This window comes from Trichechus manatus, unplaced genomic scaffold, assembly GCF_000243295.1.
Source record: "Trichechus manatus latirostris isolate Lorelei unplaced genomic scaffold, TriManLat1.0 scaffold00013, whole genome shotgun sequence".
Taxonomy (NCBI): Eukaryota; Metazoa; Chordata; class Mammalia; order Sirenia; family Trichechidae; genus Trichechus; species Trichechus manatus.
The window spans coordinates 12,496,036-12,568,124 of NW_004443949.1; positions in this window are offsets into that span (position 1 = coordinate 12,496,036).

The window sequence follows — 72,089 nt, forward strand, 5'->3', positions numbered from 1 at the left end:
TGAGATCCAGGTAGAAGTTCTGTTTAGCTCTTTCTTTTAAAATGTCTTTGCTAGCTATTTTTAATGGTTTCCTTTGATAATTTTGATCCCATATTTTATTTTTTTGAAATACTTTATTTATTTTATACGCTTTAATCTCCTAATTCCAATACATAGGACCATGAGGGCTAAATCTTTTAATATTTTGTTTCTGTGTTCTCTTGATCATGTGACTTGTAGTTTGTTGTTGAAGTTAAGGTTGGACTCATATTGTTGGACTCAAAGTGACCCCATGTGACAGAGTAGAACTGCCTCATAGGGTTTTCTATATTCACTGTGAAAATCCTTAATAGCCTGAACAGAACATGCTTTTCTCTAGAGAAATTTTATATTTGTTTTTTCTGGGCATCAGAGACACTATCAGACTGTTACTGCTTTAATACAATTCCAACCTTAGGATTTTCCTGACCATCCAAGTAATATAAATGCAAACCTCCAGACCATGTAAGTCGGGCTTATTTTTGTTATTGGTATTATAAGCTTGATGTATTAACAAATTTCCACTGAGGTCTTGGCAGAAGGAGGAACTGTTATTCATAGGCTCCTTTTCTTGGCAAGTTGTATTTTGTTCTGTTCTGCCATTTCACTCCCTGAGACTGTAGGCTTTATATGAGGTACAAGTTTAGTGTCACACAAACTTCATGGGGCCCAAAGCCAAGTCTGTTTTCCCTTATTGCCTCCAAACACTACAATGCTCTGGATTCCATATTTGCTTACTATACTACTATGGCATCAGTTTCTTGTTATTCTGCTGTAGTCTGGGCAGAGGTAGTATTTGAGGTTTTTCTCACACTGTTGGATGATCCACTCTGCCAATAAAATTATAGTTATTTTGATTTATCCAGAATCATGTGATACATCAGGAGGATTTTTCAGAGTACCTCATCTACCATATTCCTGGAAGTGGAAGTCTCAAGTAACATTTTAACAAATATTGGGAAATTGTTATTTCAAGACTGATCTTTTGAGCCTATACCTGGAGAGAAATTATTTTACGTGGCCAGTTAAATAAAAGCCATATGGCTTAATGATCCATGTACAAACATGGATAATAATATATATATATTTTTTTTAAATGTGGGACTTTACTACATGTATTCACTTAGTTCTGAGTTAAGCTAAGACATTGTACTCTGAATCAATCAGAATATTCCTTAGAAAAATATTTTACATGAACTTCAGATCACGGAAGGATCAAGCAAATCCCTGTAGTTATACTTTTTGCATTTTTACTCTCATCGCAATGCTGATTATGACATAGGGATTCCAATAAGGGACTCAATAAAATGTTTGAGTCTCAATAAGGAATTCAATAAAATGATTTAATATGGGTAATGCTCACTGAAGACATGATCCCCAAAGATGAAATATTTTCACAAGAACTACCTAGGTTATAGTAATGGTTAATAATCATGTGGAAAGATGTTCAACCACATTATTAGGGAAATGCGAATTAAAACAATGAGATGTCATCTTATACTTACTAAAATGAGTAAAAAAAATGACTCTAGCTAGTCTTAAAAGCTGGCAGGTGGCCATCTAAGATGCATCAATTGGTCCCAACCCACCTGAAGCAAAGGAGAATGAAGAACACCAAAGACACGAGGAAGATATTAGCCCAAGAGACAGAAAGGGCCACATAAACCAGAGACTCCACCAACCTTAGACCAGAAGAACTAGATGGTACCCGGCTACCACCAATGACCGCCCTGACAGGGAACACAATGGAGAGTCCCAGACGGAGTGGGAGAAAAGTGCAGAACAGAACTCAAATTCACGTAAAAAGACCAGACTTAATGATGTGACAGAAATTGGTGGAAACCTCCAAAACTATGACCCCCAGACGCTTTGTTAACCCAGAACTAAAACCGTTCCCAAGCCTACTCTTCAGACAAAGATTAGACAGGACTATAAAATAAAAAATAATACATGTGAGGAGTATGCTTCTTAGCTCAATCAGATACACAAGACCAAATGGGTGGCTCCTATCCAGAGAGAGGATGAGAAGGCATGAAAGGACAGGAACTGACTGAATGGGCACAGGGAACCCGGGGTGGAAAGAGGAAGTGTGCTGTCACATTGTGAGGAATGCAACTAATGTTACGAAACAATATGTGTATAAATTTTTGTATGAGAAATTAACTTGAGCTGTAAACTTTCACCTAAAGCACAATTTAAAAAAAAATGTCGATAGCTAAAAAAACAAACTGTAGCAAATGTTGATGAGGATATTGAGAAATGCAAAACTTCATTTATCGCTAGTGAAAATGTACAATGTTGAAGTCATTTTGAAAAACACTTAGGTAGTTTCTTAAAAAGTTAAACATACAATTGGCACATTAAGACAGCAATTCCACTCTTAGGTCTATACCCAAGAAATCAAAAACATAAATTCACTCAAAGACTTGCACACTAATGTTCTTAGCAACATTCTTCATAACTACTTTTAATGAGCCTCCAAAACATTATGTTAAATGATAGAAGCCAGACACAAGAGATCATCTAACATATTGTTCTGCTTATAAGAAACATCTTACTGCTAACCTAAAATTTGGAGATTCAAATCTACCTAGAGGGCCCTGAAAAAAAGACCTGTCAATCTACTTCTGAAAAATGGGCCATTAAAAAACTCTATGGAGTACAGTTCTATCCTGACACATATGGGGTTGCCATGAGTCAGAAATTGCTTGATGGCAACTGGTTGTATAGAAACGGAAAGTAGATTAGTAGTTGCCGGGGGTGAGGTTGGGAGAAGCTGAAACTGGGATTAACAGTAAATAAATGGGCAATGAGGGATTTTGCTAGGGTGATAAAACTGTTCTAAAACTGATTTATGATGATGGTTGTACAACTTTATAAATTTAATGGAAATAATTGAATTGTACACTTTACATGGGTTAATTATATATTACTTACATAAAAAATAATGAGATGTTATAGTATAACTTAATATTTTTAAATTATTTTAAAGTTTCAATGTGTCTGTCTAAAATAACTTTATTCTGAGAACAGTTAATTTTAGATTATTTATTTACAGTGATTATTTAACACTATCACTTGCCTCTTCAGATCCGAAGTACACAATCATCTATTTAAAAAAAAAAAAAGTTTTTCTTTAATGAGTAGGTGATTGTTTCTATTTCTCTGATCCAACTATGATGTAAGATATCTAACAAATAAATGAAAGAGAAACTGTGTCTGAAAAAATACCATTTTAAGCAAAAGGAGACTTTAGAAGCTTCCATAAGATTATTCCCACTAGCTTTGTTTCGCATATGAGTACTAAGGCATAGATATTGCATGACTATCGATAATTGGGTTCCTCTTTTGATCTGGTTAAGCTTGACTTTTAACTGATTACTGCCCTTGCATATGTCAAGAAAAGTCAATAAAACACTGAAAACAATCTAATAGTATTATTCTGATTTTCTGTTATATTTCTCTAAAGTCTGACTTTTCCTAATTAAAATCATTAAGTGGAAAATCTAAACTTGCAAATTGAGAAACAAATATGTGTAATAAAATCTGTATGAAATGCCCCTCACACAGGACTCTTAAAATTTGGGGACGATAATAATTTTGATAAAAATTACTGAATACAGTATCTTCAAATATGGAAAAGGAATATCCTAGACATGACAATTTAGGTCTTGCCTTAGTTTCTTACTACTGCTATAATAAAAATACCACAATATGAGTGAATTTAAAAGCCAATTTATTTTCTCACAGTTTAGGAGGCTAGGAGGTTTTCTCTGTGTCGGCTCTGGGAGTAGGTGTTTGTCTATTTTCAGCGTCTCTTCCTTGGTTGCTTAGTGATCTTCATGTTGCATTTGTGCTTCCTGCTCTGTGCCTAATCTGTTCTCTTTATATTTCAAAGGTGATTAATTTAAGACACACCCTGCAGTAATATAACCTTATTAACACAACAAAGAAAACTCTATTCCAAGATGAGATTATATCCACCTGTATGTTGTTGTTGTTAGGTGCCATAGAGTTGGTTCCAACTCACAGCGACCCTGTAGAACAGAGCAAAAAAGGGCCATAGGGTTTCAAAGGAGCAAATGGTGGATTTAAGCTGTCGACCTTTCAGTTACCACCGGGCTCCTAACCGCTACGCCACCAGGGCTCCTCAAAAATGTATAGGATTTAAGATTTACAAAACGTATTTTTGAGGGACACAATTCAATCCATAATAGGTCTATTATATGTATAAAACCTTATTATACTTAGGAAATCCCACAAAACTGGTCCTTAAAATGTTTCAGGAGGGATTTTAGCTGTGGAGTAAAAGACACTAGGGAATCTACCACATTTATAAATGTTATTGTTGTTAGCTGCTGTCAGTCGCTCCAACTCATGGTGACCTTAGATGTAATAGAATGAATCATTGCCCAGCCCTGTGCCATCTTTGTGATCATCAATATTTTTGAGTCCACTCTTGTGGCTATTGTGTCAATCCATCCCATTGGGGGTTTCCTTCATTTTTGCTAACCCTCTGCTTTACTAAACATGATATTTTTTTCTGGTGATTGGTATTTCCTAATGATGTGTTCAAAGAAAGCAAAGTGAAGTCTCGCTCTCCTCACTTCTAAAGGATGTTCTGGCTATAGTTCTTCTAAGACTAATTCTTTCGTTCTTTTGGCAATAGTTTTCACCAACTCCCATATTCTTTGAATCCATCAACCCTTTTTCTGTCTGCTTTGTTCATTACCCAGCTGTCACATGCATATGAGTGATTGAAAAGACCAAGGCTTGGGTAAGGCACACCTTCGTCCTCAAGGTGACATCTTTGCTTTTTCACACTTTGAAGAGTTCTTTTGCAACAGTTTTGTCCAATGCAATATGTCCTTTGATTTCTTGACTGCTGCTTCCATGGACATTGATTATTGATCCAAGTAGAATGAAATTGTTGATAACTTTAATTTTGTCCCCACTTATGATATTGTTTATTGGTCACGTTGTGAGGATATTTATTTTATTCATGTTCAGGCATAATCCTTACTGAAGGCTGTTGTCTTTGATCTTCATCAGTAAGTGTTTCAAATTGCCTTCTTTTTCAGCAAGCAAGGGTGTGTCTTCAGCATATTATAGGTTGTTAATGTGTCTTTCTCCAATTCTGATGTCATCTTCTTATTCATATAGTCCAGCTTCACAGATTATTTGTTCAGCATGCAGACTGAATAAGTAAGATGAAAGGATACAACTCTTCTTCAAACCTGTTCCAATTTTAAACCATGCAATATCCACTTCTTCTGTTCTGATGAATGCCTCTTAATACATGTTCCACATGAGCACAAGTAAATGTTCTGTAATTCCCACTGTTAGTAATGTTATTCCTAATTTGTTACAATACATACAGTTGAATGACTTTGTGTTCTCGATAAAACTCATGTAAACATCTTTCTGGCATCTCTGCTTTCAACCAAGATCCATCTGACAATGGAAATGATTACCTCATTCCACATTCTCTTCTGAATCTGGCTGGAACTTCTGACAGGTCCATGTCAATGTACAGCTGCAGTCATTTTAGAATTATCTTCAGCAAAAAGTTGCTCACATGTGATACCAATGATATCATTTGATAATTTCTGCATTCCATTTGATCAGCTTTCTCTGGGTGGGCATGCCTGGATCTCTTCCCAGGAGCCCTGGTGGCACAGTGATTAAATTGCTCAGCTGCTCTAGAAAGGTCAGTGGTTTAAACCCATCAGCCAATCCATGGGAGTAAGATGTGGCAGTCTGCTTCCATAAAGATTTCAGCCTCGGAAACTCTACGGGACAGTTCTACTCTGTCCTACAGAGTCACTATGACTCAGAATTGACTCAATGGCAATGGGTTTGTTTTGTTTTTTTGGTTTAGATCTCTTCCAGTTGGTTGGCTAGGAAAATTTCTTGACATGGTTGAGCAGGTCATACTAGAATTGCTTCCATTTGTTGAAGCATGTCTACTGGTATTCCCTCAATTCCTGGAGCCTTGTTTTTCACTAATGCTTTCAGCACAACTTGAACTTCTTCCTTCAGCACCAGCATATGCTACCTGCTGAAATGGGTGAACATCAACCAATTCTTTGTGGAACAGTGACTCTGTGTATGCCTTCCATCTTCTTCTTCTTTTAATATTTTATTGTGTTTTTGTTGAAGCTTTACACAGTAGTTTAGCTTCCCATTCAATAATTTCTACACAAATCATTCAGTGGCGTTGGTTACATTCTTCACAATGCATGAACATTATCATTATTTCCCTTAATCTAGTTTCCCTGCTCCCTTCTATTTTAATCTTTGTTTTAAAGTTATAGTTGACTGTTTGGTCTCATATAGATGCTTGTTTAAAGGAGCACAGTACTTACGGGTGATATTATTTTTTGAGTCAATTTGTTATTTACCTACAAGGTGACCTCGGGGGTTAGTTTCAGTTAAAGGCTTGAAGAGTAACTCAGGTTAATATTCTTGAGGAGTCCTCCATTCTAAATCAGTCCAGCAGTCTTAATTTTTTTTTTTTTTTTTTTTTAGGGATTTGCGGTTCTGTTTCACATTTTTGTCCAATTCTATCAGTGTCCATCTATTGTGACCTTGATTAGCAGAGTTGGTAGTGGTAGCCCAGCACCATCTAGTTTTTCTGGTCTCAGGGTAGAGGAAGCTATGTTTTGTGTAGACTATTTATTCTATAGACTAGTTTCTTTTGTGAGTTTTTGGTTTCCTTCTTTCTTATTTGCTCTGGACAAGTAAAGACCAATAGTCTTAGATGGCTGTTTACAAGCTTTGAAGACCCCACACACTACTTACCAAACTAAGATGTGAAACATAATTTTATGAACTGTATTACACCAATTGACCAAGATGGCCATGAGACTCTGGTCCTAATCCTTCAAACCCAGAAATCCAGTCCCACAAGGTGTTTGGTTATGTCTAAGAAGTATCCGTAACTGTGCCCCCTATGTGCTTTATTAGATATATGAATATATGTGCGTACAGTCACGTAGTTGCACATACATATACATATGCATACACCTCTATATACACACATATATACTCATATACACATACCTATACTCATATGGTGCCCTGGTGGCACAGTGGTTAAGAGCTACAGCAGCTAACCAAGAAGGTCGGCAGTTCGAATCCACCAGCCACTCTTTGGAAACCCTATGGCACAGTTCTACTCTGTCCTATAGGTTTGCTTTGAGACGGAACCAACTCAACGGCAGTGTTTTGTTGTTTTTTTTTAATACACATATATGTCTACATACATATATACTACATATATATGTTTTGGTTTTTTTACTGTTGTTTCAAAATTATATATGCCATAGCAATTACCAACAGGTCCTTTTTTCTAGTGTACTTTTTAGTAACATTGTTTACCTTCATCAAGCTGAGTACACTTCACCCTCATTCTGTGTTACCTTTCGCATCACCAAAAATAGTAAGTGTCTACTATCTAGAGAGTGAATGTCCCTCTCCCCCTCACCCATCCCTGGTAACCAGTAATAGACATTAGTTTCTGTATATTTACTTGTTCATGTCATTTCATATAAGTAAGAACATAGTCTCCCTCTCTGTCTCTTTCTCTCTCTCTCTCTTTATATATATGTATATATATATATATACATATTTTTGTGATTGACTTATTTTACTGAACATAATGTCCTCCAGGGTGATCCATGTTCCAAGATGTTTCAGGAACTCATGTTTATCTATCCCTGAGTAGTATTCCATTGATTAGGGAAGACTGAAGAAGAATTGATGCATTTGAATTACGGTGTTAGAGAAGAAATTTGAATATGTTACAGACTGCCGGAAGAACGAACAAATATGTCTTGGAAGAAGTACAGCCAGAATTCTCCTTAGAAGTGAGGATGGCAAGACTTCATCTCAGGTACTTTGGACATGTTATCAGGAGGGATCAGTCCCTGGAGAAGGACATCATGCTTGGTAAAATAGAGGGTCAGAGAAAGAGAGGAAGCCCCTCAACAAGATGGATTGACACAGTGGTTGCAGCCATGGGCTTAAATATAGCAAAGATTGTGAGGATAGCTCAGGACCGGGCAGTGTTTCCTCTTATTCTACATAGGATCCCTGTGAGTTGGAACCAACCCGACAGAACCTAACAACAATAACAGCAGTATTCCATTGTATGCATGTACCACATTTTACTTATCCATTCATCCATTGTTGGACACTTAGGTTGTTTCCATCTTTTTGCTACTGAGAATAGTGCTGCAATGAACAAAGTTGTGCATATGTCTATCAGATTCCTAGGGTATAGACCTAGGAGTTGAATTACTGGGTCATATAACAGCTTTACTTGTAGTTTTTTGAGGAACCACCTTCCATCTTCTTTTGATGCTTCCTGTATCAATTTTTTGCACATAGAATTCTTCAGTAATGCAGCTCAAGGCTTGAATTTTCTCTTCAGTTCTTTCAGTTTGAGAAATGTTAATTGTGTTTTTCCATTTTGGTTTTTTAACTCCTCCAGATCTCTGCCAATTTCATCATAATATTTTATCTAATTTTCTTGAGCTACCTTTTCAAGTTTTCTGTTCAGCTGTTATAACTTCATCATGTCTTCGTTTCACTTTACCTACTCTGCACTTAAGAGCAAGTTTCAGAGTCTCTTCTGACAACCATTTTGGTCTTTCTGTTCTTTTCTGTCTTTTTAATGACCCTTTACTTTGTGTATGATGTCCTCCCACAACTCTTCTGGTCTTCAGTCATTAGGGTTCAGTGTCAAGTCTATTCTTGAGATGATCTCTAAACTCAGGCAGGATGTATTCAATGTCGTGCTTTGGTTCTTGTGGACTTACTTTAATTTTCTTCAGCTTCAGCTTGAAATTGCACATAAGCAACTATGATCTATTCTGAAGTCAACCACTGGCTTTATCTTGACTGATGATATTGACCTTCTCCATTGTCTCTTTCCACAGATGTAGTAAATTTGATTTCTATGTGAGACATCCTGTGAGGTCCAACTATATAGTTGTTGATTATGCTGTTACAAAAAAAGAAAAAAAAAAAGGATATTTCCAATGAATAAGTCATGGGTCTTGCAGAATTCTATCATGGGATCTCTGGTGTTGTTTCTATCATCAGTGCCTTATTTTCCAACTACTGGTCTTTCTTCTTTGTTTCCAACTTCTGTATTCCAATTGCCAGTAATTATCAATGACTTTTGCTCACCCTTTCAATCAATTTCAGACTACAGATGTTTGTAAAAAATTTTCAATTTCTTAACCTTTGGTGTTCGTGGTTGGTGTGTAAATTTGAATAATAGTCTTATTAACTGTTTTTTCTTGTGGGTGTATGGATATTAACTTATTGCTGACTGCCTAGTAGTTCAGGATAGATCTCAAAATATTCTTTTGAACTCTGAATGCAACTCTATTCTTCTTCAATTTGTTGTTCCTGGCATAGTAGACCATATGATTGCTGGATTCAAAATGGCCAATACCAGTCCATTTCATCTCACTAACAACTGTCGATCATTTGTTCCATTGCATTCTCGAGAATTTCCAATTTTCCTTGCTTCGTGCTTTGTACATTCCGTGTTTCAATTACTAATCAATGTTCATAGCTGTTAGGTCTCATTTTGAGTCATGCCACATTAGCCAATGTTGGTTCCAAAGGCTTTATTTCACCTGCATCATTAAGGTTAACTCTATTTTGAGAAAGTAGCTCTTCCTCAGTTGTATTTTGATTAACTTCCAATTTCGGGGGCTCATTTTCCGGTCCTATATTAGGCTAGATTCTGTTGTTATACGTAAAGTTTTCACTGGCTAATTTTCAGAAGTACATCACCAGGCCTTTTTTTTTTGGTCTGATCCATCTTGGTCTGGAAGTTCTTTTGAAAGCTGGTCACTATGAATAATTGACTAATCTGCTATGTGAAATACTAGAGACATATCTTCCAGCCTCATTGCAATACGTAAGCCACCAAGTACCAAAAACTGACACAAAGGTGGTGGAGATCTATAAATATGCATCAGTTTATATTGTGGAATGATATTATCCCATGCCAAGGCTGCAGATTTTAATTGCAAGGTGTGCCACGCACTTCAGGTGGTTAAACTCATTTGAGTCAAATTAGAACCAGATAACTAAATCAATACTCTCGCTTCAAACACAGGCTAACTCATGAATTAGCTAAAGAATGATTCTCAATGACTATTAGTTGAGAAATAGTTTAAGATAAGCATAGTTATGATTTTGTTTAGAAACTTCATTAATCATCAGGTTTTTGATATCTGATAGTTAACATTAAAATCTAGACTGAATGATCTCAAGAGTGCTTGGAATACAAAAGTTTTGTATTGCAAATAAAAAAAAAAAAAGAACAATAAATATTAGAAATATCTCTGTGCTGAAATCCAAATTGGCTTGTATAAATATCCTGCTTCTCATAATAGTCCACAGGAATTTCAATGGGAAGAGTAAGCATTTTTTCAGAGAAAACAGCTTTTCACATTATAAATTACTTTGGCAAGTGACCGATTGATGTCTCCAGGTTCACTACCATAGAGTAGAGAAAGAGGTGGATGTCATAAGCCAGCTGTCTTAATTATAAAACTGATTTACATATTGGAGCTACTGAAGAACATCCATAGATCCAGCAGGATGAGTTAATAACAAAAAGACTAGATCAATCAATAAAGTTTTCAGATGATCTTATATTTTAATGCCCATTGGAGTGATGATAATAATATCTTAAAATAATCATTTAAATTTTGTTGGACTACTGTTCCTTTTAATAGAAATTAATAATAATAATGAAGAAGTAAGCTTTTTCTAAATATTCTTGATTTGGTGGCCATTGTGGTAGCTAGTCTCCGAGAAGATCCTCCCACTTCAATAAACCATGTTTCCCAATATTCATGTCCTTCTGTAGACCCCTCGCTCCTTATATCTGGGCTGGTCTGGTATAACCAATAGAGAGCAGCAAAAAAGGCTTGATCCTTCTGATAATAAAAAAATTTGCTGCTTTCACCTTAGTATCCTGGAACATTTACTATGGGAAAACTCAAACACCAAAGAGACCAAACTACCTTGAGGTCTCCAAGTTATGAGGAAGCCCAGGCTAACCACATGGAGTGACTGTATGAAGAGAGAAATACTTCCTCAGCCCAGAGTTATTCTTGCGATACCAACCCAGGCAACGAGCATGTGTGAAGAGACTTTCGTATATCTGTAGTCTCATACATCACCTGACTGCAACCATATGAGAAACAACAGCCAAGAAGTCAATGGAGCCCACAACCTGCATATTTCAGAGACATAAAATTACTTTTGTGTTTTAAGTCACAGTGTTGTGAGTTTGTTAGGCAGCAGTAGAACACCAACATACATGACTGTCCGTGAAATGATTGTTGATAAAAAGATAATTGTTTGTTGTTATTTGCATGTAAGTAAAACATAACTGTTTAGAACATAATCCTTCTTTTCAACTATTTATGAGCACTATGATCAGTAAAGCATAAAACAGAGGACTTCAAGAAACAAGGGAACATTAATAATCTGGAAAATAAGTTTAGAACTTGTAGCTAACAATCAATAGTATGCATGTAAGTAGTTAAATAATTAATTAACTTAGAAAACTATATTTGTGAAGTTCCGTACAAGTCATATTGGTTATGCTTTCACACCCAATGCATAAATGTAGAAAATACTCAGCTCTATCGCTGACCTCAAGTGATGGGAAATTTGTCATCTATAACAAAAGACAACACTGTAATTTTATCTATCATTTGCCCAAGTCTACCTGTCTAAATTTATCATTCCTCTTAAGATCTTTAGATGAATCTGAGTATAGAAGTAGAATAGCTGTGTTTGAAAGAAGGTTGTCAAATATTTGGACTTTAAATTACTTGGCTGATTTTTTTTTTTCAAATGTGCGATGGAATATTAGAGTTTCAATTGCCTTGAAAGACAGTAAACATGCCACTTGACAGAAAAATGAAAATGGCATATATTTATAGACACAGAGGCGGAAGAAGCACAGTAGAGTAACTGAAATAAAGTATTTCATGATCTACTGTAAAGTTAACAGATATATTAGAAGTCTTTTAATTATTAATTTCACCATCTTGATATGATGTAAATGCACACAGAAATTATTTATATATACTAGATATGTAAATTATACATATATATGTTTTACACCTTTGTGTATATGAATTACTGAATTACACACAGAAGCCTAAGTATTTCATAATTAAAGATGAATAATACAAAATAGTTTGGAATATGAAACATTCTGTTTACATATAATAGATCATAAAAAGACTAGCTATTAAATAAGTGATATTACATGTCAATTCATATAAATTTTTATAAAAATATATTGTAAATAATCATGAAAATGGTCAAATTTTGTGAAAGAAAATGTATAAAGAGAAAATAACATTTAGCCTCTTGGGCATTCTGAGTCTTCTTTGTTTATTTCAGGCTTAAACATGAGCTCTCTGGCACGCAACAGAAACACCAGAAGGAGACCGGGTAAAGATTAGGTCATTCCTAGCCATCCTGTTCTGAATTCCCTTTTTGTTTCAGTGCCATCATTGGCTTCTTTTCTTTTTTTTTAATTTCTTCCCTTGTTCTAAATTGTTTCAGCATTTCTACTGAGCAGATTCTTCACCCTGCAATATCAATTTAATAGACCCCAACCCCCAAAAAAAATTGTAAGCTCAGCTCATATATATATCTCAAAAATTCTCTCATATGATTATTGAAAATACTCTTGCTTGATTTAAATACTATATATCTGATAAAAAGAAGTAAATATCTGATAAGATCATTATATTGTCCAAATTCAATTCATGTCAGTAGTGAGGAGCAAACAACATAATAATAATTCTATAAAATAACCATAAATAAATAAAAACAAAGTGGTCAAGATTGAAAAAAGCTGTAATCATTGCTAAATTCTTATATCAGCATTTCTGAAACAATATCAATAGGTGCTTTTAAAGGAAAAGTTTTGTTTTATGGTTTCATTATTATTTTTATATTATTATATATACTATTATAATTTTCATTTGAGCATTGCATGGCAGTGAAGTATGGCTGATTCTTATTAATATTAAAGACATTTCATGAGAAAGAAGTTTAGCATGTTCTTTCTCTTTTTGTGAAAATAAAAGTGATACTATTTCAGACTCATATTACTTAAGACGAGGGAGAACGTTTCTAGAGATCTTGTTGATTACACGTAAGCATTTAGCTACCGCATGGTATGGAATTTAAATCTTACTTTGCCAGAAGGAGAAAAATATCTGTTACCCTATCCAGTGGCTTTTTTCTCAAGATTCAGATTTGTTAAGCATTCTAATTTTGTTTTTGTTGCTGTTAAAGTGGTTTATAACAAGAATGTAGGGAGTGCTGGAGGTGCAGTGGTTAAGTGCTCGGCTGCTAACTGACTTGAAGGCAACAGATTTGGGTTTTTTTGTTTTGTGTTTGGTTTATAACAAGAATTTAATGAAGCTGTCACAGACTCTGCTCTATTTCCAATCAGAAACATGTGGTCTCATTTAAAATATCCTTTTTTGTTGTTTCTGAGATTGTTTTGCAAACCTCAAATATTTGATTGCTTTTAATCAGGAAAATGAGGCGAACTTGGTAAATCTTTTGAGTAATCAGATTTTGACAAATATCCATGAACAACTAAGATCCTTAATCCTGAAGTCTAAATTAGTTTGGCTTAGGATACCAAAAAATATGTTTTAAACCACTCAATTTTATTTTATGGAAGAAAATCGAAACGACTTAAAATCACCAAAAAAACAGAATTAGAAAATAAGGAGGAAATAATACAATAAATATTCTCAACAGATTTATTATTCAACATTATTCTGGACTGAAATTAAGGCGAATACATTTAAATTATGTCACACAAACACAAACATTCTGTAAGACAGTGTAATTTTGATACTACTATAAGTCATGAAGAAATTTGTGAAATAAATTGACTATTTCTTTTAAGGATGCTGAAACTATAATATTTTGAAGACAGAGAATGAGTATATTAACATTAACAGAAAAATCCTCTTACAAATTTTTCTTTCAAACTAGGATTATTAGTGGGAATTGATGTCTATCATAATATCTGTCCTGCGAATTATATATTTTATATAATTCAGATGCTGTATGAATATAAGTCTGTAACTATTTCTTTGACCATTTTGAATCTATTTCTAACACTTTTATAAGAAAAATATGGAAATACAATTTCATAAATCCTTTATTATAAGTTTAGAAAGACTTCATGTTTCACAATGAAACATATTTACAGAAATTATATTAGGAAATACAATAGTTTTATGCTTTTATCCCTAAACAGATTTAAATAAATGGAAGATATACAGTAAAACCTATGAAAGCTGGAAACTGTGTAAGGCGGAAACCTGTCAGAAAAGGAAAATTAAAATATTTTCCATTAAAACGAGTAATAGAAAAGTGATATGACTGCACACTGTCAAAGCTGGAAAACTTGCAAGACCCGGAAAAACAAGGCAGTCCCATCGCATTCTGTCTCTCATAGGTTTCACTCTATATAAAGAAGATTTTTTTAAATTATGTACATGGAAGTGTATATATCTATACATAATTTTAAAAACTATACATAATATATACATATATGTATGGAGCCCGGGTAAAACAGTGGTTAAAGCCCTTGGCTACTAACCAAAAGGTCGGTGGTTGGAAGCTACTAGTCTGTCTGCAGGAGAAAGGTGTGACAGTCTGCTTCCGTAAAGATTACAACCTTGAGGGCAGTCCTTCTCTGTCCTATAGGGTCACTATGAGTCACAATCGACTCTACTGCAGTGGGTTTTGGTTTGCTTATATACATATACAGATACCTATAGGTATACGTATACATGTGCATACACTACACAGATATGGTTTGTGTGTGTATAGACGTAGACACATATATATATGTATATACTAGTAGATATAAGAACATTTTATACTATCAATGTTGTTGTTATAGTTAGGGGTCTTTGAGTTGGCTCTGACTCATAGCCACCCTATATACAACACAGAGAAACACTGCCCTGTCCGGCACTATGCTCACAATCCTTGCTATGTTTGAGACCATTGTTGCAGCCACTGTGTCAATCCATCTTATTCAGGGTCTTCCTCTTTTTTACTGACCCTCTACTTTACCAAGCATGATGTCATTTTCCAGGGACTGGTTCCTCCTGACAACATGTCCAAAGTACATGAGACAAAGTCTTGCCATTCTTGCTTCTAAGGGGCATTCCGGCTGTACTTCTTCCAAGGCAGGTTTATTTGTTCTTCTGGCAGTCCATGCTATATTCAGTATTCTTTGCCAGCACCATAATTTGAATGCATCAATTCTTCGGTCTCCCTTATTCATATATACGTATATATGTATGTGTGTGTACATGTGTGTGCATAAAGCTATCAGCAGGAAAATAGCCACATGTGTATAAAGCATATGAATGCACACTTCAATATTTAGACCTAAGCATTTATAAAAGCAAAAACAATGACTGATTTAATCCATTCTTTATTACTCATTCACTCTAATAATATTTGTTGGAAGCCTATATTGTGCCAGACACTATGCTATAAAAAATAATGCAAAGATGAATACAGTAGTTCCTGCCCTCAAGGAACTTAAGTTTCCTGTATTCAAGGCACATAAATTCCAATAGGCAAAGACAATTATATAAATAAGTGCAATCATTTTTTTAGATTTTATGACAGAAGAACAAGTAAAATGGTGGTATATTGAAGGAAGCATGATACATGCAGTCAAATACCAAATGTTGGGCCACAGCACTTGAGAATCAGTGACACCTGTAACTCTTACTGTCTCTTAGATATGTATCCCTTATCTTCAAAATAGGTGTACTAATACCACCATGCCAGAAGTTGTTGGGAGAACAGGAGTTAATATACTTAAAAAGTGTCAACTACAGTGTATATAGCACATATAAAAGCTCAATGTATTGTATTTATTGTTATTATTACCCTGGTGCTTCTTCTATTGATTAATCTTACATTAAAATTTCCAATAAATCATGATAAGGGTAGAGTATATACCAGGAGGGTGGAATTAGTAGGCGGTAACTTAGATTAGGATGGCAGATTAAATCGAGGCTTTTGAGGAATGAATACGAATGTAGTGAAAGAGTTATTTAAGTGGCTATCTATGGATATAGCGCAAAACCTGTAAGTTGGGTCTTGCCTGGTACTTTCAAAGAATAGCGAGAGTACCAGTATAATTGAAGGAGATAATCAAAAGTGAGAATAATAGAAGATGAGGTCAGAGAAATAAGGGAAGGCGAGGAAGATTATTATAGGATCTTATAAATCTTTTCTGTTTTTTGGCTTTACAATGAGGGAAGATGGGGGAATATTGGAGTGTTTTGAGCAGGGGAGTGATATGATTTGACTTAGTTTTTAACTGATTATGTTCTCTGTTGCTAACACTGATATGAGTAAGGAGGAGACAAGGAAGGCACATAGTGGGATGTAGGTAATTGTCCCAGTGACAAATAAACTAGGCAAAGACAGCTTATATCCTGAATATATTTTGATGGTGAAGCATGAATGACTAGCTGATGAATTTGACATTAGTAAGTTAATGAAAGAATGAAATCAAGAATAAATAGATGATAGTATGCAGATGAACTGAGTATTCTGAGTTCCTGTCTCTAGAAGTGTTCAGATAGAGGGGAGGTGAACAATTGTAATCGTAGGTAATATTATTACATGGATTGCAGTCCTAAATGTGGGTGGAAATAGATTACTTCTGTGATTTCTGAGTGTATGATTCTACAGGATACAATGTTAGAACTGAAAATAACTTTATAGATCATCTTACCACCATAATTACTATGCAATTTTATGGATAAAAAGAACTTAAAGAAGTTAAGAGTCTTTTCAGTGGTCAGATAACTTGTGACTGGATTTTATGGACCTCAAACTCAAGGCATTTGCTTTTTAGGGGGTGCCTTCACCTTTGCACCACGTAGCATTATATTATATCACGTTGTCTCTCACTGCATCCAAGACGACCATGTCTTCTATGGGGAACTTTGGGATGGTTTTAATTTTTCATTAAATTAATCAAGTTTAGCCTAGTTTGTCCTTCTAATAGATAGATGCATATAAAACTATTAGTTAAGATATATGAGTATTTCTACTCTGTGCATTACAGTACTATTTATTAACTTATTAGAAGGCTACACTAGTAATTTTAAGTAGGGCAAGAATTGGTAAGACAGGAGACATTTGATCAGGTAATTTATTGGTTTTAAGAGGTAATTACACCTCATTCTTGTATACTCATTGTGAGACAGCTGTATTCCTATTGGTTCCAAAAGTTTTCATGAGACTACTAGTTCTCTTTTAAACTTAAACCTGTGAGAAATTGGGCCTACATTTTATATTTTGTTTAAAAAATAAAGCTAGAATTCTCTCAAACATTTTTCGTATGATATTATAAACTCTAAAAATCAACAGAACAGTGAGAAATCATGTTGATAGTATGTACTCTGGATATGATATGATGAGAATGTTACTTAGCTTATGTGGTCTTCTACTTAAAAACCCATATCCCAAGCCTAGTCATGCGAAAAGCATCAGACAAATTCCAATTGGGGGACATTCTACAAAATACCTGGCCAGTACTTCTCAAAATTATCAAGGTCCTGAAAAACAAGAAAATTCTGAAATACTGAAACAACCAAGAGGAGCCTATAGCTACATGGCAATTAAATATAATATGGTATCCTGAATGACAGCCTAGAACAGAAAATGGACTTTAGGTAAAAATGAGGATCTGAATAAATTATAGGTTTTAGTTAATAATAACATATAAATATTGGTTTATTTGGAGCCCTGGTGGAGCAGTAGTTAAGAGTTTGGCTGCTAACCAAAGGGTAGGTAGTTTGAATCTTCCAGCTGCTCCTTAGAAACCCTATTGGGCAGTTCTACTCTGTCCTATAGGGTTGCTATGAGTCAGAATCAACTCAAAGGCAATGAGTTTTTATTTTTTTATTGGTTTATTAGTTTTGACAAATATACCATACTGATATAAGATGTTAATTCTAAGACAAACTGGATATGGGATATATGGACATCATCTAGGTTCTCTGCTCCTTTTTTTTTCTGTCAGCTAAACGTGTTCTAAAATACAGAAATTTATTTTTAAAAAATGAAGACAATGTATTAAAAATATGTTATACAGCAAAATATAACATAATTCAACTTAACAAATATTTTTGCCTGCACTTATTATGTTCAAGCCAGTATGGTATGAAGACAATAAAAAGCAGACTCTTCCAAGAAGATATGTGATAGAAAATAAACATAAGTTTGTGCAACATCATTAGTCATTAGGAAAATGCAAATTAAAACCACAAGGAGTTACCACCTCACCCCCATTAAACTGGGGAAAAATTAAAAAGAATAACCATACCAAGTGCTAGTGAAAACGTAGAGCAAATGAAATGTTTAGGCACTGCAGGTAGGAATGTAAACTTTGGAACCACTTTGGAAAACAGTTTGCAGTTTCTTAAAAAGGTAAACATTCATTTACTGTATGATCCAGTCAATCTATTCTTAGGTATTTACCCAATAGATATGGAAGCATAGATCCACACAAAGACTTGTACATAAAAATTCATTGGAGCTTTATTTTTTATAACATAACACTGGAAACAACCCATAGGTCCATCAACAAGTGAATGGGTGAATTCTATCACAGCCATATAATGGAGTACTAGTCAGCAATAAAAAACAAATGTACTATTGATATATGAGACAACATAGATGAATCTCAAAATATTTATGTTGAGCGAAAGCAGCCATATGAAAGAAAAAATACACTTATGTTTTTATTTATATGAAATCTTAGAAAATGCAAACTAATCTACAGTGACAGAACGCAGATCAACGTTTGAGAATGGGGTTGGTGTTTAGGGATGAAAATGGTGATTACAAAGAAAGAGACATAAGGGAACTTTTGATGGTTGTCTTAGTTATTTAGTGCTGCTATAACACAAATACCACAAGTGGATGGCATTAACAAAGAGAAATTTATTATTTTACTGTTTAGGAGGCTAGAAGTCCAAATCCAGAGTGCCAGCTGCAGGGGAAGCCTTTCTCTCTCTATTGGCTGTGGAGGAAGGTCCTTGTCATCAATCATTGCCCGTCAAGAAGCTGCTCAGGCTTCAAAGGATGTGCTCTACTCCTGGTGCTACTTTCTTGGTGGTATGAAGTCTCCATGTCTTTCTGCTCGCTTCTCTCTTTTATATCTCAAAAGAGATTGATTTAAGATACAACCTAACCTTGTAGATTGAGTCCTGCCTCATTAACATAACTGCCACTAATCCCACCTCATTAACATCATAGAGGTAAGATTTACAACACATGGGAAAATTACATCAGATGACAAAATGGTGGCCAGTCACATAATACTAGGAATTATGGACTAGCCAAGTTGACACACATTTTTTGGGGGGACAGAATTCAATCCATAGCAGTAGTTATCAGTAGGTTCACTCTTGTGATTACGCTGATGGTTACATGTATGCATACATGCTCACATATGTCAAACTCATCAATTTGTATACTTGAAATATGTTCAGTTTATTGTATGCCAATAAAAACTCAATACAGCTTCTTAAAGAAAACGAAACAAAAGATCTCTACTTCTTGAAGACTAACATCCTGAAATAAAATAAAAATAAGTGTAAAAACCAGGTCTTGCCCTTAAGAATCTCACATTCTGTTGAAATACGGAGGTTGCAATAATACCAATTCTTTGTAATTTTTCATTTTCTTTAAAATATGATATTAGGAATCTGTTTTTCAATTTCAGTCATTTCCTCAAAGCCACATAGCTAGAAAGTGGCGTAAGTAGTACTACATTGAGTCAGTGCATACACTGGCACCCCAAAATATGCTCATTCCATTAAATCAAGTGATTCATGTTCAGCAGTGACTTCATAATTGTTGTGTCCGTTGATACTTGCATCACGAATGCAATAGTGAAGAAGATGCCTAGAAAGTATTGTGTCATGAATACCTACGAAGGCAGGAAACATAGTTCATCGTTCTTTCATCATCACTAACCTGACCCTTCATACAAATAGCTCTATCTACATCTTTCTATTTGATATTATCAAGAAAAAAAATTTAAGTATGTTTATGAATAATTTTGTTGCTGTTGTTAGGTGCTGTCGAGTCGGTTCCAACTCATAGAGATCCTATGTACAACAGAACAAAGTACTGTCAGGCCTGCGCCATCCTCACAATAGTTGTTATGTTTGAGCCCATTGTTGTAGCCACTGTGTCAGTCCGTCTTGTTGAGGGGCTCCCTCTTTTTCGCTGAACCTCTACTTTCTTGGCTGACCTATTACAAATAATAGGGATTTTTTTAAAGTATGGCAATATTGTTACTCTCTTCTGCTATGTCCCCAAAAATATGGACATCACAGCTACACATTCATTTACCAGCTACACATTCATTTACTATCTAATAAATCTATAAGACGGTTGGAAAATGAAAAAGGAAAACCAAGAAGAGCTTTGTGTACTATTTCTATCTGCAAGCGCTAGTCTTCCTATCAGCCCCCTGGAGTGATCACAATGTGATACATTGAATGTTTTTCCCTAAATTAAATCTCTTGAGGACATTTCTTTATCTTTTTGATGGATGGTTTCCTTCAAAAATGATAGTAGTCTGGGAGAAATATAATTTCAACCCAGGTTTTATTATTCTTAGACTTTTAATCAGGGTACACACATCCCAGAGGCATTGAACATAAAGTTATCTTTCACTAACACTCCGTAAATCGTGTAATTATTCAAGAAAGTATGAGGATGTTCCTAACGGAGGCATAGCTGACACATTCAGTCCTTTATATCTTTCTTGGCTTATGCAACAGAAATGCTGGTGTTGATGTTAATTGCATCATTTTTCTCCCAGGCATGGCAGTTCCAAGAAATGTGGCATAAAGTTTTTACCTTTTCCAAAGTTAATATTTTCAGAAAAAAAATTCTATTTTCTGCAATTCATAGTCTCTAGTAAGAAAGGAGTGGGCTAAAAAAATCTCAGATCATTAAATTATGCAAACATTAACACACAAATATTTTATATTTTATCTTTTACTTATAGACTTGTAAACATTTTATTCTGCCCAGTAAACAAACATATGCTGCTAAGTGAAGGTTGGTCATTCAAGTCCACCCAGAGGTGCCTCAGAAGAAAGGCCTGGCCATCTACTTCTGAAAAGTCAGCTATTAAAAATCCTAAGGAGTGCAGTTGTACGCTGACACATAAGGTCACTATTAAGCAGGATCAACTCTGTGACAACTGGTTTATTGCCCAAGAAGTTCATAATTTAACAATATTTTATCTCCAAATAAAAAATCCTTCGATCTGCATGTTTTTGTTGTTGCTTTTAACTACAGTATTAATCCATCTACTCTTGTTTTATATATTTTTAAAGAAAACACCCAGTTTTTATTCAACTTTCCGGTGACTGTTAAGTCGTTTCCGATTCATGGTGACCCTGTGTATGTCACAGCAGAATTGAGTTCCATAGGGTTTTCAATGGCTTATTTTTCAGAAGTATATCACTAAACCTTTCTTCCAAGGTGCCTCTGGGTGAACTCGAACCTCCTGTCTTTCAGTTAATAGCCTTATGCATTTCCACTACTCAGGGATTCCATGTAGGAGACATTTATGTGTAAGTTTAATTAAATGTCAAAGAAGCCTGATTTTAAGTATGATCTGAACATCTTCCTACTCAAATATATTACCTACTGTTACAAATATTAATGCCTTTTCCCTAATACCACATTAAATCATACCCTTTGAGATGAACTGGTTTATCAGAATCTCACTGGAGAATAAATTTTAATAAATAGCTGTAGAGTGGGATCTTTGTATTATGATACTTGAGGAGACCGAGGTCCTGGGGAAGGAAAATAATGAGGAGTGAAATGTTTGAGGACACAGAAATCATGTTTTGTCTGTCTATCAGATGCACAGTGACTACATTTGAAGAGGATCATCTGAGGTTGTGGCTTTCTTTGAAATTTTTTTAATAGTCCTGGCTCAAATATAACAATTAAACATTCATGGTGTTTTCAATTGTCTCATATGCATGTGAAAGCTGGACAATAAATAAGGAAGACTGAAGAAGAATGGGTGCCTTTGAATTATGATGTTGGTGAAGAATATTGAATATACCGTGGACTGCCAGAAGAAAGAACAAATCTGCCTTGGAAGAAGTACAGCCAGAATGCTCATTAGAAGTAAGGATGGCAAGACTTCATCTCACATACTTTGAATATGTTATCAGGAGGGACTAGTCCTTAAAGAAGGACGTCATGCTTGGTAGACTAGAGAGTCATCAAAAAAGAGGAAGACCCTCAACGAGATGGATTGACACACTGGCTGCAATAATGGACTCAAGCACAACGATTGTGAGGATGGTCCAGGAATGGGTAAGGTTTTATTCTGCAGTACATGGAGTCACTGTGAACCAGAACTGACTCGAAGACACCTAACAACAACAACAATGATAAGTATTTCAACTTTTCTGGTCAAGGAAAGGAGATCTTGAAAATTACCACATTCCTGATAGTGCAACAAAATATGGGCTATGTATTTATGTGCAATCATACAAGTTGTGTGCTGCAAAGATCCCAGGAGAGATATTCATGGAATCATGCAGTTTATAACCTATGAGGTCAGATGCAGTGGCTCTGTTCAATTACATAACAAGCAAGCAAACTGATAGATGTATTTCTGGCCTTCAGTGGTAAGTCACTATGTCAGCACTAATTTTATAGACCAAATTTATTTTCTTCTTTTTACCACATCAAAGATGTTCTGATGTTACCTTTGCTTAGATATGGACACTAGGCTAGAACACTGGGAACACAGGTCACTTTGTTGCAGGGCATCTACTAAATCAAAGAAGGACTTTGGCCTTCCATCTTCCTCTTTCTTCTTGCAGCAGCAACTGTGGGAAATGGTGGAAGTAAGGAGAAAATACTATTATTCTGTCTTAGTTATGTAGTGCTACTATATCAGAAATAGCACAAGTGTGTGGCTTTAACAAACAGAAATTTATTTTCTCACAGTTTAGGAGGCTAGAATCCTGAATTCAGGGTGCTGGCTCTAGGGGAAGGCTTTCTTTCTCTTTCAGCTGGGAGGAAGTTCTTTGTCTCTTTGAAAATCCTGGGCAATCTTCATGTGGCTTGACATCCCTCTTCCTTTATCTCTGCTTCTCTCATTTGCTTGTTTAATCTCTTTTATATTTCAAAAGAGATTGACTCAAGGTACACCGTAATCCTACCTCATTAACATAATAAACAATTTAATCCTCATTGACATAACCAAATCCTGCCTAATTAACATAACAAACACAACCCATTCATAAATGGGATTATAAACATAGGCAGAGGTTAGGATTTACAACACATATTTCTGGGAGATACAATTCAATCCATAACTTTCCACCCTTTGGCTCCCAAAATTTCATGTCCTTGCCACAGGTAAAACACACTCATCCCATCACATCATCCCAAAATTCTTGAATCAGCTCCAAACCCAAATGCTCATCTTCCGAAGAATCTAAATCAAATATAGGTAAGACTTTAGGTGTATCCCATCCTGGAGTAAAATTCCTCTTCATCTGTGAACTGTGAAAACTGGACTACAAGTTATCTGTTTCCAAAGTACAATGGTGGAACAGGTACAGGGTAGACATTTCCATTACAAATGGGAGAAATTGGAGGGGAAAAAAGGGATAACAGGCACCAAACAAGTCCAAATCCCAGTAGAACAAATTACATTAGCTCTCAAGTCTTGAAAATAATCCTCTCTTCTCTGAGATCATATATGCAATGGCCCTGCCCTCCAAACTCTGGGTGTTGGCCACACCCTCTGGATTTTAGGTAGAGACCCCTCAGCCCTGGGCTTCAGCTCCACCTTTCAGGACCACTGGGACAGCAGCTCGGCTCTCTTGGCTTTGGGCAGCCCCTTTCTCCTAGTCCATCTGAGGGGCGACCCCACATTTGCGGAACCAGCAGGCCTAGTTCTTCTGCCCCTTGGGCATGACAGCTCCATCCCCTCAGTTTTGAGCAGTGGCCCCATCCCCCGGCACACCTTAACAGCAGCACCACACTCCAGAACCCACTTGTGAAGATCCAACTCTTTGAAACCTAGTAAGCTGTGACCTCACCCTTTGAGATCCAGGAGACCATGACCCCACCATTTGAAACCAAGATTTCCAACAGTTCGGCTGATCTCCGAGTTGCTCTCGAGATGGTCCTTTCCTTTTCCCGAAGAACAACAGATGTAGCCACCTTGCCTTCTTTCCTGCCTGTAGAATTTCAAGAGGCAGACAGTGTTCTTTCCTTTTGTTCTTACTCTGTCCCTTTCAGCTTAAGCTGATGGGTTTTCTGCAGTGGTAATTGGTTAGATCCATCAGTCACAAGCTTAATCTCTTTAACAAAAGATTATGTAGCCACGTACTTGGTGAAAATTCTAGGACAAGTGTCCTTAGTTTGTACAACAGAATTTTCCAAATCTTTACATTTTGCTTCCATTTTACACAGTTCGTTTTTAAGTCTATCTCTTTCCTCTCGCATTTTACTATAAGCAGCAAGGAGAAACCATATGGTCTCTTTGAGACTTTGCTTAGAAATCTCATTGGCCAGATATCCAAGTTTATCACTTACTGTGTTGATCATAACAAATTGTGGATATCACTGCAAAGAATGGGAATTCTAGAACACTTAATTGTGCTCGTGCAGAACTTGTACATTGAATAAGAGGTATTCATTTTAACAGAACAAGGAAATACTGTGTGGTTTAAAATCAAGAAAGGTATGCATCAGGGTTGTATCATACTTATTCAATCTGTATGCTGAGCAAATAATCCGAGAAGCTGGACTACTTGAAAATAATGTGGCATCACGATTGGAGGAAGACTCATTAACAACCTGCCATAAGCAGATGACACAACCTTGCTTGCTGAAAGAGAAGAGGACTTGAAACGCTTACTGATGAAGATCAAAGACCACAGCCTTCAGTATGGATTACACCTCAACATAAAGAAAACAAATGTCCTCACAACTGGGCCAATAATCAACATCATAATAAGCAGAGAAAATATTCAAGTGGTCAAGGATTTCATTTTACTTGGATCCACAATCAATGCCTGTAGAAACAGCAGTCAAGAAATCAAAGGATGCATTGCATTGGGCAAATCTGCTGCAAAAGACCTCCTTAAAGTGTTAAAATGCAAAGATGTCACTTTCAGGACTAAGGTATGCCATATCTAAGCCATGGTATTTTCAATTGCTTCACATGTATGTGAAAGCTGGACAATCAATAAGGAAGACTGAAGATGAATTGAAGTCTTTGAATTGTGGTGTTGGCAAAGAATATTGAATATATCATGACTGCCAGAAGAATGAACAAAAATCTGTCTTGGAAGAAGGAGAGCCAGAATCCTCCTTAGAAGCATGGATGGATAGACTTCATCTCACGTACTTTGAACTTGTTATCAGGAGGGATCAGTTCCTGGAGGACATCATGCTTGGCAAAGTAGAGCATCAGCAAAAAAAAAGAGGAAGACCTTCATTTATATGGATTGACACAGTGGCTGCAACAACGGGCTCAAGCATAACAACAACTGTGAGGATTGTGCAGAACCGTACAGTGTTTTGTTTCGTTGTATGTAGAGTCGCCATGAGTTGGAACCAACTTGGCAGCACCTACCAACAACAACAAAGGAGAAAATGAAATAGGGTATTTCTTGCCAGCTTTGTTGTTTTTGATAAGCTGGTAGCCCCACCAATCTCATATAACGTTTCATGTCTGTCACTCTTTCATAATTTAATAAGGAGATTGACTAGCATGTAGAAGCAAAGAAGAGAAGATAAAAAAGGAAGGAAAGATGGAACAAAAGAAGGATGGAGGAAGGGGTACATTTAAATACATAATTGTCTTTTATTTTTTATTATGATATTTTACATAAGTGATGCTATATTCAAACTCTACGGGGCAGTTCTACTCTGTCCTATAGGGTTGCTATGAGTTGGAATCGCCTAGACTGCAGTGAGTTTGGTTTTGATGCTATATCCTCTCAATCAGAATATGTACCAAAGAGTAGGGGCTGAGGTCATAGTTTAAATACTGTATGATCAAAACTTATTTCTATATCTCTATCAAGAAGTGTCTGCCTTTGTTGCAAGTTTCCATCGAGTTGATTATTGACTCATAGCAATCCTATGTGACAGAGTAGAGTTGCCCCATATGGTTTCTTAGGCTGTAATTTTTTTTCTCTCACAGAGCTGCTGAGTGGGATCAAACTGCTAGTCTTTCTGTTAGCAGCCAAATACTTAACCATTGTGCCATGAAGGCTCCTTAAGGAGTGTTTACTTACAACTAAATAATTGATCACAGGGACATTTAATGTCAACTATGTCATGTAACAGAACCTAATTCAAAGAATTAGGGTGAGGAATATTGGGGGCTATTTTAGAATTCTGCTTACTACAGTGTGACAGATTGGCATTAAAAATACAATTACACTTTAATCATTTAACTCAATTGTTATAAAATATGGGTAATAGAAGCATAGAGTGCTAAAAGAAAATATAATTGCAAGTTTTATCCTGGATAAAACCAGACCCGTTGCTGTAGAGTGGATTCTGACTCATAGCAACCTTATGGGACAGGGTAGAACTAACTGCTCCATAGGGATTCCAAGGAGCGGCTGGTGGATTTGAACTGCTGACCTTCTGGTTAGCAGCCAATCTCTTAACAACTACACCACTAGGGCTCCTTTACCTGGAAAGGTGTAATTATTTAAAGAAGTATAACCTGAAGAAGGATGCTAAGTAAACATAATAAAAATGAGCTGAGTTTGGGTGAATTATCAGGGATGGTAGTTAAACAAAATGAGCAGGATGTGTGAAAATCTGGTGGTAGGAAAGAGTGTGAAAAGTTACAATGAGGAGCGGTTAATATTCAATTTGACTAAAGTATAGAAAATGGAATGGTGAGATTTCAGAAGCCTGGATCATTTGGGGCTTTGGTAAGTATTTATTCTAAAAGCAGTCGAAAGTAAATGATGCAAGGCTATATAAAATCAGATTTTCTAATCATGTCATCTTCTGTGACATATTTTTTCAATTCACATAAATGTTCCATTCATATTTTTAATAAGAGAAAAATTTTTTCAGAAATAGGATCAAATAGAAAGAATAGAATAATAGCCCATATTAAAAAACTATTTTTTAGTCAACTCATTGCCATTGAGTCAATTCCGTGTGGTAATTTGATAGCTTTGAATCTCTATCTTCCCATCTGCTCCTTAGAAATTGTATGTAACACACACTCCTATTAGAAGCTAGTGCTGTTTTTTTTAAATTTAGAAATAAATGAAATATAAACTGAAAATCAAATTTCAAATAAACTGTTGGCATTAACTTAGAAAAAAAAATCTCTGAAAACAAAGTTCTGGAAACAAGGAGGCTTTTGGACAATGTTTATAATTTTAAATAAATACTGTTCTTGAAACAAAGACATCTAAATCACTAGACAGGTAATTTAAACTATTTATATTCTTCTGTCATCTATTATTATCATCATAGCTTTAGTTCAAGGTAGTTTTGTACTAAATAGAGGAAAGATTTATGTCACAGTTAAATACCTTAGCATCCTTCAGCTAACCAAGTATAATAAATAGACATTACCCTGAAAGTTGAAGTTTACTGTGAACATGATTCATGTTATCAAGCATAGAAATCACAAACAATAAGACTTGTACCATGACAGAACATTAATCACAAGATAAAACTATCTTAAAGCAAGATTCCCGTTTGGGAGGAAAGTAATTGCATAAGCTATTTTCCATCACATACTAGTTTTATGATCCATTTTTATATCAACACAATGGAATAAAGGAGATGTAATGTTCTTGAATTACAAAGTAAAATGTAGGCCCAAAACAAGATAAATTATTTATAAAATATGCTAAGTAACTCACCTTTAGCTTTTTTGGGCTTTTCTTAGAACAAAGAGAGATAATAGTATTTTCTTTCATTCAAATAAGTAATATTTTAAAATTAAACTTTATTGATAGCTTGTCACTTTGATGACTAGGTTGTGCCTGACTCAAGCCATGGTGTTTTCAATTGCTTCAATACATGGCAAAGCAGGATAATAAAAAAAGGAAGACAGAAGGAAAAATTGATACATTTAAACTGTGATATTGGTTAAGAATATTGGATATACTGTTGACTGCCAGAAGAATGAACAAATGAACAAGGCTTAGAAGAAATACAACGAGAATGCTTCTTAGAAGGAAGAATGTTGAGACTTCAGCCCATTTGCTTGGACAGATCATCTGGAAAGACCAATTTCTAGAAAAAACATAATAATTGGTGAAGTAGAGCGTCGGCAAAAACAAGCAGAGCCTTCAGTGAGATGGACTGACATAACAGCCAAAACAACATACTGAAATATACCAAGGATTGTGGGGATGGCACAGGACTGGGCAACATTTCATTCTGTTGTACATAAGGTCACCATCGGTCGGAGCCAACATGTAAGACCTTATATTTATTACTATTAAAGCCAATATCATGTTTTAACAAAGCATTCTTACATTAATGTGGTGTCTTATTTTTTTATTAAAATAATGTTCACATAAATAACATTTATTTTTTTATATACAAATTTATTTATTTTATATAATTTTTTTAAATTGTAGTTTAGATGAAGGTTTACAGAAAAAATAGTTTCTCATTAAACAGTCAGTGCACATATTGTTTTATTACATTGGTTAATAGCCCCATGATGTGTCAACACTCTCCCTCCTCAGCCTTGGAGGACTTTTTTTTTTTTTTTGATGAAAATATACATAGCCAAAGTTACAACTTTCAAAATTTTTTACTTGTACAATTCAGTGACATTGATTACATTCTTCCAGTTTTGCTGCTATTCTCACTATCGTTTTCCAAATTATTCCATCACCATTATCTTCAACTCACTGACCCCTAGGCTTCCCATCAAACCTTTTGAGTTGCTGTTGTCAATTTGATCTCCCATAGATAATTTTTTTTTTTTGTACCTTAGATGAAAGTTTATAGAACCAAATAGTTTCTCATTAAACAGTTTAGTGCCCTATGACCATGGTTAACAACCCAATGACATGTCAACACTGTCTTTTCTCAACCTTGGATTCCCTGTCACCAGCTTTCCTATCCCCTCCTGCCTTCTAGTCCTTGTCCCTGGACTGCTGTCCCTCATTAGTTCCATTTTGTTTTATGGGGCTGTCCAATCCCCGGCTGAATAGTAAACCTCGGGAGTGACTTCACCACTGAGCTAAAAGGGTGTTCAGAGGCCATACTCTCAGGGTTTCTCTAGTCTCTATCAGGCCAGTAAATCTAGTCTTTTTGTATGTGTTAGAATTTTGTTCTACATCCTTCTTTAGCTCTGTCCAGGACCCTCTGTTGTGATCCCGGTCAGAGCAGTGAGTGGTGGTAGCAGGGCACCATCTAGCTGTACTGGACTCAGTCTGGTGGAGGCCTTGGTAGCCATGGTCCATTAGTCTTTTGGACTAATCTTTTCCTTGTATCGTGTTCTTTTCATTCTCCCTTGCTCCCAAAGGGGTGAGACCAGTAGAGTATCTTAGATGGCTGCTCACAAGCTTTTAAGACTCTGGATGCTACTCACCCAGGTAGAATGCAGAACATTGTCTTTATAAACTGTGTTATGCCAATTGAGCTAGATGTTCCCTGAGACCATGGTCCCCAACAGCCCTCCATCAAGCAATTCAGTCCCTCAGGGAGTTTGGATGTGTCTATGGAGCTTCCATGACCTTTCCTTGTACAAGTTGTGCTGGCTTTCCCAGTACTGTGTACTGTCTTACCCTTCACCAAAGTTACCACTTATCTATTGTCTATTTAGTTTCCCCCTACCCCCACCCCTCCCATTCCTGGTAAGCAACAAAGATTGTTTCTTTTTGTGTGTGAACTTTTATGAAATATTTAAACATTACAAAAGATATGAAATAGTATATAACTGAAAAGTATGCACTTATACACGTTTCATATTTTTATCAACTGATTCTTAAGCTTATTAGTTGTTAAAATAAATATAGATGAGTGAATGAATGAAATTAATAATAATTTCACTTTTTCATTACTAGATATGTCCAAACAAAAGTGAACAAAACACAAATTCTGAAATTTCTGAGATTTGTGATTTGCTTATCTTTCTATATTTCACATGATCTATTCCATGTCTCATATATAAAGTTAGCTTGGTGCAATGAAAATAACATTGAAGCAAGGACAAAAATATCTTGTTTTTTCTTATAGTGGTCTGTTGGTGTGTGGGTCACGTTACTTTCCAAATTTTTAAGAAATTAAACTAAATATTTTCCTAATATTAATTTAGCTTTGAATCCTTTGGATTCCTTAATGGATTCCTTTATATATATAGCTTAATTTTTTTTTTTTTTTTTTTTTGCATTGAAGAACACATTTGGTTCTATCTTAATGGAACATACCATCTAAGTTAAGCTTCATCTGCCCCAACATTGTTCAAAACACTTGAGGTATATCAGGGAACAAAAGAGGCAAAGATCTCTGTTCTTTTGGAGTTTACCTTTTACTGGGGGAGATAAATAATAAACAGTAAATGATAACATAAAAAATAAATAAATTATATGATATCATTTTGGGTAATAAATGATAAAGAAAAAGGTTAAAAATGTGCAGGAGAAGGGGGATTGGGAGTGCTTCTTAGCAAAGGGGTACAATTTTAAGTAGGTTGATTAGGATAAAACTCATTGAGAAGATGACATTTAAGCAGAGATTTGAAGGAAGTGGGGATTCAGTCATGTAGATGTCAAAGCTTTATGACAATGGCTCCTCTGATTGGTTGAAGAACAACCAGACCAAATCAGACCTGTTGGTGAGTCGATTCAGACTCATAGAAACCCTATAAGACAGAGTAGAACTGCCCCATAGGATTTCCAAGCCCTGGTGATGCAGTGGTTACGAGCTAGGCTGCTAACCAAAAGGTTGGCAGTTTGAGTCCACCAGCTGCTCCTTGGAAAACCTACAGGGCAGTTCTACTCTGTCCTATAGGGTCACTGTGAGTCGGAATTGACTCATTTCAGCAGTGGGATTTTTTGATTTTGTTTTAATCTTTTGGAAGCTGACTCCACATCTTTCTCCTGCAGAGAGACTGGTTAGGTTGAACTTGTGTTTAGGCTACCAGCCAAATGCTTGACGACTGGGCCGTCAGGGCTCCTTAAATAACAACAAAGAGGCCAATTAAGAGGTAACAGTGTCAAGAAACTGGGCTGAGATAACTGAGTTGAGCTGCTAAGTGTCCCAATAGCTGGTTAGACAACTAGTCAAATGAAAGTAACAGTGAAGACTTAATCACTTACTGTGATAGTATAAGCCAGAGAAATCCAGAGAGAAGGTTCTTGGCTATCCCCTGTTCCATATTTCCCCAGGAATCAGTGAAAGTCAGGTGGATCAGTCCAAATATGGGGGCCCATCTCACTGCTGAAGGAGCCCTGAACAAAAGGCTTCTGCAGTTTTATGGATCCCAGGGATAGGGGGGTGGGGTGACGGAGAAAAATGCTAGTGCTAGAAAAGTAGTGAGTGCTGTGTCAGAGTAGGGAAAGAAGGTTTCAGGATATGAATTTTGCTATATCCATTTTTCACTGGTCCCCTCATATTCTTATTTACATCATTATTCAGCTTAGAATCCATCTTTAAGAACTGAAAGTACTCCTTGAAATATACCTTTAACTCCTTTATTCCTTTCTACCTCCTTTGCATTGGCACACAAAACTTGAACCTATTTAAACATAATTTCTCATCTCCTCTGCACACGCACTCAAGAACAGAGTATTGCTGGAGTAAAAAGTATTAAGGCTGTGTTGAAGGACTCAGTTTACATCTGAAAACACAAATTTCAGATAGATCTTCCATTCAGGCTTGAAATCTTGTTTCTTTTCTTTAGTCAATTCAGTCTCCTGCTCCAATTATCTCACTTCTTATTTTGCTGAAAAATAAGAGAGAAACAACAAAAAGAAATATGTCAGCTCCCCACTGCCAAATCTCAGAGTCTACATCTATGCCTGTGTATTCTGCTTTCCTGACAATGAACAAACTATACCATTCCAATGGAACTAACCTCTCAAATTACCGGTTACCTCAATCTTGCCAAATCTAGTGCTCATTCGTCTTATTATTTTATTTTTCAGTATCTCTTGACACAGTTTTTTTTTTTTGTTTGTTTGTTTGGTTTTCTTTTTGGAACACTTCCATTTGGCTTCTGGGGTATCACACTCTTGGTTTTCCATTTTCTTCATCTTATTTTAACCTCTCCTCTGCTTTCCAAATACCAAAAGTTGAACTAATTCAGGGCCCAAAGTCAACCTTCACTACTTTATTTCCTCACAATAAAATGAACTAAAAGCTCGTCTGCTACAATCCAATAGCACAATTCTACAAATGAGGCTCAAAAGATATCAAAAAATAATTCAAACATAAGGCTAAGACCTCAAGTAAGGTATAGCAACTATCAGTTTTGATTTGAAAAAGAGAGAGAAGGAAAATATAAAACTAGAAATGTGTGCATATGAGACATTTTGGTTCATCTGGAGCTTGAGTTTTGATTCCAACATTGGATAGAAAATGAGGATTTGAGCTTAGAAGAGGAGATGATTGAACTGAGACTACCAAGTATAGATTACATTTTGGAAGTGCAGCTGACTCTGTGACAGCAGAGAAAAAAAGAAAAAAAAATCCACTGATTAGTACAGAACATGAGAAATTCTTCTCTGGCACCCTTCACCTGTATCTCATGTGACTTTGGGGTCCTTGTTTATGGTATCTACATGAACAAAAAAACTCTAGGCCAAAAAATTACACAAAAACAATTCCACATCTGGTAATACCCTGGCCACTGCCAGATACAAGTAAAAATATTATGTTTGAAATCATATTCCCACAAACCCAAACCACAAAAATTTTGAAAATAAAAAAAAATGAATTTATAATAAGAAATTTCAGATTACACAAACACTCTACCACATGTGTTCAGAAAACATGATAAATGGAAGAATTAAAAATAGAGACACTTGATATTTGGGTAATACAATAACTATCTGAAAAAGAACAAATATTATTTAAAAGACTATAGAAACCTTAATATAATAAATTAAACATTTCATGGAGAACTTTTTTAATAAATAAAATATATAGAAGGTTAAATTACAAAACTGAGTCTCTTAAAATTGTTTGTGCTCACCTATGCTTTGGAAGTCTTTGAGGGTAATCCCAGAGATATGAAAAACCTAGTATGTGGATTGCTAACTTAGAATACTTGAGCATCAGTTTCTGCATCTGTAAAAAGAAGATAATAATAGCCTTCCTCACAGAGATAATTTATGGCTTTCCAAAAAGCAAATTGCTAATTTATGGTAGAAATTCAATAGATGGCATTTTTGGTATAATGCTCTTCTTTGATCTATTCAGCTTTTAACCAACACCTCATTATTTCTTTTGGAGTACAGAATAAGGATAAGTCATAATTAAACACTTCTAGTAGATGTAAAAAAAATTGAAATAGCGCTTTGTATGAATACTTATTGAAATTAAAATTTAATAGACATCCCTGTAAGATTGGTAACAAGGCAAGGATGTCTCCTTTCTTTCACTAGTTCTATTCAATATCGTACTGGAAGTCCTAGATAATGCAATAAGGTATAAAAAGGAAATAAAAGACATATATATTGGGAAGAAAGAAAGAAAAGTGTTTTTGTTCATGTTATTGTTACGTGCCATCAAGTTGATTCTGGCTCATAGTTACCCTATAGGACGGATTAGAACTGCGTCATAGAGTTACTTAGGCTAGGAGCAGATCACCAGGCCTTTTCTGTTCGGGAGCAACTGGTAGGTTCAAACAACCTATCTTTCAGTCAGCAGCTGAGCAATTAACATTTGCACCACCAGGGCTCCTTGTTTTTGTTCACAGTTGATATTATTGTGTGTGTAGAAAATGCCAAATAACCGATGGAAAAAAAAAAATGCCTGAAACAAACACTTAAGGAAAGACTGCAAGATACAAGGTTAATATACAAAAGTTATTTGCTTCCCGATATGCCAGTGGAGTCCTGGTTAAGAACTCAGCTGCTAACCAAAAGGCTGGCAATTAGAATCCCCCAGTCTCTCCTTGGAAACCCCATGGGGCAGTTATAGTCTGTCCTGTAAGGTCACTCAGAGTCAGAATCAACTCAATGGCAATGGGCTATATGCCAGCAATGAAAATTGGAATTTAAAATTAAAAACACAACACCATTTACATCAGCACCAAAAAATGAAATAATTGAATATGAATCTAACAAAATACGTACAAGATCTATATGAAGAAAACTACAAAATTCTGATGAAATAACTTGAGATATAAATAGTCTACATCATGAATCTGAAGATGCGATATCAAATGTCAATCATTCCCAAATTGTTCTATAGATTCAATGCAATATCAATCAAAATCCCAGCAAGTTATTCTATATAAACTGATTCTAAACTTTATTTAGAAAAACAAAATATTCAGAATAGCCAACACAATACTGAAGTACAATACTGCAGGACTGAAACTACCCAACATCAAGCCTTACTATTAAGATAGAGTGATCAAAAAAGTTTTATATTGGCAATGAAAAAGTAAACAAATATATAAATGAAATAGAATAGAGAACCCAGAAATAAACCCACACAAATATTGTCAACTGATCTTTGCCAAAGTAGCGAAGGCATTTCAATGTTAAACAGGTAACTTTTCTCCAAATGGCACTGGACAAATAAACACTCACATGCAAAAAAAAAAAAAAAATCTCGACACAGACCTAACCCCATTACAAAAATTAACTTAATGAGGTCATAGTCCTCAATGGAAAATAGAAAATTAAAAACTTCTAGATGATAACATGGAAGGAGATCTAGATGATTTTGGGTTTTGATGATGACTTTTTAGATACAATATTGAAAGCATAATCCAAATAGAAAAAAAAATGCAAAGCTAGACTTCAGTAAAATTCAAACTTCTGCTTTGCAAAGGACACTGTGAAGAGAAAAAAGGACAAGTGACAAATTGGGATAAAATATGTTCAAAACACATACCTGACAGGGGATGCATAACAAGACATACAAAGGACTCTTAAGACTCAAAAATAAAAAGCAAACAACCCAATTACAAAATGATCAAAAGCTCCGAACAGGTACAATATCAAATAAGACAATTTTTTGGCACACGAGTATGTGAAAAGATGCTCAAAATCATATATCATTAGGGAATTTCAAATTAAAGCAAAAATGAGATTATCAATACACATCTATTAGAACGAGTACAAACCACAACACTCAGAAAAGCAAATGCTGATGAGAAAGTGGAGAAACTGGAACTCTCATTCACTGCTGGTGGGAACACGACATATTACATCTACTTTGGAAGACAGTCTGGTAGATTTTACAAAACTGTTAAGGTTTATCACATCGTACAGAAATTGCACTTCTATTATTTGTCCAAATGAGTTGAAAATGTATGTTCATACAAAAACTTGCGTAATTGCCAAAACCTGGAAGCAACCAAAATGTCCTTCAGTGTGTAAGTGGATAAACAAACTGTGTGGTACATCCATACGATGGAATCTTATTCAGAGATAAAAAGAAATTAGCTATCAAACACAAGAAGACATGAAGGAATCTGAAGGAACCTTAAAAGCACACTGCTAAGTGAAAGAAGTTAGTCTTAGAAAGACACTATGGCCTTTGAGTGGATTCTGACTCACAGCGACCCTATAGGACAGACTGCCAAGTCTTTGTCTCAGGGAGCAGCTGGTAGGTGCAAACCACCGAGCTTTTGTTTAGCAGCTGAGTACTTAACCACTGTGCCACCAGAGCTTCTTCTTAGAAAAATGCACACTGTGAAATTCCTACTGAAGGACATTCTGGTAAAGACAAACTATACAGACAGTAAAAAGATCGATGATAGTCAGGGATTAAACGAGTAAGGGTTTGATGAATAGGTGGAGGAAAGACCATTTTCAGGGCAGAGAACTATTCTGTATGGTTCTGTAACGGTAGATGCATGACATTATGCATGGCGTTACGTATCTGTTAAATGCTTTCATAAAGAATGTTGGCTAATGTAAAGTATGACCTTTAGTTATTAGTATAATTAAATACTTATTTTTTATTTTACTATGTACACATTTATGTATATATTAAATAAACAAATGTCAAATAAAAAATAGAATTAAAAAAAAACCCTCAACATATTGTTTAGGTATAAACTCAGCCAAAGTTGAAGTTACAATTGGTAAACTGAAAGAAAAATCTGAAGAAATTACACAGAATACATCACAGAGTGATGAAAAGATATATATACTATAAAAAAAAAAGTTTTTAAGAAATATTAAAATTTAGATTGAAAAGACTCTGTTTATGTGTAATATAGGATCCAAAAGAAAAGGAATAGAAGAGATTTACAGAGAGGTAATATTTAAAGAGCTAATGTTTGAGAATTTTCAAAATTGATTAAAAATAAAAGTTCATTCTTGTATTATTAAGTCCTACATTGTCAGAATAGTACGGATGAAAATCAAAATCTACACCTAGACAAAAGGTAATAAACTTTAAAAATAATAAGTGCAAAAATAAAATCACAAAGAAAGAAGAGAATTAAAGACGATTTATCTATAAATGGTCAACATTTGACTGATGGCAGCCATTTTCTCAGTAACAATAGAAGACCCAAGACAATCATAGAAGACAGAGGCTTACTATGGTCAACCTAGGATCCCATACATAGTAAAATTGCATTTAATAACATTCCAAACATGGTTTTTATAGAACTTACAATCTGATCTTAAAAAGTCCAATGTAAGAATAAAGAGTATAACATTCCATGGCATTTTTAAAGAAGAATATTTGATATTGAACAAATTTAAATACAATAATTTTGAGTGAAAGAAAGTTATCACAAATGGGGTAAAACATGAAAAATTAGAAACAGTGGTGTCTAACATGAATGTATATACATAAAAAAATGTATAAAACATACTAGCAAATCAAACATAACTTCAGGATTTTTTGGGAAGGGTGAGAAAATTATATTTAGGTATGTATCAATTTGTTATTCAAATATTTAACAAATGACTAATGGACCACAACTACCACAGCCTCCACCAGACTGAGGGCAGCACAGCTAGATGGTGCCTGGCTACCACCACCCACTGCTCTGACAGGGATCATTATAGAGGGTCCCAGACAGAGCTGGAGAAAAGTATAGAACAAAATTCCAACTCACAAAAAAAGACCACACTTCCTAGTCTGACAGAAATGGAGAAACCCTGAGAGTATAGCCCCTGGACACACTTTCAACCCAGTATTGAAGTCATTCCTGAGGCTCACCTTTCAGCCAAAGATTAGACAGGCACAAAAAAAACAAAGTGAGACTTAAGGGGCGCACCATCCCGGTGGTAAGAACGAGAAGGCAGGAGGGGACAGGGAACTCAAGGCTGAGAAGGGGATAGTGTTGACATGTAGCGGGGTTGGCAACCAATGTCACAAAACAGTATGTGTATTGTTTAATGAGAAACTAATTTGCTTTGTAAACTTTCATCTAAAATACAATAAAAAAAGGAAACATTTAACAAATGTTTGCTTCATTCGTGCTGCATATACAAAGCCTTTACAATATTAAGAAAATAAGCCTAAGAAAGTGCTAATTAAAAAAGATAGTTGCAGCGTATTAGCACGAACATTTTAGTATTACCTAGAGTTAATATTCATAGTACTTCTTTACGCAAACTTGTAAGTTAATCTTACATATCCAAATTAAAATGTTATACAAACATGAGAGTAAATAGTCTGAAGTATAGTTCAACTATAGTATTCTTCCCCTTATGAAAAATAGCATTTTCAACAAAACACATTAAATCTTTATTCTAAAAATCTTTGTTTGTCAAGAAGAGATTTGCCAATAAGTACTTTCCTGACCACTTGGCAAATAACAAAAAGGGAAAATTTTCAAATTATTTTAAAAACACTCTCACTCATAAACCATTAAAAATAATTTACATTATATCATGTGCCTTTGGTTATATATATAAAAAAACTGCTATATATAAACATATACTTTATATAATAATGTATTTATGGTTGCTGCGATTGCTTTTAAATTGGTCAATTAGAATAACAGTTACTTTTGTTCCAACATATCAATTTGTTAATTTATTCAAATCAATGAGTACCTACCATACTACAGATTATTAGCAAATATATGTGAATGAAGCATTGTCCCTGTTCTCATGAATCTTAGGGACAAGTAGAAGAGTCACTATTGGAAAACAATAAGTCTAATAGAGTGTAATAGGTGCTTTGATAATCATAAAGATACAATCCAAAAGTAGGTTAAAAATATTTATTGGTGAGTTTAACTTGGGGGAAATCTCAGAAATGATTCTTAAAGGTGTTTACATGTATCTTAGAAAAATTAGAGCTTATGTTGTTGATTTAAACTATTTAATCACAGTAACAGGAAAATTATGAGGTAACACCTTTGTGCTTTTATAATATAAAATCTATGAGAAAGCAAGATTTCAGAACAAGAAGTTTTAGTATAGAGATATTGGCAGAAAGTAGAGAATACCAGAAAGATATTTACCTGTGTTTTATTGACTGCACAAAGGCATTGAACTGTGTGGATCATAACAAACTAAGGACAACATTGTAAAAATGGGAATTCCAGAACGCTTAATTATGCTCATCAGAACCTGTACATAGAACACCTGTACATTTCACCATACTTATTCAACCTGTATGCTGAGGAAATAATCTGAGAAGGTGGACTATATAAGAAGAACATGACATCAGGATTGGACGAAGTCTCACTAACAATCTGCAATATGTTGCCTGCTAAAAGTGAAGAAGACTTGAAGCACTTACTGCTGAAGATCAAAGACTACAATCTTCAGTATGGATTACACATCAACATAAGGAAAACAAAAATCCTCACAACTGGACCAATAAGCAACATCATGATAAAGGGAGAAAATAGTGAAGTTGTCAAGGATTTCATTTTACTTGAATCCAGAATCAACACCCATGGAAGCAGTAGTCAAGAAATGAAATGACATACTGCATTGGGCAAATCTGCTGCAAAAGACCTCTTTAAAATGTTAAAAAGCAAAAATGACACTTCGAGGACTAACGTAAGCCTGACCTATGCCATAGTATTTTCAATTACCTCATAAGCATGTGAAAGCTGGACAATGAATAAAGAAGACAGAAAAAGAATTGACCCATTTGAATTATGGTGTTGGTGAAGAATGTTGAATGGACTGGCAAAAGAACAAACAAATTTGTATTGGCAGAATTACAGCCAACATAGTGAGGATGGCGATACTTTGTTTCACTTACTTTGGATACATTATCAAGAGGGACATCATGCTTGGTAATGTAGAGGGTCAGAAGAAAAGAGGAAGACCCCGAAAGAAATGGATTGACACAATGCCTGCAATAATGGGTTCCAACATACCTACTATTGTGAGGATGGCACAGGACCAGGTAATGTTTAGTTCTGTTATACATAGGGTCATTATGAGTAGGTACCAACTTCAAGGCACCTAACAACAACAACAGCACGCCAAGGTGAGGTAGAGAATTTCAACTGATGTCTTTGGAAAAGACATTTTGTGTTATGCCATAAAGCATTTATATAAATATATATTTATAACCTATGACATAGTTATTCTATTTTAATGGTTATTTGCTTAAAGGCAAAATGAGTAACAATTATTTTTTCAGCTTGAAAATTTTATTTTCCAACATGCAGTAGAACGATGGCCAAAAACTATTGGAATATTTTCATTGTTCCAAATATACTCTGGATATGGCACAAGCTATCTTAACATTTTAAATCAAGAGAAAATTAAAGTGAAGTTGACAGTTTGCATACTAGTTATCCCAGAGGTTAAAACTTAAGTATTTAGGTATAGTCAATGTCAGATATAGTTCAGTTACACTAGCACTCTTGGTCCTTGAATATAGTTAGCATATAAATGGAGAAAATAGGATTCTTAGATGTGAAAGAACATTCAGAATAAAAATATAATAATTAATAACATTTTAAAATCAACGCTATTAATAAATTGTGTCAAGAATTTTATAATTTATGAAGTATGACTATTGACACTGTTACCAATAACCCTTTCCAACTTTTTACCGAGATGAAAATGATTCTTCACATAAAGATTACAAATTAAAGGGAAAAAAAAAGACCAAGGAATAGAGAAATATTGACCAAGGGAATCTTGAAGAGGGATCATAGGATCTATGGGTACCCATTGCCATCGAGTTGATTCCGACTCATAGCAACCCTATAAGACAGAACTGCCCCATATGGTTTCCAAGGAGTGCCTGGTGGATTTGAACTGCCGACGTTTTGGTTAGCAGCGGTAGCTCTTAACCACTACATCACCAGGTTTCAGATCTATGGGTAGGAGTAGAAAAAAATAGGTTTTTTTTTTTTTTTTAACCACATTCTAGACTCTGTTTCTAGATATGGCTGGTATCTATCTCTCTCCCAAACCCACAGCACCTTCTTATAGAATCAAAGCCTCTTTCCAAATTTTACAATCTCTGAGAGGGGAAGAAGGGAATGACCCAGTAAGCAAGGTAGACATGGGCTTACTTGTGCTTCCTTAACAAACCAGGTGAAACTCTTGTGAAATTGTTCACTACAGATGATCTGATAAGCAAGGTAAGCACCATGCTTACCGTGTCTATTGGATAACCCACCCCTATGCAGACTGAGAACCTAGAAGGAGGTGATCTGGAGTCATTTGAAGAAATTGGTGGACTGTTTCCTTGTTTCCAGTGTAAATAGCTTATGAAAACCACAGCTACTTCCTCTCTATTGGCTCTTTTAATGTTTTTCTTGACTGAATCAATCTCTTGGCAAAAAAAAAAAAGAAAAAGGAGAAAAAGCCTGGTATTTTAATGCTTTCTCATTATTCATAGAGCTACGTGTGAACATGTGCACGAGCACACAAACACACATACAATTTCTAAAGTATCCACCTTCCCAATATCACATTTTAGTTCCTACAGTAAATGTGGGAAAAATAAAAAGGTCAATTTTAGGCCAATGTGACTATTGAAGATCATAATGCCAAAATAAGTATGGTATACTTCCATGTTTGTTTTTTTTAATATAGCAAGTATTTCCTGAGTACCTACTATGAGTCAAGAACTACTGTAGATACTAGGTTACATCAGTTTAAAATATGTTGTTGTTAGGTGCTGTCAAGTCAGTTCTGACTCAAAGCAATCAAATGTATAATAGAATTACACACAGCCTGGGCCTGGGCCATCCTCATAATTCTTGCTATGTTGGAGCCCATTGTTGCAGTCACTGTTTCAATTCATTTCGTTGAGGGTCTTCCACTTTTTTGTTGACCCTCTGCTTTATCAAACATGATGTCCTTCTCCAGGGACTGGTCCCTCCTGATAACGTGTCCAAAGTAGGCAAGTCAAAGTCTAGCCATCATCGCTTCTAAGGAGAATTCTGGCCGCACTTTTTCAAGACAGATTTATTTGTTCTCCTGGCAATCCATGATATGTATATTCAATAATCTTTACCAACAGAAATAGAACTGACCCATAGGGTTTCCAAGGCTGGAATCTTTATGGAAGCAGACTGCCACCTCTTTCTCTCGCGGGGCAATGGTGGGTTTGAACCACTGATCTTTCAGTTAGCAGCTGAGGGCTTTAACGACTGCACCACAAGGGCTCCTTTGTTTAAAATATAGGTATGCAGAATTTCTGCTTCATGGAGGTTACTGTTTCGTGTTCAAACTGTTCTCCAATAAAATATCTCATAGGATCCTTTTATGGCACTATAATTTGTGGAGGGAAATGCCTTGCCATTTTAGAGATTAGAGAACTGAGGCTTGGTTATTTTAAGCAATAGCAACTGTGTCACAAATGGTACTTGGATCACATCTCCAGATGACATACACATAACTATTTTTTCCCCATTCATCCCACAGTTTTCAAAGACAATGTTATAGTAAATCTGTTCAAGGATAGAGTGCTAAAGGATAAAAAACAAAGGAAAATAAACTACTATTTTTCTAGGCCATACTAGCAGAATTTCTCAAACTCAAGCCTACTCAATCTCCTCCCATTCTCCACCAGGATTTCATGTAGAATATATGCTCCAATTTACCCAGTCATACCACTATCCTCTCATTGGAGAGTACATGGTGCTCCTCCTCTCACAATGGAGACTCTGCTGATTGATACTACAGAGAATGAGGTTCCCATCATGGTATTTTTTTTTCTGATTTCTCTGCCAGGCTTCAGCGGGATTTGAAAGAAATAAAGTTATAGGTTTTTTAGAAAGAGTATGGTAGAAGGGACAGTTTTTATGCGAATGATTTCTCTTGAGCACTCTTTGCCTCTTTTGCCACCTTGGCCCTTACTTCTCTCTGCAGATGTGTAGTGCATGTCCCAATTGGGATTCCACTCAGTTGAATGGGGCTAATCTATCAAAAGAAGCCCTAGTGGCACAATGGTTAAGCTCTTGGCTGCTAACCAAAAGGTCAGTGGTTGGAACTCACCAGTGGCTCCACAGGAGAATAGACCTGGTGATCTGCTTCATAAAGATATATAGCCTAAGGAACACAAGGGGGCACTTTTATGCTGTCCTGTATGGCCACTATGAGTTGAAATCAACTCAAAGGCACATAACAACAAAAAAAACAGCAATCTATCAAAAGTCTTGTGAATAAGAAACTTGCTTCTTTTTCCCTGCCTTCCCACTACCTGGTCGAGTAGAGTAAGTGTATGTTCTGTTCTGCATCTCTAATTGTTCCTCCAGTGTCTTATTTCAAAGACAGGATTTAGTCTATAAGCAGTTAGCAGGTCCTTGTTGCACACACAGAAAGGGTTTCCTTCAAGATAGCTTTATTAGTGATAAATGTGCTTTATTTTTGCCTCTGCTATTTCTCAATTGGTTTAAAACCAAGGGAGGGAAGAGCAAATTTTCAATTAGCCCTTTAAACTCACAATTTCTGGAGCACACACCAGGATATAACACATGGATAAGTCTTTAGTGAAGTTAGAGTGCATAGGATCTTTTACCTTGAGAATTTTATTTGATTATGTTAATGCCTCTTTTAGAATAGCCTCTGGGTATAGCTTAATGAGACTTTGGTAGGTTCATTGTATTTACACATTATGTTGTGTTCCTCAGCCCAATTTCTAAACCGTTAACAGATATTTTGCCCTTGGGTCTAATGCATATAGGGCCAAAGCAAGCAAAAGCAGGTCTTAAAAAGAAAAGTAGTGTAGCTTGTCTCCTACCCACTCCCTCTGAGACCAAACTTTACCAGCCTATATTAATATGTGTATGATTCCTGGGGAAGCAGAGAACAGTTTTCCTCACAAATATGTGATAAACTTTATTAATTTAAAAAATGTATACAGTAATGGAGGTCCCTATCATGGAAATAGAACTAACACACAGAGAGAAATAATGTGAAAATTAAAATATGTCACCATAATCTGGCAAAAAAAAAAAAAAATTAAAAACATCCTATACCTGGAATGACTTAAACTTTCAGAAGCAGTGCAGACTTTTTAGGCACCAGATAGCATTCTTTTGCCAAGCAGAAAAAATATATGGTAGTTTAAGCAATAGCCTTAGCTCTATAAATGTCAGAGCATGAATTCAGGAAGTACCCAGGGAAGGAGAAGAGGATCGTACTTCAAAGAGTCTGATGCTTTTAGTAACCAAACTACTATTTATGGAGAGGGAGAAAAGCAGTGAGAGATAAAGAGAGAGAAAGAGAGACTGACTTAATTTTAGGAGTTACTAGATCAAAAAACAAACAAACAAACAAAAAAAAACTACCCGTAGCTAATAGATGTGCTGGGAAAAGAAACGAAAAAAGAAAAAAAAATCTAAGGAAGAAGAACTCAACAAGTTTCTCAGAGAAAACTGGAATCCAAGAAACCATAAAAAAGTATCCTTTCAAAATTTGTATGGATTCCACAGTAAGAGCGATTGGGCAAGCCATCCTGAAAGGCTGTGATGAGTAAATTAATGATTATGTAAAATGTAGACATATATGAAAGGAACAACTACAAGATCAGCATTAAATACCCAATACTTTGGTTGGTGTACTTCAAGGTTACTTGTTATTGTGGACAGAGATGCAGATATTGAAGGAACATACGTGTGCAATTTGCGAAATAGGGATCAAGGTTAAGGCACAAGCAGAACGACAAGGAAGTCAACAATAAATTCAATCTAAGATTATAGACACTGGATGGAAGAACCAAAACCTCAATAAAATTAGCCCATTCAAACTGGGAAATTAATTTGAATCTGTAAATAATGAGTACTCCTGAATGACTTAGAACTAAGATGTCATATCTCTCACTATTGCTTAAACTACATGTTATGTTTTGGGAACTATGCTAGACAAAAGAGCCCAGGTAGTGCAGCGGTTAAAATCTCAGTTGCTAACCAAAAGCCTGGTGGTTCACACCCATCAGACTCTCCATGGAAGAAAGACGTAGAGTCTTCTTCCATAAAGATTTACAGTCTTGGAAACCCTATGGGACAGTTGTACTCTGCCCTATAACATTGCTATGGGTTGGAATCAACTTGACGGCGATGAATATGGTTTGATTTTATGCTAGACAAATGTATTAATCCATAAACAGAGACAAAGAAAGGACAGATTAATGCCCAGGTTCTGAAAAACAAACAGATATATAGAACAGAGTGATAATGAGGGAAAATGCAAATACAAAACACAGAGTACATTCATAAAAAGAATGAAGTTGACAAAGTTTTAGGGGCCTCAGGAAATGGAAGTCAAAGGCTATTCCTTAATGAGGTCAAGGGCCTATTTTGAGAACTTATAACTAGAGTTGTCCAAGTCATAAAGGTATGAATTTTGCCAATCCAATTCCCTGCTATCAATGTAATGTACACCACTCTAAATGGAAAGCAGGGACTGTAGAATAGTGAGGAGGAAATGTGGATAACAAAAAGGTCTGGATCTCTTCATTGTAGCAACATCCATTATCAACAAGGTCAAGTGAAGCCCTAGCCAAGCACATATGGTCAGGATTTACTTCAGGGGCTTCTTTGGCAAGAACTATTGTAGTATTAGTTGAAGCAAATGAGTTTTGGTTAATACCTCATAAGAAGAGTTTTTACTGAAGATATGAATTCATGAGAAAAGGTTGCAATGTGTGCTGCCTATTTTAATGCTAAAGACTTGATTGTCTGTTTCATTTTTACTATGGAGTGCATATAAGCAAAATATAATCAATGTGCTGGGCCATTATATCACTTGCTTTATCTTTGATGCCTTCCTTCATGTATTTCTGAGGAATGTGGGTGAGCTTTAGAAGTATTAGGGAAGAACTGTACATACCCACTGCTACTTTTGCTTATGAATACATTTATATAGTGAGATCTCTATAGCTACCAATTTAACCCAAAAAGCAGCACCACAGGCTTTCTAGTTACTCAGCTTTGTAGAGAAGGATTGTGAGATATTTAAAATTATACTACTTGCCCGTCAACGAACAGTTCTTGTGACTTACACTGCTTATGACAATAAAATGTACATATCTTCCCTCAATGGATTCATGTGTACAGGGATATTATGCAAAAGCAGAGGCCACTGAATGTCTAAATCAGATAGGTTGGTGACATAGAATTCTAAAAGATTTAATAGAGCATATATGATAATGTCTACTATATGCAGCTCGTAGGTTCCCCAAAGCTAGGAAGAACACAACTTATGAGACCAGAAATCAGAGGATCCTGAGAAAGAACTCATAATCTTGCAGGGGTCAGATATGGACCTTGTTGTCTACTTTTGACTTAGGGATCTAGTTGTTATTTCCAAAATGGAAGGTGGTGCATGTTGACAAGTGTCTAGCAAATAACGTAATGCGTGACATGACTTAAAAAGCAACCTAAAGAAGAAAAACAAACAATAACAACAATAAAATAATTAAATAAAACCTACAATTAAATTCCCCTATGCATGGAAAAAGAGGTTATGGGCAAATTTCAGGAACTCTGTAGCTGTTCAAACAACTCAGTGAGACTTCTGCTAAATTACAGTCCATTTTAACTCAAGTCTGGACACAGTTAGCGTCATACACAGACTCATAATGTCTCAAACTGCCGTGGACACATTAACCGTGCTAAGACAAGAGGTGTCCAAAGCAAAACAAATAAACAGAAAGCCTCGGAAGTCTCCTAGGCACAGAAGGAATCAGGCCAGATGAAGTCTAGGAACTAGCCTCACAGGAAAACGGGCCAGATGAAGTCTAGGAACTAGCTTCACAGGAAAACGGGCCAGATGAAGTCTAGGAACTAGCTTCACAGGAAAACGGGCCAGATGAAGTCTAGGAACTAGCCTCACAGGAAAACGTTAACATGAAAGCAGAAGGAGCACTTTCTCTTTCTCTCCCGTTCTTTCCTGTATTCCTGTTTGTCTTTTTCTACACTGTTACCTCACCCTTTTGCTGCTAAATATGGCATGGACATATCATTAACCTTAGTCCTTCCCTAAAGTCAAAAAATTCATCTCACTGAGCACGTTACTATTAATGATCTTGCTGAACTGGACCTTTGATCCTTCCATTACCTGCACTCAAACGATGGTGTGAAACTTGTATTTGGGTAAATCTCACCAATAATGCTCTGGGACCATTGGAAATATCAGGATGGGATCAAGGGCCATCATTTAGAAAAGGAGTTCTGAAACGTCAGTACCTCAGGACCAGGCAGATTTGAAGGTGAATTCTTATTATAACTAGGATTTGGAGAAAGGACTATGGAGTTAGGAGGTAAAATGGGAAGCTTTATTCCCACATATAGGTAGTAAGGCAACTAGGAGGTAAAGAAGATAGCCTTAAATCAATTTTATTTATCAATTTTACTTATGTATTCTTCTAAACCACTTTAAGGCATCTGGGAGAAAACATTTCCTAGCAGTTCTTCACTAGAAGTCCCAGGCTAATGCTCAAAGGAGGAGCTCTTCATGAATGTGAAGGTAGGGCTGCCCCATAGACTACTACTTTACTGTGAGGAGAGCTGTACCCCTGGTGGATTTTAGATTTAAAAGCCCAGCCCAGGAGGAGAGAAAAAGATCTGGGAATATGATTGACAGATGGAGGATTATATTTAAACTCCTGACATCTTTCCCAGCCTTTTATTCCTCCTCATGAGAGTGGAACAAATTATCTGAATAGTGAATAAATCTGATTGGTCACTGCTGACAAGTTGAATGAAACTTATCTACGTATTAAGGATAATGAATGTGAGGACTTGTCTCTCTCCTCCACTAAACCAATGAGGTGGGAGTAATGGCATCTAGGTAATAGCCTCTCCTTTATAGAAGTAAATTTTTGCTGTTTCCTATTCTGTGTCTGGACTTAAGGGGAATAGGAGTTAGTAAGTCAGTTTCGCTCTCAGCCAAGCTGAATGATTTAGTCTAATCTAGCTTTATAAGAAATTGTGATGACACTTTCTGGTTGCATCCCCTGACTATATTCTTTTCTTTTTTCCAATTGACTCAGAATCCAGATAGGGAGAAGATATGGTATTTGTTGAGCCCTTAAAATTCAATAAGAGAAAATTCCTTTCATACTGTCAGGCAAGGGCATAACTTTTCCATGTCAATACATAAGCCATCTAAAAGAACTCTTTGTCAAACTGAATTGTGTGTCAATCTTTCCACATTGAACTTCTATACCAGCATCAAAAAAGAAAGAGACAGTGAGAGAGACAGAAGGAAGGAAAAAAAAAAAAACCAAGTTTCTTACCAAATACTGCAGGGCACTTCAGCCATTGGAGAGTTTGGAGTGGGCACATCGAATTTAGTTAAGACAGAGAGGAGAGGTTGAATGAGGAGGGAGGAAAATGTGAATTTATGGTATGGAAGTACAGAGCCAACAGATAAGGGAGCCAGAGGTAGGAGAGTGGAAAGCAATGTGATGGAAGTTCAGAATGAGACCATTCTTGTTCACATGCTTGAGACTGGAGCAGAAGCCAGAATTGCTCTAAGAGGTGGTTTGTTTTAAACAATCAGAAAAATAAGTGGGCAACAACTCCACTTCCACTGAGCACTTGCCACTCTTTCCCTCTGGTGGACATACAGCTTATATAGCATCTCAAATCTCCTTTCTCTGCCTCCGGCTTATATGATTAGCCAAGCATCACTGAAGGATCAAATGAAATTTTTTAATTCATTTCATATTGATTTTAAAATAAGTATACTCAAAGCAGACCTCCAAAAAAACTTATGTAAAATAATAGATATAAAATAATAGATGTGTAAACAAACAAAAAAACAAAATTCCATTGCCTCCCACTCACAGTGACCTGTAGGATACAGTAGAACTGCCCCATGGGTTTTCCCAGGAGCGACCAGTGGATTCAAATGGCCGACCTTTTGGTTAGCAGCCGAGCTCTTAACCACTGCACCACCAGGGCTCCAATACAGATGTATAGGAATATTTATATCTTCATTGTTTCCTAAGGAGACCTGGTTGCACAGTGGTTAAAGCCCTCCGTTGCTAACAGAAAGGTTGGCAGTTGGAACCCACCAGCCACTCCACAGGAGAAAGATGTGGCAATTGGCGTCAGTAAAAATTTACAGCCTGGAAACCCTAAGGCGCAGTTCTACTCTGTCCTATAGGGTCACTAGGAGTCGGAATCAACTCAATGGCAGTAAGTTTTTTGGTTTTCATTGTTTCCTATTTTCCAAATGGTGGAAGACTGAAATAATCTTAGAAGTAAAATGTCACCTTTTTTTCCTACTAGGTCATTTTAAAAGACTTGGTGAATGTAAATTTATTTTGTTAATAAATACAAATGATTTTATCATTTTTTAGGCAATTCAATCAGTGACTTTTTATCTTTCAAATTCAAATTCCAAAATTAGATATCTACAGAACTAACTTTCTCTTTAATTATTTAAGTGTTATTCCAATAGTTTTTTTTAGGAAAGCTATGTATTCTTAGAGAGGCAAAAGAAAGCGTTGTGGTATGCTCACTAACGTTAAAAATCGTTCCTGTAATGTGTACTGTCGTTTGGTAAAATTGTACTAAGTGTAATTTGTTGGAAATGTTTGATTTACCTTAATGGAACAAATGTTTAAAAATGGTTTTTTCCAGGAAGCCACTGGGGTCTCTAAAGTGTTTCTGACTAACAGGGAAAACAGTTCACAGAAGCAAGAGGAACAGATGGAAAAGCAGTTGGCTAAACCCACTGTCCATACTAGACAGTTGCCAAAACCCTGAAAGTAATAGTCCATTTTAGAAACATCTTCTGGAAGAAAAATGTTTGCTACTGAAACAAACATTTGAGCTATTAGGAAATACTTAAATAAAACATTTCTTAGCTGAAGTAAATATTTTACTTGAGAAAGACTTGTAAATATACCACTTCAAGGTTAAAAACAACAAAAGCTTTTTTTTTTTAAAAAGCTATTATAGGCAGAATATAAAATGCATCAATAATAGAGAATTAGTACACATTATGTATTGATATTTCAATATTATTCACCTTATGATTGATATTTCAGCAGCATATTAAAAATGGGGAAACTTGAGTAATGAAAGAATGAGTATAATTATACTACAATGATTTTAACTTGTCCAACTATACATTAGCTATAAATAAATTGAAATTGTATCAATAACCTAAATATTATGCAAAATCAATAACCTTCAAGCAAATTAAGGGAAAGCTATATGTTGATCCTGAATGTTGAAATAAGTTGGTTATGTGTTTGAATTTGTTTAGAAATTATCCTACATGTGTATGTTTTAATTTTTTTTTTCTCTGGGATATGTCAGAGAGCTTTTGCTAATAAAAATCAGCAATCATTCCTGATATTTCTCTGGATTCTTATAATGCTTTAAAAATTCTGCTATTAATGGCCTGTTTTATCGTTCTGGGTGAGATAACTTTATATAGATCTCTTATTATTCTTTTCTGATAAGTATATTATGCAGAATGTCAGAGGTACTGAGGGATTTAAAATCAGTCTGGTTCAATCTACTCACTAATTACAGACGAGCAAATTGAGTTCTAGAAAGGTTAAGCTATTTGCCCAAATCATGTAACAAATTAGTCACAAAGCCAGGATAAGACTCCCAGTCTCCTAATTCTAAAGCAGAAATTTTAAAGTTCTGTTTTCTTATTTAGTTCTTTTTTAAATGCCATTTATTTTTATCTACAAGGTCAGAGTAAAATTTTATGTGATAATCCATAGAAGCATAAAATTCATTGTGAAAAGCCATAAAAATTTGACATGTAGTATTTTATATATTTTATTGTAGTTATCTATTTATAAACTGATGAGGAAAAAGTAGATTTATTATAGTAGAGAAATTCCCTACAAATTTTCTAAAGTAACACTTTGAAGAAAAATAATAATGCCTTTGATTTTAATAAAACCTGTAAGTAGATTTTTTTTCTATTGCTTTTCAAGATATGCATACAAAGGTACATATAAATAACTTACCATTAGTTGCTAAGCAGTAAAGCGTTAACTTTGCCCTTTGCCTTCAGCTCCTGGGAAGTGATCGCTAAGTCCTTGGAATGTCCTGTCTGATAAGACTGTCTTTATTTACCTGGAGGGTTTGGATCACATAAGATGGTCTGTGCTAACAATTGACAGCTTCAATTTTTATTCTACCTTGATCAACAATCAATGCATATAGAAGAAGCAGTCAAGAAATAAAGCTATGTATTGAACTAAGCAAATCTGTTACAAAAGACCTCTTTATGATTTTAAAAACAAACATGTCACTTTGAGGGCTAAGGTGTGCCTGGCTCAAGCCATGGTCTTTTCAATCACCTCATGCATGCGAAAGCTGGACAATGAAAAAGGAAGACATATGAAGAATTGATACATTTAAATTGCAATGTTAGAGAAGAATATTGAATATACTGGGAACTGCCAGAAGAACAAACAAATCAGTCTTAGAAGAAATACAACTTGAATACTCCTTAGAAGATGGCAAGACTTTACTGCACTTAACTTTGGACATGTCTTCAGGAAAGACCAATTGCTGAAAAAGACATCATGTTTGGTAAGTGAAAGGTTAGCAAAAATGAAGCGAATCCTCGGTGAGATGGATTGACACAATAGTCACAACAGTGGACTCAAACATACCAATGATCATGAAGATGATGCAGGACCATGAAAAGTTTTGTTCTGTTTTACGAAAGGTTGCCATGAGCTGGAGCCAACTAGACAACAACTAACAGCAATAACATGCTAATAATGTGATTTATGGTGGGGACTTTGCACCTTGCATATCAAAGTTGGAGATAGGTCAGTCAAGTAGGTGGTCAACCATGCCTGTGTGAATTAGCTCCAGTAAAAACTCTGGGCATAACACTGCACACCAAGGCTCTGGTAATCTTCACTAGTTGGCAGTGCTGTGCACACATCATTGCCAGGCAAAGTAGTGCTGTCTGTACAAGTCCACTGGGAGAATACGTCGAAAGTTCTTACTTGGAAATCTCCTGAATACTGCTCTATGTCCTGATTTTAATCTACGCATATCCTTTAGCTATAATAAACTGTAACAATTTAAGTATTAACAGTTTTTCTGAGTTTTGTGAGTCCTTCTAGCAAATTATCAATCCTGAGAATGGTCTTGGGGACCTTCAAACTTACAGTTGATATAAGACATGAGGGTGGTGTTGGAGATTTTCAAACTTTGCAGGTACTTAGGAAAAGAAAAAAAGTTCAACTATTGCCAAATGGGAAATCTACAAGAATAAAGATTTAAATTACAATGATAAAAACAAGCAAAAAATAGTTTAAAATATTTAGCTGTATCATTTTAGATTGAATTAGTTCGAGACATGCTTCACTGAAAGACACTACTACAGTTTAAACAGGCTTGGTAGCTACTTAGCAAAAAGCTCCAAGACGACCAAATTAAAGTAAGATACTGGAACTTTTTACCGTCTACTGATGTTCCTTGGTAATGATTTTAGGAAATAGATGATGAACATCAATTTGATTTTAGGGAATAGATGATAAACATGAATGGGTTCATAGAGACAATCAAGAAAATCGTTTCTCAATATTTTGTCAGAAACAGGAGCAGTGTTTAAAAAAAAATTTGAAATTCACAGTTTCATTTGAATGTTCCCAAAAGTCTTATGACTAGTTCAAACAAATTTTTATTTAATGAGCTTTAATCAAGTTTATCTTTGCACCTATTTTCCGATAGTTCGGTTCATGCTACTTAAGTTATTGCCACAGTGTTATTGATTGAATTGTGTTCTCCAAAAGATACGTTTAAGTCAAATCCTGGTACTTGTGAACATGACATTGTTTGGTAATAGGGTCTTTGAAAGATATTATCAGTTAATTTAACATGAGGTCATACTAGAATATGGTGGAACTTAATTCAACCTCAGTGGTATTGTTATAAAAGAGAAGGGACACAGAGAGACAGAGGAAGTAGGGCTGTAGGAAGACACATTTATAAGCCAAGGAGATGGGGCTAAGAGAAGCTGAGAAAGACAAGAACGAGAGACTGTGGAGGCAGTATGGACAGCAGACATGTTGATCTGGACTTCTAGCTGTCAGAATTGTGAGAAAATAAATTACTGTTATTATAAGACACTCAATTTGTGATATTTTGTTATGGCAGACCTAGAAAACTAATACCCAGTCTCAAGACAAAAAAAAATTACAAGCATAAGATTGATACATAAATTTAACACACATGCTAATAATTAAATATATTTGTACATGAACATCAGGACACACAATTACAGAACTGTTACCAAACTTATCTTAATCATTTAGGGGGAAATGTTAATCATTTACAGGCAAATTTTATTTTAAAATAACTTCTATTACCATTGAAGAGTACACAGGCACATTTTTCAATTTCATATAAATGGATTATTTACACAATGCATTACTAAACTTTTTAATAAATATAACTTGTGGAATGGATTTGTTGAGGTATTGGCCCTAATTTATTTTAAAATGACCAATTTAAAACAACTTGTAAAGAATTATATGCATTATATAAATAAATCTATAAAAACAAATGTTTGACATGAAGATAAAGTTTGTAGCCAAATCCAAAAGTAGAACCATTTTGCATCTTATATAGCTCCATCATATATACATGTGTGTGTGAGTATTGCTGTTGTTACGTGCTGTCAAGTCACTTCCAACTCATAGCAACCCTATGTACGACAGAACAAAACGCTGCCTAGTCCCACGCCATCCTCACAGTTGTGGCTATGTTTGAGGTCATGGTTGCAACCACTGTGTCAATCCATCTTGTTGAGTGTCTTCCTCTTTTTCACTGACCCTCTACTTTACCAGGCATGATGTTCTTCTCCAGGGACTAGTCCCTACTAATAACATGCTCAAATTATGTGAGACGAAGTCTCGTCATCCTTACTTCTAAGGAACTTTCTAGATATACCTCTTCCAAGATAGATTTGCTTGTTCTTCTGGCAGTACAGAGTATATTTAATATTCTTTTCCAACACCATAATTCAAAGGCATCAATTCTCCTTTGGTCTTCCTTATTCCTTGTCCAGCTGTCTCATGCATATAAGGTGATTAAAAATACCATGACGTGGGTCAGGCACACCTTAGTCCTCAGGGTGACATCTTGGCTTTTTAACACTTTAAACAGGTCTTTTGCAACAGATTTACCCAATGTAATGTGTCGTTTGATTTCTTGACTGCTGCTTCCATGGGCTTTGATTGTGGATACACAATGATAAACACACACACATTCAATTCACACATATATTCATATACATATATATATAATTGAGATATAGATATAGATGTAGTGTAGATACAGATATAGGTACAGAAATAGCCTCCTTTTAAGGAGCCTGAGTGGTACAAGTAGTTTTCCACTGACTGCAAACCTAAAGGTTGGTGGCTGGAACCCATCCAGTGGCTCTGAGGAAGAAAATGCCTGATGATCTGCCTCTGTAAAGATTACAGTCAAGAAAACCCTATGGAGCAGTTCTACTCTGTGACACACAGGGTCACCGTGACTTGGGGACCTCCTTTTAGTGTTTTGTCTCCATCCCTAGGCTTTCTTTAGCCTCATTCTGTTGTCTACCTTTCTGAGATTTCCTAACTATTGCAGTGGTGTAATGTTGGCCTAGATGAACCTCCAGAGCTTGACCAAAATATACTTTGAAAGATCAAATTTATAAGTGAATTATTTAATAAATATGCCCAAACCATCTCTATCTCATTCCTTCCTTTTCCTAGTTCATTAAGCAATATGCAAAAATGAGAAATAAAACTATACAGAGAGACAATTATTATTGGAAATATTTGCTTGTATACAGATAAACATGAAGTTATCTGTAAATACAATTAATGCATTTTTTTCCCTTGAATTAGCTCTACTCTTTTTTATAGTGAGTGAAATATTTTTATTCCTTTTTTCTTATATTAAACTAGAGAAGTAAATTAATCCATGAGGTGCTGCCTAATAAATAATGGTGCAGGAAAAGGATTTTTTGGAAAAAATTTCCTGAAACCATGCACGGATTGTAACTAGGCCCTCCAGCAGTTAAAGAAGGCATTCTGACTCTCTGAGCAAAGGTACGAATGACTTTTACAGTAATGTTTTTGAAAGATTTTCTGATCAACTGTACTTGTCTCTATTATTTCAGCATTCTTAAAGCTGAACTTGGCTTTGGGCTTTTGGCCTCTCTGTCAGTTTCTTGAAGTCAACTTTTAAAACTAAAACTCACCGTGGAAACATCCGGGAGGAAGTATGAGTTCAATGCTTTCCTTCGATAGCAAGCTTTATGTTAAAAAAATGTTCCTTGTACTGTCTCAAAAGAATTTTGTTTTCCTTTAAACTTGTCATTATATATATGTGTTACAACTTTATCTTAACATGGTAATTTAACTACTGAATTACTGAGCATATCTCCAGCTCAAGAATTCTGAAGGTACAGTATATTTTAGAGTAAATTTAACATGAAATCATAATCATATGTAAAATAGTTACTACAGTAGAATATACTAAATGGTGTTTTTTCAGAGTCCATATTACGTTGTTGGAGCCCTGGTGGTGCAGTTGTTAAGAGCTTGGCTGCTAACCAAAAGGTCAGCAGTTCAAATTCAACAGCCGCTCCTTGGAAACCCTATGGGGCAGTTCTACTCCATCATATAGGGTCGCTATAAGTTGGAATCAACTTGACATCAATGGGTTTGGTTTGGTTTTATAATGTTATAGTGGTTAGGTGCTGTCCAGTCAGTGCCGACTCGTAGTGACCCTGTGAACAACAGAACAAAACATTGCCCAGTCTTTTGCCATTCTCACAATCATTGTTACGTTTGAGCCCATTGTTGCAGCCACTGGGTCAGTCCATCTCAGTGAGGGTCTTCTCTTTTTTGCTGACCCTCTACTCTATCAAAGACAAAGTCCTTCTCTAGGGGCTGGTTCCTCCTGATAACATGCTCAAAGTATGTGAGAAGTCTCGTCATCTTCAATTCTAAGGAGCATTCTGGCTGGACTTCTTCTAAGACAGACTTGTTCATTCTTCTGGCAGTCCATGGTATATTCAATATTCTTCGCCAACACCATAATTCAAAGGCATCAATTCTTTTTTGGTCTCCCTTATTCATTGTCCAGCTTTCACATGCTTATGAGGCAACTGAAAACACCATGGCTTGGGTTAGGCATACCTTAGTGCTTAAAGTGACAGCTTCGCTTTTTAACACTTTGAAGAGTTCTTTTGCAGCAGATTTGTCCAATGCAATACGTCCTTTGATTTCTTGAATGCTGCTTAAATGGGTGTTGATTGTGGATCCAGGTAAAATGAAATCCTTGACAATGTCATTCTTTTCTCCATTTATCATGATGTTGCTTATTGGTCCTGTTGTGAGGATTTTTGTTTTCTTTATGTTGAGATGTAATCCATAATGAAGGCTATAGTCCTTGATCTTCATCAATAAGTGCTTCAAGTGCTCTTCTCTTTCAGCAAGCAATGTTGTGTCGTCTGTATATTGCAGTTTGTTAATGAGTCTTACTCCGATTATGATGCCTTGTTCTTCTTCATATAGTCCAGCATACAGATTGAATAAGTATAGTGAAAGGATATAACCCTGACACATATCTTTTCTGACTTTAAACCATGCAGTATCCCTTTGTTCTGTTTGAAGAACTACCTCTTGGTCTAAGTATAGGTTCCTCATGAGCACAACTAAGTGTTCTGGAATTCCCAGTCTTTGCAATGTTACCCATAATTTGTTATGATCCACGCAGTGGAATGCCTTTCCATAGTCAACAGAACTCAGGTAAACATCTTTCTTGTATTCTCTGCTTTCAGCCAGGATCCATCTGACATCAGCAAAGATATCCCTTGTTGCACATCCTCTTCTGAATCTGGCTTGAATTTCTGTCAGTTTGCAGTCAGTGTATTTCTGCAATCACTTTTGAATGATCTTCAGCAAAATTTTACTTGTGTGTGCTATTTATGATATTGTTGGATAATTTCCACATTCTGTTGGATCACCTTTCTCCAGAATGTTTACAAGTATGGATCTCTTCCAGTTGGTTGGTCAGGTAGCTGTCTTCCAAATTTCTTGGCATAAATGAATGAACACTTCCAGAGCTGCATCCACCTGTTGAAACATCTCAATCGGTATTCTATCAGTTCCTGAAGCCTTGTTTTTTGTCAATGCTTTCAGTGTAGCTGAGATCCCTTCCTTCAGTACCATTGGTTCTTGATCATATGCTACTTCCTAAAATGGTTGAACGTCAACCAATTCTTTTTGGTACAGTGACTCCGTGTATTACTTCCATCTTCTTTTGATGCTTCCCACGTCTTTTAGTATTTTCCCTGTAGAATCCTTCAATATATCAACTAGAGACTTAATTTTTTTCCTCAGTTTTTTCAGCTTGAGAAATGCCGAGAGTGTGTTTCTCTTTTGGTTTTCTGTGGACACATTGAATTACAGTAATCTGGGGCCAGATGCCTAACCTACTGAACCAGCAATCTTGGGCATGGGGCTTGAGAACATTGTGACTCCAAGAATCTCACTGGGTGATAGTTATGCTCATTCAACTTTAAGAACCAGTGTTGAGCTCTCAGTAATTAGAATAAAGGTCATGCTGTATGAAGTCCTGTGGTGGACAGATGGCAACGCGAGCTGTTTTTATTTACCCTCATTCAAATACAGGAGATCAGGGATTTTTCTTTCACACCATCAGCAAATGACCCACTCTGTCTTGATATCTTAGTGTCCTGAGCTGAGTAAAGAGAATTCCCCATAGTCTGTCAAGGACACAGAAATTGAAGATCTAGATTGACTTGGCTTATGCTGGGTGACAAGAGGTGATTTACTAGTTGATGTTTAAAGGAGAGTGCAAGGGAAGGGCAGTTAAGGTAGCTCTTAAGTACATATGATAAATGGTAATCCATACATAGAGTGCCATATGGACAATCAGTTTCTACAGGGCTCTGGGCAATGGATGGTGAGGATTTTGATGGTGATGGTCAGGCTATAAGTCCCAACTTGTTCCTGTCCACAATGGTTCCTCCAGGTCTAAATTCCTCATTCTGGGCCTCATTCACATTTCTCCATCAGCCATTCCCTTAGTTCTCTTCACTCTCCAAAAGAAGTTATTTTCTAATTTCTTGATTTTTTAATCTTTGCTCTTCTTCACCAGAGAAATCTTACCATCCTTTCTATCTCTATGAAGCTTTAGGCTTCTGAAATTCGAAAGCCAAGAATTGACTCATTTGCACATTATTTTCTTCTGTTTTTCCCGTATCATCACTTCTTGACACCCCAAATCGGAGTACCCTAAAAACTGAATGATAGAAGGGGCAAAAGTAGAAATACTCAGAATATAAAAAGATAGACTAATAAATAGTGTCAACATATTTCATACAACAAATGTGTTATTATAACACTACATTTGATGTTTTAAGGCCAACTTTCATTGATGGTACGTAGAGTTCCCGCATCCACTAAAGGTTTAGTTTTGTTAGTGTTGGAAGGATGTTTGAGGTCACCTGTTAGAAATGTCTGCCTGATACAAGAAGTCTTTCCTGAACTTCACGTCTCTTTTTCACAGAGTTGCCTTTTATATACCTCCAGTGCCAAGAAATTTAGTTAGTTCTAGTAGAGAAACTCATGCCATTGCTTAACAGTTTGCATTGTTTGAAAGTTCTTTATTTTGAATGAATTCCTGACTTTAACCTTTCTACCACCTTTTTTTGCATATGCAGCTAATCAACAAACTTATCCCCATTCATTTCTCTCAAATGTAACAATAGAGAAGGGTGACTCAGTGGAAGATTACCAAAGTCATCTAATTTAAATGTTTTTACTGGAATTTCACTGGTAGTGTATTTTCTCTTTATTATGGAAGTCAAATGCATCGTTTTGAAGGTTGAATTGCTCAACTGTAATAACAGCCCTTGGTATATTTTCTTCCTTGGGCATAAACAATTATTTTATCAGGTGTCTTTATGGATTGAATTGAGTTCCATCCCCCAGCAAAAAATGTGTGTCAGTTTGACTAGTCCATGATTTCCAGTATTGTGTGATTGCTCATCATTTTGTCACCTGATGTGATTTTCCTATGTGTTGTAAATCCCACCTGTATGATGTTAATGAGGTAGGGTTATCACCCTGGTGACATAGCGGTTAAGCGCTCAGCTGCTAACCAAAAGGTCAGCAGTTTGAATCCACCAGCAGCTCCTTGGAAACCCTATGGGGCAGTTCTACACTGTGCTATAGGGTCGCTATGAGTCAGAATCGACTGGACGGCAACAGGTTTTTTTTTTTGTTAATGAGGTAGAACTCAATCTGCAAGACTAAGTTGTGTCTTTAAGTCAAAGTCTTTTTAGATATAAAATTGACAAGCAAGCAGAGAGACACAAGGACATCATACCACCAAGAAACAAGAGCCAGGAGACCATCACATCTTTGAACCTGGGGTCCCTGTGCTGAGAAGCTCCTCGACAGGGGAAGATTGATGGCAAGGACCTTCCCCCAGAGCCGACAGAGAAAGAAAGCCTTCCCCTAGAGCTGGCACCATGAATTTGGACTTTTAGCCTTCTAAAATGTGACAGAATAAATTTCTCTTTCTGAAAGCCATTCACTTGGGGTATTTCTGTTATAGCAGCACTAGATAACTAAGACAGTGTCCAATAATAACACTATCAGGAAAAAAAAATCTTAATTTAACTATTGTGCTACATACATCTAGATGACTTAACTTAAAGCTTACAGAAGTTAAAAGAAGAGATACACAGATAATTTTCTAAAAGTAGAGAAGAAAGAGTAACTGACTAAATTGTATTTCCAAAATATTTTTTTCTTCTGTTCCTACAAATATTTACGTTTAGAATAAGATAAAGTATGTTTTAACAAAATACTTTTTATATTTAATAAAATAGCGGAAGTAATATGTTCAAAAGATTTATTATTTTTAACTGCTATGATTTGGAATTGACTCGACAGCAACAGGTTTGGTTTTTTTTAATTTGGTTTATATTTAGCTTTGTTCTTTGATAATAAGCCAACCAATGTAAAATATTCCAGAAAGGAATTTCTCACAATTTACAATGAGTTATATATCATTCAAAATGAAGTTCTAGTCATGGGAAAGAATGGATAATTGGCTCTGAACTGATGTGAACTTTCAGCCTCAGTATTTTAGGGCAAATTCAGTTATCCCAAATGAATTGCATGATCTCATTTGACATGCAGTGAAACTTCAGGATTGATGTAACATGCAATTTATCTAATTTTAGCACAATAATGTCTTGGAACTTAATAAAAAACATTTTTTTTCGGTACAACATGAAATAAAATTGACTTCAGTGAATGGACCTTAGAAAATCAAATGTGATTGGAAGATGGCTAGGCAAAGTTGTAGGGCTGATCATTCTAAGAACTCTATATGTCTGTCTGTAACATGGATGCATTAAAATTTTGGAGAACAATTAAATCTGATTATACATATTGAATTTTTTTTAATTGAACTAGACTTTTTGATAGTAAGCTACTAGGATAAATTATCTGTCCTAATTTTATATTTTTTAAAAATGTTTTAAATTCAAAATACAGATATAATCTTGTAAATCTGTAATCAACATGGACAAAAAATTTTCTTCTTAATAACCCCTCTTCAAAATCATACTTTTCTAACCAAGTAATCTGAATTTTAAGGCCAATAACTGCTGCTAAGTTATTTCATGTGCAATGATATCCATATTAATATATATTTAGAAATATATAACATTATATAATGTGCATATTTTTCATATATGACTGTGTTATATGTATTTTTATGCTGCTTTCTTTTCAAAATAGCATGCATCTTTGCATTTCTATGCAAATTAAATTTCTGATTATGGACATTTATCAGATAAAATTGGCTAAATAGTAAGTTTGCAATAATGAGTTTTGGAGAATCAATAGGATTGCTTATAAATTTCTGGTGGATATTCAAACTGATATAAGTATCTCAGGAAAAAAATAGCACTATCTTTTAATGTTGACTAATCCACATAATTTATGATCCTTCAATTCTACTGCTAAGTATACATCCAGTAGAACCTCTGGTTCTTGAGTTGGAGAGATATGTAGGAGAATATACACAATAACATGGTTTAAAAAAATCTATGAATAACCAAAGGCCTTTCTAAGGGAGACTGGAAAAATACATTTTGTAACATTTTCACAATGATTTTTGTATAACCGTTTAATATAAATTGACTTTTATCTATCTATCTGTCTGTCTGTCTATTTATCTATCTATCCTGAATGGTATAGAATATATTGGCTCTTTTTTTAAAGAAAAAACACACAAAATTGAGAATACACAACGCTAGGGTAGCACAATGGTTAAGTGCTCAACTGCTAACTGAAAGATTGGTGGTTCGAACCCACCGGGCACTCCTCGGGAGAAAGATGTGGTTATCTGCTTCCATAAAGATTATGGCCTTGGAAACACCATAGGGCAATTCTACTCTGTCCCATAGGCTGTCTATGAGTCGGGATAGACTCCAAGGCAAGGTGTTTTTTTTTTTTTTGGTTTAGGTCTCATCACAGTTCCCTAGACAAGGCCCATAAAAGTGAGGGAGAAGCCTGACTATTAATTAAGATTCAAGGTTAAACTGAGTCTTTCCAGAGTTATAAACAATATGTGTGCATCTCAGAAAAACAAAAGCTATAAGTGATGTAATAAATATTTGAAAAATTAAGAAATAACTCAAACAAAATAATAGTGTTTAGGTATATATTGACATGTAATACATTTTTTTAACAAAAGAGGGGAAAAATAAACTCAGAGTTCAGGATAATGGTTTATTTCCATCAATTATAATTACAGGCATACCTCAGAGATATTACAGGTTTGGTGGTTCAAGACCACCTCATTAAAGGAAATATTTCAGTAAGGCGAGACACAAGAATTTTTTTGTTTCCCAGTGCATATAAATGTTACATTTACACTACACTGTAGTTAATTAAGTATACAATAGCATTATAGCTAAAAAAAAATATATATACCTTAATTAAAAATACTTTATTGGTAAAAAATGTTAACCATCACCTGAGCCTTCAGGGAGTCGTAGTCTTTTTACCACAGAGGATCTTTCCTCGATGTTGATGGCTGCTGACTGATCAGTGTGGTGGTTGCTGAAGGGTGGGGTGGCTGTGGTAATTTCTTAACATAAGACAATAATGAAGTTTGCCACATCAGTTGACACTTCCTTTCACAACTTCTCTGTAGCATGTGATGCTGTTTGATAGCATTTTACCCACTGGAGAACTTCTTTCAAAATTGGAGTCGATCCTCTCAAACTCTGCTGCTGCTTTATCGACTAAGTTTATGTAATATTCTAAATCCTTTGCTGTCATTTCAACACTGTTTACAACATCTTCACCAAAAGTAGTTTCCGTCTCAGGAAAGCACTTTCTTTGTTCATCCATAAGAAGCAACTACTCATTCGTTAAAGTTTTGTCATCAGATTGCAGCAATTCAGTCATATCTTCAGGCTCCACTTTTAATTCTAGTTCTCTTGCTGTTTCCACCACATCTGCAGTTACTTCCTCCCCTGAAGTCCTGAACCTTTCAAAGTCGTTCATGTGGGTTGGAATCGACTTCTTCCAAACTCCTGTTAATGTTGATATTTTGTCTTCCTCCCATGAATCACGAACGTTCTTAACGATATCTAGAACGGTGAATACTCTCCAGAAAGTTTTCAATTTATTTTGCCCAGATCATCAGAGGAATTACTACCGATGGCAGCTATAGCCTTATGAAATGCATTTCTTAAATAAAAAGACTTGAAAATCTAAAATCCTCCTTTATCCATAGGTTGCAGAACAGATGTTGCATTAACAGGCATGTAAACATTAATCTTGTATATCTCCATCAGAGCACTTGGGAGACCAGGTACATTGTCAAAAAGCAGTAATATTTTGAAAGGGATCATGTTTTCTGATCAGTAGGTCTCAACAATTGACTTAAAATATTCAGTAAATCATGTTGTAAACAGATGTGCTGTCTTCCAGGCTCTGTTGTTCCCTTTATAGATCACAGGCAGAGTAAATTTAGTATAATTCTTGAGGGCCCTAGGATTTTTGCAATGGTAAACGAGCACTGGCTTCAATTTAAAGTCACCAGCTGCATTAGTCCCTAACAAGAGAGGCAGCCTTTCATATGAAGCTTTGAAACCAAGCATTGACTTCTCCTCTCTAGCTATGAAAGTCCTAGTTTGCATCTTCTTCCACTATAAGGCTGTTTCATCTACATTGAAAATCTTTCAGTGTAGCCACCTTCGTTAATTAACTTAGCTAGATCTTCTGGATAATTTGCTGCAGCTCCTACATCAGCACTAGCTGATTAAACTTGCACTTTTATGTCATGGAGACAGCTTCTTTTCTTAAACCTCATGAGCCAACCACCGACTAGTTTCAAACGTTTCCATCTCAGCGTTCATAGAATTAAAGGGAGTTAGGACATTGCTCTGGATTAAGCTTTGCCTTAAGGGAATATCGTGGCTGGTTTGATCTTCTATGCAAACCAGTAAAACTTTCTCCATATCAGCAGTAAGGCTAATTGTTCTTTCTTATCATTCCTGTGATCACTGGAATCACAGTTTTAATTTCCTTGAAAACTTTTCCTTTGCATTCACAACTTGGCTATTTGGTTCAAAAGGCCTAGCTTTTGGCCTGTCTTGGCTTTGGACATGCCTTCCTCACTAAGCTTAATCATTTCTAACTTTTGATTTAAAGTGAGAGATGTGTGACTTCCTTTTGTATGAACACTTAGACTTCATTGTAGGGTTATTGTTGTTGTTGTTATAAGGTGCCTTCCGGTCCCATCTAACTCGTAGTGATCTGCATGGGCAACAGAATGTAATGCTGCCGGTCCTGCACCTTCCTTACAATTATTGTTAGGTTTGAGCGCATTGTTGCAGACACTGTATTAATCCATCTCTTTGAGGATCTTCTTCTCTTTTGCTGATCCTCAACTTTAACAAGCATGATGTCCTTCTCCAGGGACTGGTCCCTCCTGATAACATGTCCAAAGTATGTGAGACGAAGTCTCGCCATCATCACTTCCAAAGAGCTCTCTGGATGTATTTCTTCCAAGAGAGACATGTTCTTTCTTCTGGCAGTCCATGGTACAATGAATATTCTTCGCCAACACCATAATTCAAAAGCATCAATTCTTCTTCCTTCTTCCTTTTTCATTGTCCAGCTTTCATATGCATGTGAGGCAACTGAAAATATCACGGCTTGGTTCAGGCACGCCTTAGTCCTTAAAGTGACATCTTTACTTTTGAACACTTTAAAGAGGTCTTTTGCAGCAGATTTGCCCAATGCAATGCATTTTTTGATTTCCTGACTGCTGCTACCATGCTCGTTGATTGTGCATCCAAATAAAATGAAATCCTTAACAATGTCAATCTTTTCTCCATTTATCATGATGTTGTTTATTAGTCCAGTTGTGAGGATTTTTGTTTTCTTTATGTTGAGGTATAATCCATACTAAAGGCTGTAGTCTTTGATCTTGATCAGTAAGGGCTTCAAGTCCTCTTCACTTTCAGCAAGCAAGGTGGTGTCATTTGCATAGCAAAGGTCGTTAATGAGTTTTCCACCAATCTTGATGCCACATTGCTCTTCATATAGTCCAGTTTTCCGATTATTTGCTCAGCATTCAGATTGAGTAAGTATGGTGAAAGGATACAACCCAGACAGTCACCTTTCTTGATTTTAAACCACACAGTACTCTCTTGCTCTGTTTGAATGACTGCATCTTGGTCTATGTAGAAGTTCCTCATGAGCACAATTAAGTGTTCTGGAATTCCTATTCTTTGCAATGTTATCCATGATTTGTTATAATTCACACAATTGAATGCCTTTGCATATTCAATAAAACACAGGTAAACATCTTTCTGATATTGTCTGCTTTCAGCCAAGATCCATCTGACATCAGCAATGATATCCCTTGTTCTACATCCTCTTCTGAATCTGGCTTGTGTTTCCGACAGTTCCCTGTGAATGTCCTGCTACAAATGCTTTTGAATGATCTTCAGCAAAACCTTACTCGTGAGTGACATTAATGATATTGTTCTATAATTTCTGCATTTGTTGGATCACCTTTCTTTGGAATAGGCACAAATTTGGATCTCTTTCCATTGGCTGGCCAGGAAGCTGTCTTCCAAATTTCCTGGCATAGACAAGAAAGCACCTCTAGAGCTGCATCCCTTTGTTGAAACATCTCATTTCATATTCCATCAATTCCCAGAGCCATATTTTTTGCCAGTGTCTCCAGTGCACCTGGGACTTCATTCTTCAAGATCATTGGTTCTTGATCATATGCTAATTCCTGAAATGGCTGAACGTCAAACAATTCTTTTAGGTACACTGAATACATGTATTTCTTCCATTTGCCTTTGATGCTTCCTGTGTCATCCAATATTTTGCCCATATAATCCTTCAAAATTGCAACTCAAGGTTTGAATTTTTTTCTTCAGTTCTTTCGACTTGAGAAATTCTGGGCATATCCTTCACTTTTAGTTTTCTAACTTCAGGTCTTTGCACTTTTCATTATAATATTTTACGTCATCTTCTCGAGCTTCCCTTTGAAAACTTCTCTTTAGCTCTTTTACTTCATCATTTCTTCCATTTGCTTTAGTTACTCTACATTTAAGAGCAAGTTTCACAGTGTCTTCTGACATCCATTTTGGTCTTTCCTTTCTTTCCTGTTTTTTAAATGACCTTTTGCTTTCTTCATGTATGATGTCCTTGATCTCTTCACATAATTCATCTGGTCTTCGATCATTAGTGATCAATGCATCAAATCTATTCTTATTCAAGGTTGTACTTTGGCTCTGATGGACTTGTTCTAATTTTCTTCAGCTTTAACCCAGTCTTGCATATGAGTGATTGTTGTCTGCTCTGCAGTCAGCCCCTGGCTGTATTCTGACTGGTGATATTTAGCTTTTCCATCATCTCTTTTCACAGATGTATTCGATTTAATTCCTTTGTTTTCCATCTGGTGAGGTCCATCTGTATAGTCGCTGTTTATGTTGTTGAAAAAAGGTATTTGCAATGAGTAAGTCATTGGTCTCGCAAAATTCTATCATGTAATCTCTGGCACTGTTTCTATCACCAAGGATATATTTTGCAACTACCGATCCTTTCCCTTTGTTTCCAACTTTTGCGTTCCAATCATGCGTAATTATCAATGCATCTTGATTGCATGTTTGATCATATTCAGATCGCAGAAGTTGGTAAAAATCTTCAATTTCCTTATCTTTGGCCTTAGTGGTTGGTGGGTAAATTTGAAGAATAGTTGTATTGACCGGTCTTCCTTGAAGCCATATGGATATTATACTATCATTTACAGTGTTGTACTTTAGGATAGACTTGAAATGTTGTTTTTGATGATGAATGTGATTCCATTCTTCAATCTGTCATTTCTGGCATAGTAGATCATATGATTGTCTGATTCAAAATGGCCAATACCAGTCCGTTTTAGCCCACTAATGTCTAGGATATTGATCTTTATGCATTCCATTTCTTTTTTTTTTTTTTTAAATTTAGGTCTTCTTTAATTTGTTTCAGCACTGCTTTGTGGTTTTCAGTGTACAGGTCTGTTTCATTTTTGAAGACTTCCAATTTTCCTAAATTCATACTTCATACATTCCAAGTTCTGATTATTAATGGATGTTTGCAGCTGTTTCTTCTCATTTTGTGTCATGCTACATCAGCAAATGAAGGTCTTGACTCTGTCCACGTCATTAAGGTTGACTCTACTTTGAGGAGGCAGCTCTTCCCCAGTCATATTTTGAGTGCCTTCCAACTTGAGAGGCTTATCTTCTGGAACTATATCATACAGTGTTCCCCTGCTATTCATAAGGTTTTCACTTGCCAATTTTTTGCAGAAGAAGACTTCCAGGTCTTTATTTCTAGTCTGTCTTAGTTTGGAAGCTCAGCTGAAACCTGTCCACCAAGGGTGATCCGCTGGTATTTGAAACACTGGTGGCCAAGTGTCCAGTATCGCAGCAACACTTAAGCCACCCACCACAGTACAAACTGACAGACACGTGGTGGTATAATTATTATATACTCTATTTTGTGTTCAAATCCACTTATATTTGTACTTAGTACTTAGGTAATATCTATAGAATCATTGCACAAATCAATGAATAAACACATCTTGTCACAATAAGAACTACAAGGACAGAAAGAATAAATGTGGAGCCTCGTATTCATTATTCTGTGAAGAAATGGTGACACTGTTACCCTAAATACAAAAAGAATATATAAGACCCTAATTTTAAGTGATAATTTCAAATGAGTGGGTAAGTTTGCCTGTGTATGTTAAAGAAAGAGATATCCATATGTAGGGCATGGCAGGTTTTTTTTTTTTCTCCCTTTCTTTTTTCTTTACTTGAATGACATTTAATTCTTTGAAAGTAACTATAATTTGTTTAGACTCAAAAGTGTTGAATTACCATATTTTACACAAATAACAAGCACCTTCTACATCTGTTTGCCAACTGTGCCCTCTCAATGTGAGCTGTTTTCATAATCAGGCTATGCTACAAATGTAGAAGATGTACATCTTTTGCATAAAATATCGTAATACATTGCTGGCAAGCAATTACTAAGTACTTGAAAAATTGTCTCCATTTTTTTTTTTAGTTTTTGAAGTACCCAAATTTTTTCAGGAAGCTTAGTCTGGGAGGATGATGGCAAAGTATAATTATTTTAGACTTGCACCTAATTCAGCATGGTATCTTGAGGTTTAGAAATCAAAGGGAGAATTCATATGTGAGATCACTACAGTTGAATGTAATTGAGAATTTGTTGCTGTAACTTGTCATGATAATAAGAAAAGGTGCTAGGTTGAAACATTTTCTCCCATAAGAGGATAGCTAATTCCAATAAGTGTTAATTCCTTCAAAAAAAGTAATTCAACTAGCAACGAGTTATGAAATGCTTAACACCTTGAAAGGTAAGAATGCAGGTTCACCATGAACATATAAAGAATTGGAGTTATGAGGGTCTCTCTGTTTGAAAAGAGAAACAAATTAACAGATATTTCACAGGGTGTCTCCAATTGCCATTGCATTCTACTTGGCAAATATTTGGTGAAAGTCTTTTTTTCCTCATCTGAGCTTATAGTCAGGAAATGTCTTAACATCATAATTTTATTTAAGGGAATCCTATGGGCAAAAAGTCAATCGTATTTAAGTTTGTGCTCCCCAAATAGATGCTCTTTGGAAACACATCCAGTTCTACTGCTACTTGTGCTTTCTTTATGTAATATCATGATGGCTGTTGTTAGCTGTCCTCAAGTCAGCCCCAACTCATGGTGACCCATGCACAATAGAGTGTAATACTGCAGTTGCTGATTGGACTTGGTAATCCATAAGGTTTACATAGGCTGATTTTCAGAAGTAGATCAGGAGGCCTTTCTTATAACCTTCTTATTGTGCTCTGCTTCAATTGTATGTCAAACTGATTCAAAAACCACAAGTGCAGCAGGATGGCTATCGAATTCCATTTAAAATTATACACATATAAAGGGCCAGGTCCCTGAGTAGCACAAACAGTTGGCTCTCAGCTACTAACCAAAAGGCTGGTGGTTTGAATTCACCCAAAGGAACCACAAAAGAAAAGCTTGGTAGTCTACTCATGAAAAATTTGGTATTAAAAACACTGTGGAGTGCAATTCTACTCTGAAGCACGTGGGGTTGCCATTTATGAGTCGTAATGGACTCTAAAGCAACAATTTTGGTTTAGTTTTATAAAAAGCTAGAAAGAGCATGTTGTTTTCCTATGTACTGTGATATCAACAGGGCTTTATCCTACTGGAAATGTGTTACATACACCTAGTGAAAGCTATTAATATATAACCAGTACTAATATCATGTATAATAGTATTATTTATAACATCTTATGTTCCATTATTAATGACTATTTTATTCAAGGTGTATTTATTCAGTGTGCTTGAGAACTTCAGGCTGATGAGGTTTAGTTATATTAACTTTATGCATATTTAAGTTTATATAAAGTAATTATATTCCATCTACTGAAATTTGTTTGCCATTGCCAATATGCTAGTTAAAAAAAAAGTAGTTGTGTCATTTAAAATCAATAGCCATCACATAGTTATTACCTATTTATCTATTCATATTTCTTTAGATGTTGGAACTTTACATAGAGGATATTTTACAGACCTAGAGCGTTTAGTTAGAAATTTTACATCACAAGTCTTTACATTGTAAAAATACAGTGGGAACAACTTTCTTCAAAAATAGAACTAGTTAGGAAATAAGAGATAGGTCTCATTATATTTCTGAAAGGATTTTCCTTCCTGATGACTGAGATAGCATGACACTATTATACTATCAGCATTTGCGCATTGCTCTTTTTCAAAAATAAGTCTGAATTTTATCAGGAAAAGAAAATTAGGGAAGCTGGCTTTGATATGGATATCAGCAACATAATAGCTTCCTGAAAAAAACTGCTTTTTATTGCCATAATTTGATGTCATGTAGAATTTTGGATGGAAGAATGCAGTTCAAAAGCATAGTCCTTCAAATATGTAATGAATACATTCCTAAACAAGAATAAGATTAAAATTACAATTTTTGAAAGATAGGAAAATTTGCCAGAGGAATGCACTTAGAAAATACTATATGAAACATAATGAGTTTTTATTGCAAAATTTGATCTCAACACATTTATGTTTTAGATAATTATAATTACAACGCACCTAAGTGAAACAAGCCTGCTAAAAATGCACAGTACAGATTTTAAATGTGCAATAACATTTCTAAAAAATAAGAGAATTTGGTATTCCTTTCAAATATTTTTTATGAATAAGCATATCTATTCCATTTCATCTTTTTTTCCAAAATAGATTAATAACATCTAAATTCAATAAAACGATTATTCATTACTTATTGAACATCATACAAACCTTTGGAGAACGATTTTTTTGTTCTATAACATTGAATTTCTAATTTCTTAAGTTGGGTTATTTTTACTGTTTAAATTGGAAATTCAAAATGAAAACATTTCACTACTTTGGACTTTTTTATTTCCCAATCTCTTCTTCTGGGATAGAATCAAAACACAAATTTTGTCTACCAATTCTTATGTTTATATGCCCCTTTCATGATTTAATCAATTAAGTGGTTTTTTTTTTTAATAGAAAGATGCCCTTTCTTTTTTCTTGTTTCCATTTGCTTGCTTTACTATCAATTTAACTTCCTTCATGCAGAAAAATAATATTAGAGAAAAGACTTGGACAAACTTGGCAGCAACAGTGCATCCCAACAGATATTTAGTTTTAGACAACAGCTTTCTAGGTTCTATAAAGAACATCTACGTCTGGTGTGGTTAAAATGCTTTTGAAAAATAAATTGATGAAAACACAGAATGGAGGAAGATGAGATACCAACTGAAAATGACGACGAAGCTGAAATGAATGCCCTATTTCTAGGACTCTATGAAGTAGAGGATGAGTATGTCTCAACAAGGTCATGGCTAACTGGCACCTCCCAAATTAAGAATCATGCAATCTCCATCTAAGAAATCTCATTACTTTATCTCTCCTACAAAGGCATTCAATTACAGTTGCGTTTCTAAAGAAAAAGAAAGGATCCAAGAGACATATTTTCCTTCTTGGGATTATATGGTTCTGTGTAAGCTCTTTAATTTTTATTCGCTTTACCAGAACACGTACTGTGCCTATATTTGCTATTTTTTCCTTTCTTATTTTCTTTGCTCTTATGAATATGCAATTTGTTATCATTACTATTATTATTTTACTAAGGTGTTCATAATATTTTCAGGAGGGAGTATGATAAATGCTCACCTTTACTCAAATATGTTTTAACTTTAAATCTCTCATCTATTATCTTTGTACGTCTTTACATTCTCAGTGTTAACCTGAATAAGTATGTTATCCAGGTTCAAAGGTGATGCTAATTGGAAAAAATAAGAATGATTATTTATTGAGTATTCAATATATCTGCATTTAATATTTTATAGACATTCTATCAAGTAATCGTTATATCAGCTCATCAAGTAGATTGTATGCCATTTTGTACATCAGAATTAGATAACTTATTTAAGGCTAGAGTCAGTAAGTACAGATTCATAGTATGAACACAGATGTGTCCAATTCGAGTTATGTTACCTCTGCAAGTTTATAAAAACAACACTAGAGGCAATGGGGTAGTAGAGGGATAAACTCTGTAAGAAAAACTTATTCATATAGTCAGCATTTTCACTTAAAAATTGCACGTCGCTACCAACATATGTTGTTTTATGAAGAGTTGAAAAAGAATATTGTTGGTGAAAGAAATAAATAGTGGCATTAATATGACTTAATTTAAGACTGAAAAATCAAAATAAGGAATGACTTTTATGAGTGTTGAGATAAAAGATAAATTGAACAATGACTAGAGTCATCCCATATTATTGTTTTTCTGAAATAGCAAAAACTTCAGTCATCCATCATATTTAAATTAACAGGTGATTCTTTTTCAAGGGGTCACAGAAAACAAATATAGAAATTCTTATTCTCTAGAAATAAAAACCTATAATACACACTCATACATACCCAGACACACACATTTTCATTTATATGAAAATAAATGCTTCTTCATGCGGTCTTCAGGGATTTATTATATCATAATTTAACCAGTACAATTTTATTCTTTGTTTATTTTAAATTTTGATATATTGTCAAAACTCACAGAGCTGTAAGTCTTGGTAATAGTGGGTAAGTTGGTGTTAAAAATGTTTACATGTATCTCTTGTAAAGATAATGATTTTCATTTGTCAGACTCATAAGAATAGCAAAGCAAACTTTATTTATTGATATCATTTTAGTTAACTATTAACTTATTTGTTTTTTTTTTTTCTGTTTGGATAATGACTAAACATAGTGCTTACAGTATTCTTTGTTTTGTTGAAAATGAAGAGATAGTGTCTTGAAATTTAAGAAAAAAAGGACAATTATACTGAAAGTGAATAAAACTAGTCTATTGTTCGATGAAATGGCACCCTAATCATCCAACCATCTCTTCCTTTGACATCTAGAAGTCTTCTTTGTGCGCCCAGTGTTGAATGCTGTGTTCAGACTGAACACTTTAAGCTGCTGAAAGTAAGGGCATCTGCCATTTTTATGCTTATGTGGCCTTACACAAAACCCCTTCTGTTGTTTGCATGACAGAGGAGCACACATCTCCTCTTTCAGCAGAAAGCCTCTGTTGAGAGTTTAAACTTCAAGTCTCTTTGCCAAACAATGCCCCATCCACGATCAAAGTAAAGCAGGGATTTGACATTCA